General features: G+C 58.0%; 1 protein-coding gene across 1 annotated transcript; it reads left to right on the forward strand.

Annotated features, from left to right (window-relative positions):
- Positions 1–12,451: 12,451 nt before the first annotated feature.
- Positions 12,452–37,746, forward strand: PRR5 (proline rich 5). Its single transcript, XM_082851223.1, has 8 exons — positions 12,452–12,665; positions 22,460–22,540; positions 25,011–25,059; positions 26,523–26,580; positions 31,285–31,376; positions 31,798–31,938; positions 35,431–35,566; positions 37,133–37,746. The coding sequence occupies exons 1-8, from the start codon at positions 12,529–12,531 to the stop codon at positions 37,606–37,608; spliced, it is 1,170 nt and encodes a 389-aa protein (XP_082707349.1). The 5' UTR covers positions 12,452–12,528; the 3' UTR covers positions 37,609–37,746.
- Positions 37,747–69,553: the final 31,807 nt, after the last annotated feature.

Below are 69,553 nucleotides of genomic sequence, written 5' to 3' on the forward strand. Positions count from 1 at the left end.
AGTGGAATCCTCCCAGTCTCCTACTCCCCCCACCCCCAGTCCACCCCTGCCCCCAGCCCCTCCCGAGACAGCGGAGCCTGATTGCTGCTGCTACCCTGCTATGCAGGCTGCCAGGGGCAATGCCCTGTCTGAGGCTCCACTGCTCTGATCTCACCCTCCAGGTGCCGCGGGAACATCACCGCCCCTCCTGCAGCTTCATTAGCCCTGTCTGCAGAAGCGGGAATGGCGATACCCATGTGAGAGGGTATTGGGACTGTATGATTGTATGGTACACCCTTCAGGCCTGTGCTTGGCTATTAGAAAATGCTTACAATGTAATAACTATGGTTGTGTTATTGCTATAATCATTATCAAGATGTTCCTGGATTTTAAAAAACAAAAACAAAACATGCTAGGAGATCTAGTACATGTGTGAGATATGGACTGATTTTTTTTACTCTGAGCTTCCTGGCAACAAAAGCAAAGAGGGAAAGTGGATCACTCACTAGATTCATAATGCCCTTAAGATGAAAACACAGCCTTTCCTGGTAATGAAATCCAAGGGATGATCCTCCTAGGTGCCCTCCTAAATGGCCCCCTGTGTGATGTGGTGAACAACACCCTGGCTTGATCCAAGGACCTAGTATCTGGAGCAGGACCCTCAGGCTTTCCTAACTGCAGGGAAGATGGAGAGGGGCATCCTCAGGTGGTCTGCAAGGGGGACCCAGTGAGGCCCATAACCTTGAGATGACTGAAGCTTCATGTGTTATCTTCAAAATCCGTGAGGATTTCACCTCAGTCTATAATTAAGGCATCTGTATTAACTCTAAAAATAATGTTTTCCCTCCTCTACTCAAAATCTTTGGGTACCACAGACGTTCCCTACAGATGGGCCATGCTCATTCCTTGGCTTTGCCGTAAGGTGGGGTCCCAGCCCTTTTAGGGAAGCCCATGAAAGCCACGCTCCTCTCCCCAACAAAAGGCACACTCACATTCAGGAGTTATGCAGACAATTTCAGGGTTTCACAGATCCTGAAAAACTCCCGGGCCTCCAGGACCCTGGCTTGACAGGCTCTGATCTGGGGTGACAGGGGTAAGTGCATATCTTCTGAACCAAGCTCATGAGAATTTTTTCTCCCAGGTGGGCTTCTGTTAGACATGGAGCAGCAGAAATCTCCAGTTGATCTTGAGGCTGTCTACTCTGTACAGAGCCAGATGTCTTCACTGTGGCCCAAACAGGAGTAGACCTGGTGCCTAACAGCCTCCTGGACATGCCAGGCACTTGAGTCAGTGAGGAGTTTTACACTGACTGCAGAACACCAGGGAAGGACAGGGAAATCAACGCTGAGACTGCGTACGATGCTCCCTTGTCCTGGGTCCCACTCCCTTTTTTTTTTCTTTTTTTCTTTTTTTTTTTTTTTTTGCGGTATGCGGGCCTCTCACTGTCGTGGCCTCTCCCGTTGCGGAGCACAGGCTCCAGACGCGCAGGCTTAGCGGCCATGGCTCACGGGCCCAGCCGCTCCGCGGCACGTGGGATCTTCCCAGACCGGGGCACGAACCTGTGTCCCCTGCATCGGCAGGCGGACTCTCAACCACTGCGCCGCCAGGGAAGCCCCCCATCCCCTTTTACACCTGGGTGGGTGCCCAGTAAGCTGGTACCTGGCTTTTATAACATCTTCTTATATTCATGCTTTCTTTTCTCTTTGATTATGTTAAGCAAATTCATTTTACAGTCTCTTTCCAATAGTTTCGTGGCTGAAGTTTTAGGAATGTCATCCTGACATTTGTAGCGTTTGCTCTCCTTTCCCGCATAGCGGCTGTTTCTCCGTGTGTCGCATAATTTGAGATCATGAGTTTATTTCCAGCCAGGCTTTATCTGTGGAAACCCCAGGAGGCCTGGCTTGTGCGCTTACCCCTCCAGAGCATCTCTGTGGTCGCTCTGCTTGACAGCCTAGGGCTGTCACAGCCCGGGGCCATGTCTATGTTAATCAGTTTAGGCTCTCTCCACCCTAACCCAGCAGCCTGTGAAGGTAGGCTCTTGGCTACAGATTTTCAGGAGCCCTGCATGCTTTTTCCTACCTCGAGTTCAGGTGGTCAGAGACAAGTTTTCTTGTCATCTCTGTCAATGGGGAGATCTTTCTCCCGGCTACCCATTTATTAGGGGTGCAGCCCCTCGAGACCCCTGGCTTTCTATGAAGAGCTCAGTTGCATCTCCCATCGTCCTGCTTGCTGGTGTCTTATCTCCCGACTGCTGGGTTTAACCTCTCTGTCTCGATATCCCTCTCCCTACCCTACAAGGCACCTTCATTTAACGTCTGGGTTTTTAGTTCACAGTATTTTCCTGTGACTTAAATGTTATGCTAATTAGAGTACAGCTAGTAGAGTGTAATAGTTAAGAATACAGACTCTGGAGCTGGACTGCCTGGGCCTGAATCCCAGCTCCACCAGCATGAGATGTGCTCAGTTTCTTCATCTGTGAAATGGGAATAGCAGTAGTTGGAGTTGCTGCAAGCGCTAGAGGGCGTTGACGGAAAACAGTAAAACACCTGTTATTTTACCAGCAAAAATGGGTTTATTCGGGAACGGCAAAGAATTGCAATTCAGGATGCACAACCTATGGTGAACCACAGGCGAGTCCAGGGTACCATTCTTTTATAAGAGAGAAGGGGAGCTGGGAGGGGCTGTTATAAACAAAGAGTCCATTGGAGGAAACTGGGAGTTTGAAGTGTAATGGCTTTTCATTGGCTGAATTGTACCAGTCTCTCATTGGCTGGGCTGTTGCCAGGCGAGGAGAAATTCTTCCTTCCTCCTGCTGGCAAGGAAAGTAGTAACCTTCTTCCTGTTGGAGATGCAAAGGTATGTCTCTTCCTGTTGGGTCTGTGGTTGACCAAGAGTGATGGGGTGTGAGAGCTCCCCCTTCTGGCCTCCCAAATCCATTTTAAATGAGGTTTCTGTTTATTAATTTTCACAAGGGCTTGATACATTAAGACAATTGAGAACATCGCTCCTTATTGAATTATTGCATATTGCAAGCATTATACTGGCCTTCAGTAAAATTAATATTAAATATGATGTAAGTATACTGATAAGATTATCTTAATGATAATCCTAATATTATTCTGGCCCCGGTGATCATCCTCATTTTCTTACTAGCTCAGTTATGCATTGAGATGTGTGTAATTTTTTTATCCAACATTTCTAGGCGCTGTGTAGGAAAGAGCTTTCAGGTTGTGTCGTTCTCTAAATTGACCTTTCAGTGGTTAATGCAAAACAATGATCATACTCTCCAGGTATTACTACTTCTTACCAAGCACTTTCAGAGCCTGTAGATACCTGTCTAATTCTCCTAGTAAGTTGCAGGCCACCTTTGGAGTCCGGTGGAATCCAGCTCAGCCGCATACCTGCCAGCTCTGTGACACATCTGTGACACATCTTGGGGTCTGTGCAAATCTTCCATCCTTTATCCGACTGACACCCCCAGGGCCAGATGTGACTTTGGAATTCCTACTGTTTTTGAATGATAATACAGTCTGTTGCTGCCCTGTAGAAGGGATCAGGGAGGCATCCTGGGGAAAGTTTTGCACAGGATCTCCACTAAGTAGGGTAGACAGAGACTAAATAACCTCACTTCTGGTCAGGTCAGGTTTTGTGGCCGAATGAGCCCTGAAAAATCTGAGTTTTCAGAGCTCTTTGCATTTCTGAATCACAGATGGAGTCTTGCAGTCGGGGCGGGGGATTGGACTTGACTGTCACTCCAACAAGGAGAAGTGGGGATTTATAGCCAAGGAGCAGGGCGGGGGTCAGTGGATGGGAAAGTAGGAAGAGGAAACATCTGGGGAAGGAGGATTCTTGCTGACCCACTTAGCCGAATCCTTGCTCAAGGCCAGCCAGGGTGGTGAGACGGCGGGGGGGTGGGGGGCAGGATGAGGGGGGTCTGACAGTGGCGGGTGGAGGATTTTCACTAAACTGACTTAGGATTCTCACAGTGGATCCTACAAGGACAGAGAGGGAAGCCCAAGGTCAGGCCTCGTCCAGCAGAGGCTCCAAGGAGACTGGTTACAGTTAGGTCAAGAAGAAAGTTTTTGTCCGTGTCCGCTGGGCGTTTGCCTCTCACCTCAGCTTGCAGAAGCCTCGGCCTCCGAGAGCATCTGATGGAGAAGGTAGGCCCGTCCCGAGATCCTAACGCAAGACAGAGGGAGGACGGCCTGGGAGTTGTTGGCTGAGCTGGGTCGAGGGGAGAAAGGTCTGCATCACTGGGGTGGGGACCCAGTGCCCAGGGGAAGCCAGAGGACTGGGAGTGGAGAGCGGGAGGCCAGCTGGTGGTAATGGCTAAGGCTGCTGAGGACCTACTGTGTGCCAGGCCCATCCTAAGCCCTGGACGTCTCTGAATACATTTACAGCCTTGAGATCTCCCAGGGAGGAAGGTGTTATTCTGACTCTCATCTTACAGATGAGGAAACTGAGGCACAATTCAACGGAAGTACTCAGCCCCAGGTGGTCAGCTGTCAACTAGTGAAGGCACGTTCCAGCCCAGGCCATCTGGCTCCAGAGCCCATGCCCCGAATCACAATTCTTTACTGCCTTTTACTACTAATACAATCCCTGAAAAAGAAACTAGTTGGAGGGAAGGGAGGAAGGGCACCCAGGCAGAGGGCAGAGGCTGGGTAAAGGCCCGGAGGTGGGAAGCAGGCAGAAGGGCTGTAGGACAGTGGTTGCTTTGTCTCCTCGGGGGCTGGGGGTGGCAGGACGGGGCCTGGAGGGGCTTCGTGGGAGACGCAGCAGAGATGGGAGGATGAGTGCCGCGCCCGGACTGCAGAGGTCTTGGACACCTTGCCGGAACCGTGGAGCTCATCCTGCAGGTGAGGGGCCTCGGCCGAAGCCGCTGGGCAGACGGACAGGTCACACCTGGGTGGCAGGGTAAGTGTGCCAGCAGCAGGGTGGAGCCCCGTAGGCTGTGAGGCCAGGAGGCCGTGTCTGGGGCAGGGGAGGTGGTGAAGTCTGGAGCCTTCGAGGCCCAGAGGTGGGCAGGCTCCAGGGACAGGGATGGGGCCTACGCTAGCTGGCCCTGCAGGGGCTGGGGGACAGCAAGGGGGTGCTACCTGCCCAGGCTTCGGGCGGGGAAGGCCCCAGTCTCCTCCAGGAGCAGGCCTGGGTTCAGTCCACGGCCCACATGGAAGAAGCCGGGGACTGGAATAGGGACCCCTGCATCTATGCTGGCCCTGCCTCTCTCAGCCTGTGACCTGGTAGGTGACACAGGATCTGTGGCCTCGACGTCCGTCTGCAGTGGAGGAAGAGGCAACCCCGCTGGCAGGGTTACCGTGGGGACCGTGGGCCAGGCTGGCCGGGATGAGCCCTCAGTAAGGGGTACCTCTCACCCCTAGGAGGAGATGCTCCCCCCCGCCCCCAAACCTTACAGCAAATCTCCGCAACCGTTTCTCCTGCATTAAATGCATCCCTTCGTGGACTGTGAACTTCGTCCTTGGAGAAGTGGGAGGATGGCGACTGGAGCGCCGTCCTGGGGGGACGCCCCTCCCCTGGGAGCGAAGCCTGAGCAGAGCCCAGCTGACCCCGCATCACCTCCCCTCTGGGCTCTTTGGGCTTTGTTTACAAGGTCAAGAACACAGCCACCCACCCCCCACCGGAGCTAGTCATCCTGCCTCACGGGGCCGTTTGGAAGAATACGTGAAGCGGCACTTCCAAAGCTCCCACGGCCACCGACCTGGTCCACGAGCTCAGGCTCCTTCTCCTGGGGCTTTTCATCATCAGTGTGAGCTCTGATGTCCTGAGCGGTACTTTTCTTTCCAAGGATTCTTCTAAGAAAAGGCTGCTGGCCAGGAAAGTGCCTAGGGAGGATATAAAGCTGGACATCAAGCCCAGTCCGCCCAGCCCTGCCCTGTGTGCCCTCAGTCCACCTATCTGCACAGTGGGGATGGTGGCAGGGCCGCCTTGCGGGGCAGCTGCATTTATCCAGGGCAGGAAAGGCAGATGCGGACCCGGCTCTGCTATCGTTCAGGGGCCACACCACGATGCCTTCGCCAGAAGTAACCTGTCACCGCCCGTCTCCCGGAGTCTGTGTGCTCCTGTTAAAGAAATCGGGAGTAGGGGGATGAGGGTGCCTCCGGTGTGCTGAGCTTTGGGGCCTGGCCTTTCCACGTTTGGATGTGGGAGTTTTCTGGACGTGGAGGTCCAAGCCGGAGTCTGGGGGCGTGCAGGCCGTGTGTGGGGAAAGGCAGTATACTGGCGTCTTAGGACTGCTTTCACCAGTCGCCACAAACTGCGTGGCTTAAAACAGAAGTTGATTTTCTCACAGTTCTGGAGGCTGGAAGTCTGACATCAAGGTGTCAGCAGGTCAAGGGTCGCTCCTCGTCTCTTCCAGCCTCTGCTGGTAGCTGCCACCACGTCGCTGTCTTCCCTCTGTGCCTGGATCTCTGTGTCTTCAGGTGGCCTTCTCATAAGGACAACAGTCACTGGCTGCAGGGCCCACCCGACTCCGGTATGATCTTATCTCAGCTTGAGCACAGCTGCAAACACCTACACCCAAATGAGTGCACAGGCACCAGGGGTTAGGACTCCAGCGTGTCTTCTGGGGGCAACAACAACGGGTGAGCAGCCTGGGTACCCCAGGACTCAGCGCAGCGGGCAGATTGCTTCTGCTGTCTTCAAGTTGATGGTGCAGAGCTGGACGGGGCAGGTGGGGTCCTTTTCCGAACAGGAGGCACCTGGGTGGTGGTGGCCCCCCTGCGTCAGTGTCGCCTCTTCTCGTGGCATCGCTGAAAGGAAGGAAGTAGTGGCTGCTGCTTTTTCGGGGCCTGCTCTGCGCTGGGTCCCAGGCAGACATGCACATCCTCATTAGTGTAGGAGGCCACTGAGCAAACGTCCAGACGCCGAAGCCAGCTGGTTTGAATCCCTGGCCAGGCCGCGTGACCTTGGACCCATCGCTTTTTCCAGGGGCGCCCCTGGCTCGCCTGTAAACTGGGTTGATGAGAGCAGCTCCCTCCCGGTGGAACTGCTATAGGAATTGCTGGGAGGGACATTCTGCAGAGGAGTCCAAGGCTCAGGGGGCTAAGGAGCTTGCAGGGGAGGTGGCCGAGCAGGGAGCAGACCCGGTTCGGGGGGCCGTGGAGCCTGGCATCTCTGCTGTGCTCTACTCCCCTCACTGCGCCACGGGGCACCTATTTATAGACCAGAATCAGGGTTACACAACACCCGCCCGGGAGGGGCCTTGAGGACTGATTGTTTGAGACCTCGTTTACAGATGGGAAACTGAGGCTTGGAGCGTCTCCTGTGGATGCCCTGTGGGATCTAAGAACAGGGACCTCTGCTGATCCGAGCCCCCTGACCCACCCCAGGAGTGGGATCGAGAGTGAAAGGAAAGGGGAGTGTTCTGAGAGCAGAGGACAGAGACCACTAGTATGGGGAAGGGGATCCACGAGGGGTCCTGGTGGCCGTGGAGTGGGAGTCGGGGCTCAGCTGGTAGAGAGAATACTTGAGGGGACCATGAACATGTCAGGAGGTGTCGGATGACAGAGCTAGGATGGGACGGCGAGCTCACCCCATGACGGCAGAGACCCTGTCTTTCCTGTCCCCTGCTGTATTCCCGACACCAAGAACAGCGCCAGGCAGGTAGTAGGTGCTCAGCGTTTATTAAAGCACTGGGGAGGTGGGCTTCGTCCCCCAGCAGCACAGTGTCCCCACTCCCGCACTTTCTAGCTGACAGCTCGAGCAGGTAGCTTAACCCCACTCAGCTTCACTGTCCCCATCTGTGAAATCGGGGTGATAACGGTTGACACTGGCTCTGAAGCCACTGGAAGGGACTTTTCCTCCGGAGCACCGTGAGGGTAGGACCCACCCACCTTTGGTGTTGGTGCCCCCAACCCAGGCTTGGCACGGGGAGCATCTGTAAGTCCCCCCATTCACGAAATGCCACACATGTTGCTTCTGGTGGGCCGACGCCCATCCAGCCTTGGAGGAGGACCGGCCGTCCAGCCTTGGGACAGAACCGGCGCGTTGCAAAGCGTTCGGAGATGACCAGGCTGGAGTCACCGAGGGTGACGTGGGCTTAGCCCTGACTCGGGAAGCTCTTTCTGCAGTGCGACCGTCACAGTCGGCAGTAAGCAAGCCCTTGGCGTGCACCCCACGACTACGTGAATGGTCTCGTCCCACCTCGGCCCATCGTGGGGCAGGTGTGTCCCCATCCCTGTCCATCCCAGAGAAGGGAGGGATGGGCCGAGCACTCCCCGCATGGCTCCCTGCGCCCGGCATGTTACCAAGCCCCTGCCTGGGTGTCCAGGCCCTGGGGGTCCCCAACCAGCAGGAGGGACTTTCCCAGGCAGCTGTGGGGAGCACCAGCCTTCGCCACCAGGGGGCGCACGTGCCCCTCAGAGTGGGCAGGCCTGGGGCGGGCAGGGAGCGGCCGGCTGAAGTCAGCACCCGAGAGAGAGACAAGAAGGTGACAGAGCTGGCGGCTGTCTCTTCCCCGCTCGTGTCCTCACCCCGGTGGCCTAGAGGTCTGAAGGCCTGGGTTCCAGAGCTGCACGGACTTACGGCAGTCCTGTCCCCAGGCGTCAGGCTGTCCATCCGTGACGTGAGGGGCTGAGCCAGGCTCGGGGGTTTGCAGACCCCAGGGAATCACGCAAGAGTCCCCGAGGTGCTCCTGAGAAATCCCAGGTCCCACTCCCAAAGGTCCTGACGGGTTTTGTACCAGCCCCAGGGGACTTCCTGATGCAAAGTCCCAGTGCCTTGAGCCCATCCTAAAGGTCATTGCCAGTCCTAGCGCAGTGCCCATGAAGACAAAACCTCTGGCCAGCTCCTCAGCACAGTCATACCTCAGGGACCAAAGACACCCAGGTCACCATCTCCTGCCACATCTACGGGGAGCACGTGGCCTCTGAAAGACTTTCTGGGGTCTCATTTCCCCTGTCCCTCAACCCTCAACCCCATGCATCTTACAGATGGGCAGACCGAGGCCTTAGAGGTCATTTGACTTGGTGGCAGGGCCAGTGGACCCCAGTTCTGGCCCCCCAACCGAGGGCTCCCTCTCCCAGCAGAAGGAAGAGCCCTGCGGGGGGCGGTCCCGCTTAGTGACCAGGGTCCTGTACCAGCTCCTGACGCCCCACTGCTCGGGGAGGGGTTGGAATGAAGTTTGGATCCTGAAGGAGAGGACGTGGTTGAGGCCGTCAGGCCTGGCACGGTTCTCGGAGCGGGGTTACTCTGGCAGCTTTGGGGGTGCGTGATGGGTACCCCCGTCTCCCACTCCCTTGAATGGAGGGCATTTCCCATCCCTGAGTGCCAGACACACATGGGCCCAGCGCAGCATCCCCCCTCCCCCCGTACGGTTGCTCAACCCCCAACCCCTCATCTGGCCTGGAAGGCTCTGTAAGTGAGTGGAGGGCCCGTGCCTGCCTGCGGGGCAGCAGCTCAGCCAGAGCGGTCACGTGGGGCCTCAGGCCCCGGAGGCCCGGTCATCTGATGCTTCCCAGGAAGCCAGAAATCAGGGTTTCTATGTCAGCCTCTCCATTGTAAAACCTTGGCTGCATGCAGTTGGGGTTTTTCGTTTTCTTCCCCGCACTGCCGGCTGTGCGGAACACGTTTAAGGGCTGGACTTGGCCATCGGCCACCCAGTTGCCCCCTGCTTTGGGGGGTGGGAGGGTTTCTCTCCTCCTGGCCTCGGCCTCAGATTCTGGCCCTGGGGGCTGGCTGCTCCCCTGGCTGTCCAGCCCCCCTCCCCGCCCCGTGCCCCTCCCTGCCTGTCGCCAGCCCAAACACAGGGCGGCGGCACCTTTGCCTGGGTCTCCGCTACACCCCCAGTACTGGGCTGTTGGGTGTAGACGGATCTTACAGAAGTCTGCGGCTGGCTTCAGGGGGCAGCTAAAGCTAATTCCTTAACCCTGCGTGTGCATGGCTTTTAAATCCCTCAGCCGTCCCCACCTCTGGCATTTCTTGCTGGCCTCTTCTCCCAGCCCCTCCTCTTCTTGTCTTCTCCTGCCCTCCCACCGTGGGCTGCCCTTACCACGCACCTCCATTTTTCCCTCGATTCCCCATCCAGAGCAGTCCAGCCTCCCTCCGCACTCAGCTGGCCGCTCTGGCCAGCAAGGCCCTCCCGGTGGTTGAGTGTTTCGCACCCGAGGGTGCCAAGCAAACGCAGCCAGCCCCTCCCCCGCGAGTCTGCCTCCAGTTCGGGAAACCATCCTTCATCCCGTCCACCCGGGGTCTGAGCCAATCCCGGGGGTTCTCTGCTGCACTTACACCAGCGGCAGTTACAGTGGTTCTATCTCTGTCCAGTGTGGCACCTTTTACAAAGCATTGAATCCCTTCCTGCCTGTGAGACAGATGCTTATCCGTCTGTTTAACCAAGTATTTACTGCGTGTCTACTGCATGCTGGGCTCAGGAATGTAGTGGCGAACCAGTTAGTACAGTCCCAGCCCTCCTGGCTTATGGCATCGCATGGAAAACTCACCAGATGACCAGAGGGCAACCCCTGAGCCTAACCCAGGGTGAAGGCGGTCAGAAGGGGGAGCCAGGAGAGGCAGGGAAGGCCCTCCAAGCTCTGGCTCTGGACTCCCGGCTCTGCACCTGATTCTCGGGGCAGTGGGAACACGCAGGAGCTCTAAGCACAGGGGCGTGTGAGTGGGCCAAAGACCACTCCAGCCACCACCCAGAGGATGGGCTTGTCCGGTGACCTGTGTGGCCCCGGGGAGAGAGGTCAGGGAGTGTCTGTTGTCCTGGCCTGGGAAGGTGACAGTGGAAGTGGAAGGAGTAGACGGGGTCCACAGAAGTTTCTAAAAGGGCGAGAAACCACCAGGGGCTTCACTGAGAGTTCAGTCCTTCCTGGTCTGTCACTCACACCGGGTCACGCAGGTCTCGGCCTTGGGGATTATGGGTTCTGGGGGAGTCAAAGGTCTCTGTTCCCTCGATTTGGAGCTCAGGGTCGGGGGTTTGCCGGGCATGACTCTGCCCCCCTAGGATGAGGGTAATGTCTGGCACGCAGTAGGTGCTCGGAAAATGCTGGTTGATTTCACTGGACGTCTCCTCACCAGGGTCTCATACACCTTATATGAGGTTCTCCTGGTTCCTGGAGCCACAAAAGAGGCTCATTGGCTGCTTGGCCTGGCCTTGGCAACCCACCCTGCCTGGGGCATTCAGCAGAAAGAGCCCCAGCCGGGGGGGCTGAGGCAGGCCCCCTGCACCACCGCCTCCACACCGAGGAGCAGATCCCTGTCTCCGAGTGGGGACGATAACGTCGACCTATGCTGTGTCAGACTGAATTAGCAAGCCCCACAAGGCCCTGGGGGCAGGTGCTTTGATTCTGCCCTTGGGGAGGAGCATCTCATGCACACACCCTGGCATAGAGGACCCCGGGAACCCAGTGGCCTCTGGGCCTCCGTTCCCTCTTCTGTACAGCATGGTTGGGGGGCCTCTGAGCACACGTCCCATGCTGAGGTTCTAGGATCGGCCCCTCCTCTCCCCCTCTGATTCACGCAGGAAGCATTTATAGGAAGACATGAGGCCCGTGCTCTGGTGACACAGGCATTGCTTCAGGAAAGAAATGAAGGAAGTAGGGGAGGGCGGCAACACTGTCTTGCTCGGTCTGATGGAGGGGGCAGGGGGCAGGGAGCCCCACGGGGACCCCGGAAGCTGGAGGGGTGCCCTGCCGTGTGCTCAGGAGGCCTAAGTTAGGCCCAGCCTTGCCATTGGTCGATTGCATGACGTTGGGCACGTTCTTTCACCCCCTGAGCTTCAGTTTCCTCAACTGGAAAATGGGCTGAAGACCTCGACCCAGTCTTCATGATAACCACGGAGGAGTCTGTGTCCACGTGGCGGGGTCCTGAGGGATCTGTGTGGGCACAGCCTTTGTGGGGAGGGATGGCAAGAAGGGGAAAGATAACCACAGCACTAGGGGTCTGGGAGCGGACACGAAGCTGAGCACCGTGTGGGTGTGGCCGCAGGAGCCGGCGCTGGGTGGGTGCTTGGGGTTGGATTGTGCGGTCGTCCGTGTTGATTTCCTGTGGGCACTGGTGGCCCTTGGAAGGACAGAGGGGGCCAGAGTGCGACCCCAGGAGGGCGGACTAGGGTTGCCTGGGGGAGGGGCGGGGCGAGTGGGACGCGGCGGCCGAGGCCGCGGAGGCCCCGGCCCCGCCCCCAGCTCGTGGCCCCGCCCCGCTTGGTCCCGCCTCTGCGCACGCCCTCTTTCTTGAGGCCCCGCCTCGGCTCCGCCCCTCTCCTGCTCCGCCCCCGGGGCCTACCATGCTCCGCCTCCGGCCCTGAACCCCGCCCCCGGGCCCGTTAGCGCCGAGTCCGCGCTACTGGCAGCGCTCTGGGAGCTCCACGTTGCGGCCGCTCCGAGCAATGATTAACCTGGCGGGGCGGCCGGCGCGGGGCCCGGGGCGGAGGCGTGGGGCCGGGGCGGGACCCTGGAGGGCCGCTCGGCTTCCTGCTTTTGCCCAAGTCTCCTCGTAGAGGGCGCCGCAACGGCCGGGGCCCGCGGCGCGGCGTGGCGCAGGGCGAGGTGCCGGGCGCGCGTGGGCGCGGAGTCTGTCGCCGGGGTCACCATGAGGACTCTCCGCAGGTTGAAGTTCATGAGTTCGCCCAGCCTCAGTGACCTGGGCAAGAGAGAGCCGGCCGCCGCCGCCGCGGACGAGCGGGGCACGCAGCAGCGCCGGGCCTGCGCCAACGCCACCTGGAACAGGTAAGGCCGCGCCCTCCCGGCCGGCCCGCGGGCCGCTGGCCCCGGGTGCCAGAGCCAGGGGAGAGGGAGACGTGGAGCAGGTCCGCGGGCGAGGGCCGGCCCCCAGCGAGGAACTGTGCTGGGGGGCAGCGCGGCACTTTACAGTTTGTAGAGAACTTGCTCCGCCGGAGTTGTGCGGACGGGAAGGGAAGTTTAGTGCAACGTGTATCTAGAACGGAGGGACGAGACCGCAGACCCGGGGCTGGTCCCAACGCGCCCAGCTGGTGGGTGGTGGGGTGGGCCTGGATCCCGAGAGCCAGCCTCCCCCGCCCTCCCCCCGGGGTCTTCCCACGTCTTCGCTCCAGTGCTCATGGCAACCTGGGAGGTAAATAGAGCAGGAAGTATTTATCCCATTTCGCAGATAAGCCTCGCGGGCGCAGTCGGTGGGTTGCCGCTGCGCTTCCTGTTCTGCGTTTAGGTCCCTTTGGTCGGCAGTGGGCGGGTGGCTTTCCCTTGAGCGGCCCCCTGCCCTCCCAGCTGTCAGCAGGGGTGCAGCAGCTGCCCGGCATTCTTTAGACGACCTTCCCCCCGCGGGCCCTTCCCAGACAAGCAGGGGCGTGGGAAGTCCCACCACTCCCTCCCACTTGGTTTGAAGAGCAAGGCTGGGATCTCCGGAAAAGAGACGATTTATTTAGTGGGATTCCCCACGGTGTTTGCTCATGAGCCCTTTTCAACAATAGATATTTCCACCAAAAGGAAAATGGGAGAGCAGGAGAAGAGAGTAGGGCAGGCTATCCAGGGGGCTGTGCCCCCGTCACCGCACACACCCGGCAGTGAAACCCTGCCAGATGCTCCACCGTCTGTGGTCTTGGCCATCGGAAAACCAGCTGTCAGTGTGGACACTCATTTATTCTGTCCATCAGTCGTTTCATGAGCGTCACGGTGGGCACAGGGCTTCCAGCCTGAGACCCTCCTCTGTGCACTAGGCAGGACGCCGTCGTCCAGTCGCGTGCTTGTCTTCTGCCCCCTGCCAAGTTGCGAATTGCTTGAGTGCTGGGACGAGCCTGCCTCAGTTTCCCTATCGGTCAGCGGGCGTGCACATTCCTTCTTACAGGACCGGTGTGGGGACAGAGAAGGAAGGACTCTCGCTGGGTAATATCATCAGCTCAGTGACTGCACACTGCCTTCAGAGGCGTTTCCTCCTCTCGCAGAATTGCGGAGAGAAGCAGTCTCCCTCCTCGTTTCTCTGCCGTGGTTTAGTGCAAGGAGCCAAACAGACTTAGTTCAAATCCCAGCTCTGCCTCTTCCCTGCTGCGTGTCCTTGAGCAAGCTGTTTAGCCTCCCTGGTCCTTAATTTCCTTTTCTGTAAAATGGGCCATTGTGGGGATTAAATGTGAAGATCTGTATTGAAGTCCTCAGCACGTGCCTGGCACGTGGTAGGGCCTCCGTAACTTATATTTCAAGCTCAAACTCGTGCTGGGGACAAACTCGTGTCAGGGAGGGCTTGTAGGGACAGGGTTTGGGGGGGCCCCTCAGGCGTCTGCTGGTCCCTGAGCTTTCACCACCAGCAGCTTTCTCCTGCCGAGGGGTTCTCCAGGCAGAGGTGGGGGCACCCTGGGGTAGGCTCGGAGTCTTCTGGAGCTCAGGGAGGTGCCTGTAGGGAGAGGCCGCCTGGGTCCCCCCCACTGCTTCTCACTTAAAGGAACTTTCAAACTTCAGTGCCATCCTGTGCCTTGGCCGGGCAGACTGCAGGGCAGCGGCCCGGCCCACAGCCGGCGTCTCTAAGGCCCCGAGCCGCCCAGCCCTTGGACCCACGAGCCCCGCTTGCCATGCTGCACTCCTGCGTGCCGGGCCCCTTCGTGGCCCTTGGTGCCCTTCGTAGCCCAGGGAGGGAGTTATGACTACCACACCCCATATAGAGGTGCAGAGGGGGACTCAGAGAGGACCAGGAAGCCTGCCCGTGTGGACGCCGCAGAGCGGAGCCACCGCTCTCCCTGGGCAGAGGGGGCCCTGAGCCAGGGAGGGGCAGTGCCTTCCCCGCCAGCGTTCCGCAGGTACCACGGGGAGGTCGGGGCCTCTTCTGGTCGCTGCCTAGCTGCCCAGCCCCGATCGTCGCAGTCCTCCCTGCCGGGGCCCCCCAGGACACAGCCTTGGGGGGCGGGACAGTACAGGTCCTGCCTTGCTAGGTTGCAGACTCCTTATTTTGAGTCCAAGATGAACCCCCTTTTTCCACGTGACCACGTTAGCTTCCCGGGGCAACCGTAACAAATTGTCACAAACTTGTGGCTTAAAACCACAGAGGTTCGTTCTCTCACAGCGCTGGAGGCCAGAAGCCCCACATCAGGGTGTCGCCAGGGCCTCGCTCCCTCTGGAGGTTCCAGGGAAGGCTCCTTCCTGCCTCTTCCAGCTCCCAGTGGCTCCTTGGCCTGTGGCTGCATCACCCCGTTCTCCGATTCTCTCTTCATCTGGCCACCTTCTCTGTGTCCAAACCTCCCTCTCCTTTCTCTTAGAAAGTCATTGGGCCCCCTAATGTAGCGGCCACCCCAAATCCAGGATGACTTGGTCTCAAGATTCTTAACCAATTACATCTGCAAAGACCCTGTTTCCACATAAGCTCTGGGGTAGCAGGTGGACGTGAATTTCTAGGGGACACTATTCAACCCACTACAGTGGACCCTGGGTCCATCCCCTAAATTCCTTTTGCCTCTGTTTCCTCATCTGGACTTGGGGCAAAATACATAGCTTGCTCCTGTGATAGTGGAATCCGTGCACTCACCTAGCCACTCGATCATTCGTTCATTCATTCGCTCTCCGGCACTGGTCCGAGCAGGTGGTGTTGAGCGCTGAGAGGTGGATAAGCCGGGGGAGCGCGGGTGCTGACCGCACACAGAGGGGGCCCGGGCTCCCTTCTGCACGTGCGCAGGGCAGGTCTGAGTGCTGGGCGCCGGGCTGCCGGCCGGCTGGGCCACACTCACAAACCGGAAACTAGAACAGAACCGTCAGAAGCTGTTTCCTAAGCCCCTGCTGCTGCTTTACGGGACGGGTTTGCCCCCTGTGCCCGGCCCAGGGCACTGCAGAGGGGAGGGCACAGGGCTGGCTTAGAAGGCTCACCTGTCACTCCCACCTGGAGCCCCTGATCCCCTCCCTCCCGAAGGGCCCGGGCATGGCATGTTGTGTCCCTGTCTGTCCCTGTGTTGGCCCCAGTTAGCTCCTCGCCGGGTGTGCACCCCACGCGTGTGCAAGGCCTCCAGCTGCACGAAGGTCGTGTTCTTGAGCTGAGGGGCCCGCTGGGGGGCGGGCAGGAGTCCCCTGTGCCCGCGTTTGGGCCAGAGGGTGTACACCATTATGGAGCCCTACTCCTTGCCAGGCCTGGATCTGCCCGAATGCCTGGGGCTTGGCGAGCCTGGCGCCCACCCGCCTTCTGGCTGTGAGAGCAGAGGCCCCGCACAGGTGGAGCGCGCGCCCTCTCGTTCCCACGGGACCACCTCCGAGGCTGGGCTGATGGTCCTTAGCATCCAGGTAGAGAAACTGAGGCCAGAGAAGGAGAGGGACTTGGCCAAGAGCCCCTGCTCACGTTAGGTCTGAACCCTGGCCTGACTTGAAGCCGCTGCCCAGGGACACGTGTGAGTTGGTGTCTGCTGGGGCCGGGCGGGGCGGGGGTTGGTGGTGGGAGCCCGAGGTGCAGCCCTCCCTCCTCGCCTGCTCGCCCCTGGCCCTGGACGGGGCCACTGCTGGCCACAGCCCACAGGGCGCCCTGCACCGGACCTGTGATTGCCCCATCCCCCGGACGGCGGCGCCCACCAACCCCGACCTGTGCCGGGCCCTGTCCCAACCCCAGGCGTGGAGAAGCTGCTTTCATCCCTGCAACGGCCTTCAAGGTGGGACTTGCTACCCCCATCTTGCAGATGGGGGTACTGAGGTCCAGAGGTGTGGGCACTGCCCAGGTCTAAGTCCAGAGCTTCTGCCACCGCCTCATGGGGTCTCAGGGGCCGGAGGAGATTGGCTGAAGCCCTCAGGGTGACCGGTTGGTTGGGAGTTGGGGGGTGGAGGTTAGTGGGGGGCCGGTGCTTGGCTTCCCGGCCAACCCTCACGGACAACTTGCTCTGAGTCGGGCCTGGGTCCTGAGCCCCCTGCCGCTCTGAGGCGGTCTGGGAGTGGTCAGCAGGGTCACGGCCCTCAAAGATGTCTGGGAATCTGTGAATACGTTCCCTTACACGGCAAGAGGGACTTTTCAGATGTAATTAAGTAAGTGATCCTCAGATGGGGAGATGGCCCAGGTGGGCCCAGTGTCACCACAAGGGTGCTAATGGGAGGGAGGCCCAGGGGTCAGAGTTCAGGAAGGAGCCGTGAGGATGGGAACCGAGAGGCTGAGGACACCGCACTGCTGGCTGTAAGGATGGAGGGAGGAGTCCTGACCAAGCTGGAAAAGGCCGGGAAGCAGACTCTCGCCCGGAGGAGCCGTGAAGGAGCCGCACCTTGATTCCAGCCCTGTGGCACTGACACAGCTTCCGGCTGCAGAGCTGTCAAAAGCCAGCCTTTGGCTGCCTTGCAGCCGCTGTGTGTGGGCCTTGGTTACAGCAGCCAGAGGACACTCGTGTGCTGGGCTTCCCTCCCTCCCCGCCCTGCGCCCTGGGCCCTCACTTCTCCCAGCAGTCGGGGCTCAGGGCCATCCGCTCTCCACCTCCCGGCCCCCAGCCCAGCGTCCAGAACCTGCCCTCCAGCTGCACGGGTGGGACTGTACGGCCAGGCAGCCATGGGGGCGGCGTGGGCACCCCGCTGTCCCCCTGCAGCCTGTCGGGACGGGGGGTCAGCACAGTCAGGCGTCTGCCTCCCTGGGCAGGTGGGGCTCTGGAGAAAAGCTGAGTTCCTGCCTGGAGCCCAGGGAGGAGCAGGGCTGGGAATTGGGGGCCGTGTAAGCCAGGGCCAGGGCACTGAAAGCAGGGTGAGCGTGGGAACGGCCCACAGGCCTGAGAGTGGTGCCCTCAGTACCCGCATCTGCCAGAGGGTCACCTTGAGGCCCGGAGGGGGTCGGATTGGGTTCCGAGTCGCCTGCCTCCCCTGTGCCTTCACTGGGCGTGAAGAGGAGGCCCGTGGGTGCTTCCCCCGGGGCGACCGGGGCAGAGCGGAGCAGGGCTTCATCTCTCAGGGCCGGCCGTGGGCCCCTGGGGTAATGATGAGGATGTTGGGGGCCCTGGGCCCGAGTTGCACTTCTGTCTGGGGGGATACGTCACATGAGGGCCTCTCCTCTGCCCACCCCGCCTCCCCTCTCTCCGGCGGCTCACAGCAGGGCTTTGTTATCGACTCAAGGGTTGATCACCCTTGGATGGACAGGGCAGAGGGGGGACTAGAGCCTGGGCCGTCCGGGGTGGGAGCCCAGGCGGGCCCACCGGTGGAGCCCAGCGCCTCCGCCCACCCGCGCCCACCCGCGCCCACAGGCCAGCTCCTGAGAAAGAGCCAGGCCTCGACAGCAGGGGGAGGGGCTCGAGGAAGTGCTAGCCCCTCTCGGGGTCCGGGTCGCCCTTCTGGGGACACTAAGTGAGAGGGTGAGGAGGGCACCTGGCGGAGGCCTGCCCCCCTCTCTGATTTCTGAGGCTCCGGAGGCAGCGCCAGAGCAGGGTAGGGCCTGAGAAAGGGCAGAGCTCCACCTCTAGGCCTCTCCGCCTCTCCGAGGGTTCCCGGAGGTGTGTTGTCTGTCCCCCCAGAGGCCAGGCTTTGGGGTCCCCCACGCACTCTCTGCCGGACCTTCCTGTGTGGGCAGGTGGGCCAGGGACCTGCCCCGCTGGGGTCCCACCTGCTCGCAGCACCACACCGGCCCCAGCCGAGCCGGGGCTGCTACAGGCGGGTGCCCCCAGAGGCCTCACCATCAGCCCTTCCCCCCCAAGCCTGACCACAGGGCCCCCGGCCCCCCTGGTGGCAGCAGGCCTTGGCACCGTCCTGCATGCCGTGGGTCCCCACTAAGGGTCCCGGGCATCTCCCCTCAGCCCGTGCTCAGGTGACAGATGCTGAGACTTGTCACTGCCCTCCTGTCTCCCTACATGGGGCAGAGCGACAGGCCCGGAGAGGGGAGGTGATGGGTCAGCTGCTGCTCGGCCCTCACCCAGAAGTGCCCCGGGGCGCCTGCCGTTTCCAGGGGCTGCTCCCAGTGCCCCCGGCTGGGCCTCGGTGTGGGAGGCCCCGGGCCGGAGTTGCACTTCTGTCTGGGGGGATAAGTCACATGAGGGCCTCTCCTCTCCCCACCCCTCCTCCTCTCTCTCCCACGGCTCACAGCAGGGCTTTGTTATTGACCCAACTTGGACTTTGGAAAGAAGGCCTCAGAGAAACGGGAAGGAGCGGGGCCTTGCCTGTCCACCAACCCCAGGTTGAGCAGCTGTGGGGGGCAGGAGGACGGTGGGCCCCGGGCTCCCTTCTGGCCCTGCCGGGCATCGAGCTGTGTGACTCTGGGCCGTCCGCTGGCTTCTCTGAGCCTCAGTGTTTCCTTCTGCAGCCTGGGCTGTCACAGTCCCCACCTCATGGTGTGGTTAGAAGGAGATGGAGGAACCCCGGGGCGGATGGTTGAGCCGTGGGATGCTTCCGGGGGCACATATCCTGCCCCCCCCCCCGCAGGCACTGCTGATGATGCCATGGCGCACGTAACCCCACAAGGGCTGTGATTGAGTCCCATTGTATGGAGGGGGAAGCTGAGGCACTCACGGTCCAGTCTCCAGAGGCGGGCAGCAGGGAAGCCCAGAGCTGGGATTCAACCCCAGGCCCGCACCTGAACGAGCCTCAGGGCTGGAGGTGGGAAGGGCAGGGGCAGGGTCCACCAGGGTGGAGGCCGGGCTGGGTGGGGGTGTGGATAGGAGAACTCAAGGGTGACCCTAGGGCTGGCCGGGGCGCCGCTCAGATACACGTAGGGTGGTGCGAGACCCGGGCTGGGGGGAGCCGGGCCTAAGTGGTAAACCAAATAGACCTCCGCTCCCCCCAGAGGAGCCGGGATCAAATGCTCTCTGCACACAGGTGTGAGCGGGGAGGGACCTGACGCCACAGTGAGCCTCAGGGAGAGGGAACAGCAAGGATGATGGCCCTGAGGCAGGAGGAGGCCAGCTCTGCTCAGACCCAGGGGCGGGACGGTTCAAGTGACACAGATGGCGATGGACCCCTGAGGGCCTCGGGGAAAGACTTGTCCAAAGAGCCCGTCTTCCCATCCAGAACTGTGGCTTAAGGTGCCTCTGGGCCGGGGACCAGAGTGGGCTGCGCTCCCTCCGGAAGGCTTACTGGAGGAGGAGGGGGGAGGGACTTGGAAAGGCTGGTGAGAAGAGCAGGGCCAGGCCTGGGAGGCTGACGAGGGTCCCCCACGCTGTCCCCTCGGCCTGGTGGAGGCCTGGTCCCCAGGGAGGACTTGGCAAGGCCCCTCTGAGCCTCAGGAGGGGCCGGGCCCCCGGGGCCATGCTCAGGACGCCCCATTTGCCAGCTCCCAGGCTCCTGCAGGTTTGGGAAGGTCTGACCTCTGCCCCCAGCAGCCCCCAGGCTGGGCACGAGTCCGCATCTGTTAGGATTTCAGGGTGGCAGCCGTTAGACTTCCCGTCAGACTGTAAACGGGGAACAGCCTTACTGTGACTGTTCGCCGGGGCCCACCAGGCACTTTTTTTTTTTTTTTTTTTTTTGCGGTACGCGGGCCTCTCACTGCTGTGGCCTCTCCCGTTGCGGAGCACAGGTTCCGGACGCGCAGGCTCAGCGGCCATGGCTCACGGGCCCAGCCGCTCCGCGGCACGTGGGATCCTCCTGGACCGGGGCACGAACCCGTGTTCCCTGCATCGGCAGGCGGACTCTCAACCACTGCACCACCAGGGAAGCCCTCACCAGGCACTTCTGACAGAGCCGAGCACAGTCCCGGCCGTGACCACACACCAAGGCTCGGCGCCGGCCGGGCTTTCGTCCTGACAGCAACCTGGGGGTGGGCACATTCGCGGCCTCCATTTCACAGGCAGGAAACAGAAATTAGAGGGCATGTGTGCCTGGACATGCGAATAAGCAACATTTCAACACCAGGTGCCTGGGTAGTCAGGCATCGTCGGGTCAGGTGACAAGGCCTCTGGCCTGGCCTGGTCGGGACCAGCTGTGGACCCCTGGGGTGCGTCCCTGCACTGCTCAGAGCTGCCTTCACCCACCTAGCTTGCGGGGCCCTGCCCCTGCCCTGCCCCTTCCAGGGTGCGGAACTGGAAGCCCTGCCCACACCTGGCTCCGTGGGGAGAGGGGGCAGCTGTTGGGCGAGCTCTGTGGCCTCCCAGAGCTTGGTCCCTCTGAGCCTCAGTTTCCTCATCTGCAAAGTGGGCGGCCAGTCCACATTGCTGGGAAGGGTGGAGCTGGTGAGAGCAGACAGGGGCAGCAGGAGCTTGGTGGCCCCCACCTACTCCATGATGTGAACGGCAGCACGTGTCCAGCTGTCCCTCTACACCAAGAATCACACAGCTCGTCTGCAGTGGTGAGTTTAGAGCAGCAACCCAGTCCTGAGTGGAGGGCGGTGGAGCCCCCCAGACCTGGTTCTCCCCCTTGGGAGCTTATGGCCGGTGGTGAGGGCTAACATGAAAGTAAATCGGCAGAGTGCCGGGACCTAAGTCTGCACGGGGAAGGGAGGCGGTCAGGAGGGCTTCTGGAGGCAGTGGCCTCTGAGCCAGGGCTCCAGTGTGAATAGCTCCTTGCCTAGTAGATAGCATAAGGCGCCCCCCCCCCCGCCCCAGGTAGGAAGGGCAGTGGGTACAGAGACCCTGAGGTGTGGCTCCCCTGGCGGCTCCAGTGCTCTGTGAGCATTGGGTGCCCAAGAATGCGGGGAGGGACCATTCCAGACGAGCCTTGAATGCCACATTCAGGCCTTGGGCTGTACCTGCAGGGCCCAGGGCAGGGGCCACTGAGTGCAGTGAGGAGGTGCCTGTGCGATCAGAGGTCAGGCGAGCATGGAGGAGAGACAAGGGTGCAGCAGAGATCTAGCGGGTAGAGATTGCTGGGGCTTCAGGGTCTGGAGGACCTGGAGGGCCAGGGAGTCAGGATGAATTTCACCAGGTAACACCAGGCTGCTCCTTTGAGCCAGGTGAGAGCACACAGTCATAGACGGCACAGGGCCCTGTGCGCCGAGGTTTATAGATGGCCGTGGGAACCAGTCAGTCAAACGAGTCCCGGATAAACACGTAGGTGCACACTGACAAGTGCTGTAAACGCTGTGACCTCTTGTGACCTGAAGGAAGGATCCACGTAGACAGGAGTGGGGGGTGAGGGTGGGGACCAAGCAGAAGAAAGGACATGTGCAAAGGCCCTGTGGTGAGGGCAGCTTCCCCAGTGGGGCCAGGTGCAGATAACACAGGTACCCAGTTCAGTGAGGCAGGCGCTGGCTCACAGGCACCTGGAAGCACAGGGTGAGAAAGCCAGTTGGACTTGGTTATGTTTGGGGGTGCGAGAGACCTTCAGAGGGTGTCCCCTAGTTTCCAGCCTGGAGGCAGAGGGTTCAAGAACATGGGAAGGGAGGCAGAGTGTGTGGAAGGTAACCCAGTGACAGCCTGGAGAGGTGACCCGTGGCAGGCCTGGGGCTCCAGGGAGGCTGGGGCTGGGAGCCCAGGATCTGGCGCTCAAGATGGGAATTGAGGCTCTGGGGCGGACGGGGTCCGATGGGGCGGCCAGTCCCTGTGCTCCAGGCCTGCCTTCGAAGCGAAAGGACTGGCGCCCTGCTTCTGACCGGGCCCCTTCTGTTCCTCGAGGAGAGCAGGAGGGGCTCAGTGGGAGAGGGAAGGAGGGGAGGGGTCTTAGGGCCTCTGGACAGCAGCGCTCTTCTTCCGTCCCCCACGCAGCATCCACAACGGGGTGATCGCCGTCTTCCAGCGCAAGGGGCTGCCCGACCAGGAGCTTTTCAGCCTCAACGAGGGCGTCCGGTGAGTGGTCGTTTGTCCCATCCAGGCCTGGGTCTGTAAGTGGTGGGAGGGCTGTGCCAGGTGGGAGGCCTGCCCCCCCCACCCCGTGGGTCCACCAGCCTCAGGTTCTGCCTTTAGAGCCCAGGTGGGCGGTGACCACCACGTGGACCTTGACCCCAGGCCCTGTCCTGTGGCCTTCACCCCCACCCTCCTGAAGACTCCTTTTCAGGGGAAACGGGGAGGGACTGGGACAGTGGCTCAAGATAACGCCCACATGCCCCGCTGGTGTTAAGCATCACAAAGGGTATTTGTTCTGTTAAAAGAGGAAGGACTGGAACTTCCCCGGTGGCGGTGGCGGTGGCGGTGGCGCAGTGGTTAAGAATCCGCCTGCCAACGCAGGGGACACGGGTTCGAGCCCTGGCCCGGGGAAGATCCCACGTGCCGCGGAGCAACTAAGGCCGTGCGCCACAACTACTGAGCCTGTGCTCTAGAGCCCGCGAGCCACAACTACTGAGTCCGCGTGCCGCGACTACTGAAGCCCGCGCACCTAGAGCCCGTGCTTCTCAACGAGAGAAGCCACCGCAATGAGAAGCCCGTGCACCGCATCAAAGAGTAGCTCCCACTCGCCACAACTAGAGAAAGCCCGCGCGCAGCAACGAAGACCCAACGCAGCCAAAAATAAATAAAGTTAAAAAAAAAAAAAAAAGAGGAAGGACCCACCTGCCTAATGATGGGAGTGTTGTTCCCAGAAAAGCAATCACAGCCCCGCCGAGTACCCCTCATTTCCTGTGAATAGCTGAGAATTGAGCGCCTGTGAAGGGGCCCAGGATGGACCAGCTTTGAGGGAATCTGCGAAGCCGAGGCATTAGTCCTGCATTTTAGTGGAGGAGGCTGGAGCTCAGAGAGGTCGAGAGACTTGCCCGGGGTCACAGCTGCCGCAAGGAGGCATTTCCTACTCTGTGCTCTTTCACTCACGCCCTGGCCTGTGCCACCCTGTCCCTACAGCAAAAGAATATGCAAACCTCCTCATCAGCTTGGGGCAGGAGTAAAAGGGTAATTGGGGCAGGGTCCCCCCACTCCAACCCTAAATGGCCCTTACAGACAGATAAACCGAGGCCCAGGGAGGGAAGGGGGCTGCCTGCGGTCACAGCAGGGGCTTGTTGCCTCTCCCAGGCCTGATGTGTGTGACCGTTGCAGGGGGTCCTGCTTTTTTTGGGCTCATGTGGCCACTCAGGGGTGGGGCCCCAGGAACCCCATGTTCCTAATACGCCTCTGCATCCCTCGGCTTTGCCCAGCCATGAGAAGGGCCGGGGATGGTGCAGGGTAACAAAGCTCTGATGTCTGGCCGTCATTCTTGTTTTCTGCCATTTTATATACGTGTGTGTGTGTGAGTGTGTGTGTGTGGTTTCGTGTATTCACAAAGTTGTGCAACTGTTGTTAAATCCAGGGCTTTTTCATCACCCCAGAAGGATACCCCATATTTATAGACCGGTAGTCCCCATTCTCCTCTCCCCCCAGCCCCAGGCCACCACCAAATAGATATAGATTTTTTTTTTTAAGATACAGTTTATCCTTTTATAATGTACAGTTCAGTGGTTTTTAGTACATTCACAAGCTGGTATAACTCTCACTATTTAATTCCAGAACATTTTCCTCACCCGCCCCAAAAAAAGCCTGTACTCCTCAATGGTCTCTCCTGGTTACCCGTCCTCCCCCAGCAGCCTCTGGCCGACACCAGTCAACTTTGTCTCCATGGATTTGCACATCCTGGACATTTCATATAAATGGAGTCGTCCTGCGTACGTGTGGCCTTTTGCATCTAGCTTCTTTCACAGCGTGATGGTCTTCCACACTCGGGGGTCATCCAGGCTGGGGCAGGTGTCAGCGCTTCGTTTCTTTTTATGGCCAGAGAATACCCCATGGTGTGAAAAACACCACTGTGTCTATCCAGTCATCTGTTGATGGACATTCGGGTCGTTTCCACCTTTTGGCGGTTGTGAGCAGCGCCGCTGGGAGCATCTGTGTAGGAGACCTTGTGTGGATCTGCGTTTCCACTGCTCTCGGGTCTGCACCTGGGGCGGAATGACTGGGTCATATATCGGCTCTACCTGTAATCTTTTGAGGAACCGCCCAGCTGTTGTGCACAGAGACTGCACCATTTTACGTTCCCACTAGCCGTGAGTGAGCGTTCAATTTCCCCACATTCTCACCGACACTTGTTACTGCCCGGCTTTTTTCTTTTCCGCCTGGGGTTTTGATTCTAACAGCACTAGTGCAGGTGGAGTACCATCTCGGGGTTTGGGTTCGTGTCCCCCTGGTTACTCACGATGGGGCATCTTCCCACGCGCTTATTGGCCATTTGTGTATCTTCGGAGAAATATCTAGTCACGTCCTCACGTCACTGGGCTAAGGGGGTGGGTGTCCCGCTGCAGGCGGCCCCCAGCCCTCACTGGCACCGTGGGGTCTCTGACTCCTGCCCTCCCGCCCACAGGCAGCTGCTGAAGACGGAGCTGGGGTCCTTCTTCACGGAGTACCTACAGGTGGGTGCTCTGTGCTCTCCTGAGGGGTTGCTTCCTGAGCTGGCCAGAAAGGGCGGGGGTAGGGGCCACTGGCTCCCGGTGGGTACGTGGAGCTCTGGGTTCAAGGTCTCCACCTGGCCATGACTCACTTTCCCCCGTCTAGCCAGTGTGGGTTGTTGGGTAGGTTATACGGTGAGATGCAGGTGAGGACTCACCACTCCGCCTGGCACGTGGCGCGGCTCGAGGTCAGTTTTGTGATTAGTTGTCCACCTCCTCCTGGAGCATCGGGGTGGGTCCCCAGGGCCCTGAGCGATGATGTTAGCGTGGCACCAGTGTCGCTGAGGCTGAGCTGTCCCAGGCGCTGCGGCCACAGGCTTGCAAAGTGGATGAACACGTGGAACCCTGGGGCTCGGGGAGGGGAGAGGACCCCCGAGGTCGCACAGGCAGGAAGGCGGAGATGCTGCAGGCAGGGGCGTCCTCACGCAGCCTCGGAGCATGGTGCCCACCCTCCCGGGGGAGGGCGAAGGGAGGACCAGCCTGCGGCTCCTCCCATCCTGTGGGTTTAGGGTTGGTTTTTTTTTAATTTAACAGCTTTATTGAGGTGTAATTCACCTAACCATACTGCACACCCACTGAAAGTGTGCAATTCAGTGGTATGTAGTGTGTTCACAGAGTTGGGCAACCGTCACTGCTAATGCCAGGGTTTTTTCATCACCCCAAAAGGAAACCGCATGTTTATAGATCGGTAACCCCCCTTGCCCTCTCCCCCAGCCCTAGGTCACCACTAGTCTATTTTCTGTCTCTGGATTTACCTGTGTGGACATTTCACGTCAGTGGGATCTCACAGCGCGTTGCTTTTTGTGTCTGGCTTCTCTCGCTGAGCACAGAGTTTTCGAGGTTCACCCATGTTGTGCCTGTATCAGAACCTCATCCCTTTTTATGGCCAAGTAGTATTCCACAGTGCGGCGAGACCACGTCTTGCTTATCCATCCGTCCGTCTGTGGTCCCCGGGTTGTTTCTACCCTCTGGCTGCTATGACTGCTGCTGAGACCACGGGGTGTCACTCAGCCACGCCCAGGGTGAGAGTGCAGGGGGGCTGCCGTTGGAGCCTCATGGCAGTGGGTGATGGCAGCGCTCAAGCCAGGCCTTTGGTCCCGGGGCCCCTCTTGCCCGAAAGTCCCTCCTTCCTTGTGGGATGCGGGGGCAGCCGCCTGCCCGCCCGCTGAGCCTGAAACAGGAGGCCCAGGCCTGGCCTGTCTCTCGGGGGCGGTGAGGGTGGGGTCCCCGCACCACCTCCCATCTGGGACAGCCTGGTTGGGTCAGTTGCCCACGTGCGCCCGGGGAGCTGAGGTTCCAGCTCTGCAAAGACTGGACCGGGATGTCGGTGAGTCCTTCCCCCTCTGGGCCTCGGCTGCCTCTTGGCGGAGCCTTGGGGCCCTGGGTACCCCTGGGGCGGTGACAGCACCTCCACGTGTGCCTTGCAGAACCAGCTGCTGACAAAAGGCATGGTGATCCTGCGGGACAAGATCCGCTTCTACGAAGGTGAGTCTGGTGGCCGCTGCTGGGACCGGGTGCCAGGCCACGCTGCTCGCGGGGTGGCCGCTGGGAACCGTGGCCTTACATGGGCTGCACCTGGGGCTGTGGGTGGGTGGTGTGGCCCTTCTGGTCGAGAGAGTCCAGAGGGGCAGAAGCAATGCCTCGAGGGCAGCAGGGCTGAGATCTGACCCCGGGAGGGGACCCTGCCGGGAAGAGCATCTGCCCCCCATCTTGCTGGGGCCCAGGAGGGCTGAGGGATGTCTGGGAGAAGGCCCCTGCTTCACCTCACTGCCCACGAGGGCTTCTGGCCCCCGTGAACCCTGTCCCAGCAGCCTGGGAGAACCCCCATCAGGATCTTTGAGGACCGGAGGGGAACTGGCCTAGACCCAGGGGAAGAGGTAGAGCTGGAAGCTGCCGCCTGGAGGACCAGCGGATGTGGGCTCCCTGCCAGGGTTTGGGGCCCAGGCTTGGTGCGGGGCCTTCTGGGCAAATTTTCTCTTTTAATGCTCATACCTACCCTGTGAGGCCTTTGGGTCACCGTACCCATTTCACAGATGGGGAACAACGCAGCAATGGCCCTCAACGTGTCCATAGCCACAGTGCACGTAAGGGGTGGAGGTGGGATTCGAACCCAGGGCATCCCGACTCCAGAGCACACCCCCTTTGCCCTTCTAGGGGAAGGCCCACAAGTCACAGCTGGCCTCGCTGCCCAGCTCGGGCCCCAGCAAGGAGAGGGAGGTCCTGGCCGGCCGCTGTCTCCTTCTGCCAGGCCCAGAGCCCTGGCAGGATGTGCCCGGTCCCAGAACCCTTGGGCTCCCTGTGCCCGTGGGCTGGGGGTGACAAGTACTGTGTGTACACTTCCCGGCAGGAGTGAGTTGGTGTAGAGAGAAATCAAATTATGGGGGGAACACAGCTCAAACCGGCACATCTTGCTACGGGCCCGCTGTGTGTCAGGCCCTGTGCAGGTCACGACCCTCCCTCTGTGTACCAGGCACCAGCCGCCGCACGTCCTCACCCTGTGCTGGGCTTGTCCCAAGAGTTTCCATTGCCTGACTCCTAGATCACCCCACAACCCTGTGAAGAAGCTTCCATTGTTGTAGCCACTGAACACTTGGGGAAACTGAGGCACAGAGGGGCTGAGTAACTCGCCTGAGCCCCACAGCCCTACCTGGCAGCCTGGCTCCTGAGCCTGCACTCCTCTCTGTGCTGCTCCAGGTTCCTCCTCAAGTTCTCAGTGACCCCAGGAAGCACGGGTCTTAGCCCATTTCACAGAGGCAGAGACTGAGGCCTGGGGTGCTCAGCGTACCTCAGAGCCACGTGTCCTGTGTTCCTCCTGCACCGCCTCTGCGTGTGTCGAGGGGAAGCAGCCAAGGCAGGAGCCCGAGAAGGGCTGTGAGGACCACAGACGTGGGGGTAGGAGGCACAGGCCGCTGGGCATCCGGGCGGGCTTCCTGGAGGGGGCAGCACCGAGCCAGCAGGCTCAGCACATTCCGGCAGTGCCTGCCCTCCCACCAGCTCCGGCCCAGGGGAGCTGGGACCTTAGCAGAAGAGGCGCTTTGTGTGGCTTGGTGGAGTCCTGCCCGCAGTGGCCGTGTCCGCCAGGCCACCCAGGAGGGAGCACCGACCCCATCCAACCGCCCTTGGCCTCAGGCACAGGCACGGAGCCCCAGGCTGGGGGCCAGGGGGCCCGGCCTCCAGTTCCCTTCCAGCCACAGACTGTCATTTCCTTCTGTCCCCACCTTAGCACAGGGGTTTAGACAGGCTCCACCCATGTGCTTACTACAGGTCAGGCCCCAGGTAGCCTTTGGGGACCTGGAGATGGACCTAGGCCCTGCCTGGCAGGGGCTCACAGCCCAGCTGGGGACACAGACATGGACCAGACAGTGAGAGTCCACTGTGATGAATGTCAAAGTGAAGGGAAGCCCTGGGGAAGGAAGGGCTAGTTCCACCTTGGCGGTCAGGGAGGGCTGCGTGGAAGCGGCAGCCTTTGAGTCAGGCCTCGGAACATCGAGAGGACATCTGCCCCCCTTCAGCCAATGCAGTGGGGACAGTGGCTGACATCACACCCCGAGGGGCTGCCTTGGGAGCCTCCCCGTTCTGCCTACTACCGGGTCCCAGGGAGAGCTCTTCCTTAAGACTACTCCCTGCGGCCAGCCATGTCCTCAGCCCGTGCCTCTGCTGGAGGTGGTGGGTAGCCCCACGAGGGGCAGCCCAGGACATGGCCACCTGCCCCCCTCCAGCCTCCAGCAAGGCCTTGAACGCGAGCACAGTGATTCCTGGAAGTGGGAGGCCTGGAGGGGTCTTGAGGTGGAGGCCTCCCTCCCTGGGGCCACATTCAAGGTGGTGGTTCGGTGGGCTCAGCTGCAGCGGGGGTAGCTTCTCAGCAGCCGGACGCTCTGGGACTCCGAGGGGGAGCCCAGGGTTTCTGCAGGCTCCGGGCCCTGGGCTCTGCCTGCCCTGCAGGAATCCCAGCCTGTTAAGGTCAGGCCACCAAACTGCACTGCGACAGCCCTCACACGCTCTCCTCCGAGCCTGGCCACCCTCTTCCAAGCCCCTGCTGTGGCCTTTCCGACTGCCCTGTGGTCACCACTAAGATCTGAGCTAAGATCAGCCTGGTGCATTCCCGTCTCCAGGGCCTGCACATTCGGACTGAAGAAAGGAAGACAGACAGGCTGACCCACGCCCCATCCTGGGAGATTCAGCTCAAGGGCACGGCCGCTGGGTGGCGTGCGTCCTCCTGAGCGTCGGCGCGGCCTCAGACCACGCGGGCCCGCTAGTCAGCGCCAGGCTAACAGCTGAGCACTTGCTACAGGGTAGCTTTTGGCCTTTGAGTGTGGACACGTTGATCACGCCCATTTTACAGAGGACCACACTGAGGCTCGGGCTGAGGGACTCCCTGGGGCCCCAGGGCGGGACTTCGACGCCGTGTGCTTGACTCACCCCTGCCGACCCTGGTGTCCCCAGACTGCAGTTCCCGGGCAGCAGAGAGCCCAGCCAGGGCACGGAGCCGAGCTTCCTGGCCCCTTGGTCGGCGTGTGGCTCTGGCGGGGCCTGGACTGTACGACATCCCCTTTCCGCCCCGCGGGCTGGAGAGCAGCCTGCGCTCCGCAGACGCCGCCTGGCCCGCGCCCAGAGCCGCCCCACGGCCGCCTGGGGAACTGAGCCGCCTTTCTTCTCGCCGGTGACGGCGGGGACCTCAAGGGACCTTTGTATGCAGGCAGAGGTCCTCGGGTGGTGGGCACCCACCGTCCTGGGTTCCATAGAGCCCGCTGTGGGCCCCCGGTCGGACCAGGAGCTGGCCGCCAGCCAGGGTGCTCCAGTGCCGGCAGACGGGCTGCATGGAAAGGTGGACCCGCCCTCACCACAGTCACCCCCACCAGGCTCCCCTCCCAGATCCCGGCACCCACACAGACCCGCGGGCTTTATGGGGGGGAGGGGTTGGGGGGCTCAGAGCCCAGGAAAAGGGAGCACAAGAGGCAAAGGCCCTTGACCGACCTCCTGGTTCCCACGGAAACGTTGAGGAGTCAGGCATGGGCGGTGCGCTCTGGGAGGCTGGCCAGCCCGTGGCCCTGGCCCCTCCACTCCTGGCGATGCCCACCACCACGGCCGTGTTTCTCCAGCCAACCGCTAGTCTGGCTTCCAGGTGGGGTCCCGCCAAGCAGCAGAGGCCTCGGCGACATGTCCCGGAGGCCTGCTTATCCTGACCCAGCAGCCTTTCATCCCAGCTCTCCGCTCCTTCCAGGCAGAGGGGCTGAGGGTTCAGCACTTGGCGTTTCCTGGGGGAGCGCAGAGCCGGCTGGGGGGCACCTCAGCTGTCCCCACCCCCAGGGTCTGTCCACCTTGTGACTGGCGCTGCTGCTTCCCCAGAGCCGGCAGAAAGGCCCACAGAGCTTGTCCAAATGCCTGCTTTCCACACGTGTACTTCCATGGTTCATGTGCCAAGGGTTTCAGTCCACCAGGCAAAATGGTCCTCCTGAATTAGCTTGGATATCACCTCCTCCAGGAAGCTCTCCCTGCGTGACCCCCTCGTACCTGGGACCATTGCTGCTGTTGGATGCGGTTTCCCTGGCTCCCCAGATCCCAGCCCAGCAGCCTGGGTGGTGGGGACGCAGGCCCTGGAGGCAGAGACCCACACCTCTGAGGCCCAGGCACTTGATCTGCCCGCTAGGGGTCACTCCTCCCTCGCCAGGGTGGCTGTTCACTGTCCTGCTGCCGTGTCACGTGGTGGGACTGGAGTAGTTTTGGGCTCAGCTGGGTCCCCAGTGCCAGGCCTGGCACAGCATAGCTGCTGTGTGAATGTCTGTCAGGTGGACAGAGGGACGGACCGATGGGTGTGCGGAAGGAGGGGGAGGGTGGATGAGACAAGGGTGTGAGTGGAGCGCCTGTCGGGCTGTGCCTGTAGGGCTTGTGTGCAGAGGAAACGGACCCACCGGCACCTCTCTGCCCCAGGCCCTGCTTCATCTCCTTTCTTCCTGTCGGCTCTGAGGGGTTCGCCCTGCTACAGCCCCGTTTTATTAGTGGGGCAGCTGGGGCTCGGGGGTGAAGCTGGGCATCCGGGCCCATCACCCTGGCAGGTGGGGGGGCCTTCCAGGGCCCGGCCCTCAGCTCCCGCGTCCTCCTGCTGCCAGGAGAGGTGACTCGCGACCTGGGAAGGCGGGAAGCATCTGCCGGCGCCCCTTGGGGTAATGGTGACGGTCCCTGTGCCCACAGGACAGAAGCTGCTGGACTCGCTGGCAGAGACCTGGGATTTCTTCTTCAGCGACGTGCTGCCCACGCTGCAGGCCGTCTTCTACCCGGTGCAGGTGAGCGGCTCCTGGGCCACAGGGACAGCCGATCCCGGCCTGGGGGTGGGCACACCTCTGCCCTTGTTGCCACGTGTGGGCCATCTGCGCCTGCGCTCGCCCCCGGGCCTCCCAGAACCTGCTCCCCACCCCCAAGACGGGCATAAGGACAGCTCCACGCTCAGAACCTTGGGAAGCCCTTAGCAGCACACAGTAGGCCGTGCCCTGCCCGCAGTAGGGGCTCTGTGCGTGACAGCCACCCTTCCCTTGCCTGAGGGAGCCGCGTGGGGCCCTCTCTCCGCAGAACGAGGGTCATCTGGGGAGGAGGACGGGGTGGAAGGGGATCTGGGGGTCAGTGGTCCGTCCCTGTATCTGGCCCCAGAACTGGTGGGGGCAGGGGAGCAAGGGTCTCACGTGATAGCGGCGGCCCCCACGTCTGCAGGGCAAGGAGCCGTCGGTGCGCCAGCTGGCTCTGCTGCACTTCCGGAACATCATCACCCTCAGTGTGAAGCTGGAGGACGCGCTGGCCCGGGCCCGCGCCCGCGTGCCCCCCGCCGTCGTGCAGATGCTGTTGGTGCTGCAGGTGCGCGGGGCCCGTGGGGGCTGCGCTCAGCCCGGTGACGGGCACAGGCGGCATGTCCCAGGCTCCCCGGAGACAGAGCCTGAGATGTGGGTGTGGGGCCACGTGACTTCTCAACGGTGGGGGAGGGCGGGGGTGGGGAGGGACTCCCAGGAGAAACCTGGGAGGGAGCAGGAAGCAGCGGGGGCTGAGAAGGAGCTGGACGAAGGTGTGGGTTCGTTCACAAGAAGGCCGGCCCGGGAGCCCACAGGGAGCCCAGGAGTGTGGACAGAGTGTCCCTCAAGGGCAGCGGGGCCAGGCCTTTACTCCCCCATCGGTCAGTCACTGAGGTTGGGGGCCACCGCCTCCCGCTCCCCACAGCAGTTCCAGACATTTCCGAAGGACCTTTTCTGGAAACTGCTGCGCCCCAAGCCCTGTGGCGGGCACGGCACCCTACAGTTTGCCAGCCTGTCTCACTGTCACAGCCCCAGGATGAGCACCGTCAACCGCCCCATTTTACAGGTGGGGAAGTAGAGTCCTCACTCGCCCGGAGCTGTGATGGCTGGGAGCCTGGCCTTCCCTGAGGCTGACAGGCTCCCAGCCCTGTTCATTGTCCTCAACCCACCCATGCACGTGGAAGTCCTTCTAAATTTATGTCTGTGAGGTTGGTCCTGGGGCCCAGGGCAGCTGGTTGAAGATTCCAGAGCAAAGAAGGGGCTGATGAATGTGGACGTTAGAAGGGTCGAGGGGCTACACTCGGTGGGAGCCGGTGGTCGTCCTGGCGGCCACGCAGGGCAGCGACTGGCGGACATTGCATCCCTCGGCCTATTTCCTCGAAGGATAACGAGGAGAAATCGACACAAAGTCCTCCATGGTGCACTTCCTCTTGGGGGCGGGAAGTGATGAGGCTGGGATTTCAAGCCAAGGAATGAGGTCTCATCTTGATCCCATGAACAGCACCCGGGTGGCGGCCAGGCCGGGGTGGTGCTGCCCCCTGGTGGTCGCTGTGCCTCATGCAGCTTCTGGGCTTGGCCCCATTTTCCCCCAGAGTGTCCTTCTACCCCTCCTGGGGGCGACCCCTACCCCCAAACACAACCCTTTGCTCTCGCCTTGGCCTCCACTTTGAATGGCCTTGTCCCAGCCCTGCGGTGAACTTGTCCCCACTGTTTTCAAGTCCCAGATGGATCTGAGGTCACAGCTACTGGTCCATATCTTTTGAGGGCCTACTATGTGCCCCATGCTTCACGTGCAGAATCAAAGCTCCTTCTCACCGGGGTCCCAGAAGCTGAGTACCAGCCCTGCATCTGAGCGTGGTACACAAATAATGCAGCCCCGGGGCCCGCATTTCCTCACCGGGCAATGGGGAGCAGAGACCAGACACCAGAAACAAATGCTGGGAATGAAGGGACACAAAGTCTGTGAAACGCCCAGCACAGCTCAGCAGTAACGGCATCCTCATCCACGGCACTGTTGCTGGGGGCGGGGGCGGCTCCTCCAGGTTCATCTGGATGACTTCCGGGGGCACCCCCTCCTTGTCCAAACACAGCTGGATCCGCGGAGTCTGTAGTGATGTCCCCGCTTTCGTTTCTCACGTTAGTCGTTTGGGTCTCTCTCTCTCTCTCTTGTCCGCAGCTGGTCTGGCTAGAGGCTTGTGGGTTTTATTGATCTTTTCAAAGCTTTTGGTCTTGTTGATTTTCTCCATCCATTTTTCTGTGTTCAATTCCGTTGATTTCTGCTGATTCTTATTTTTTTTCTTCTGCTTACTTTGGACTTATTTGCTCTTCTTTGTCTAGTTTCCTAAGGTGGACGTTTACGAGACTGCTTGTAGACTTTTTATATTCTAATGTGTCCATTCAGTGCTATAAATTTCCCTCTAAGCACTGCTTCGACGCATCCTGATAATGTGGACGTTGGCGTTTTCATTTTCATTTAATTCAAAATATTTAAAAATTCTTCTTTGACCCCTGTGTCATTTAGAAGGGAGTTGTTTAATCTCCGTGTGTTTGGGGGTTTTCAGTTATCATTGTGTTACGGATTCCTGGTTTAATTTCTTGGTGGTCTGAGGGCAGACGTTGTACGATTTCTGTTCTTTTAAATGTGTCGAGGTGTGTTTTATGGCCCAGAATGTGGTCTGTCTTGGAGGATGTCCCACGTGAGCTTGAGAAGAATATAGATTCTGCCATTGGACAAGTTGTCTATAGATGTCAGTTATATCCAGTTGATTGATGGTGGTGTTGGGTTCATCTGTGTCCTTCCTGATTTTCTGCCTGCTGGATCTGTTTCTGAGAGGGGTGTTGAAGCCTCCAGCTAGGAGGATGGATTTCTCTGTCCTCGCAGCCCTGTCACTTTTTGCCTCCGTAGTTTCCTGCTCTGTGTTAGGTCCGTACACATTAGGGATTGTTATGTCACCTCGGAGAAGTGATGTCTTTACCATTAGGTAATGACCTTCCTTATCCCTGATAGATTGCTTTGGTCTGAAGTCTGTCCTGTCTGAAATTGACATGGCTCCTCGTGCTGTGATCTGTGTTATCGTGATCTGTGATCCGTGTTCTCACATACAGTCCTGCACTCCCTTACTTCTCGTCTGTGTGTGTCTTTAATAGTTTAAGTGGGTTTCTCGTAGGCAGCACAGAGTTGGGTTCTCGCTGTCTTGAATCGTCGTTCAACGTTAACCTGGGTGTATCTTGCTTCTTAACTGCTGGCAGCCCCTTGGGGATGATTCATTCGTTTAGAGACATCATTCGTTCAGCAAGCACTCGCTAAAAACCTGCTGTGTGCCCGACCCTCTTCCGGGGGCGCTGGGGACCCAGAGCTTGCCTCCTGGTCAGCTCACAGCTGAGTGGGCAAGGCCACCGCTGTCCCGTGGGCAGCCTCAATTTCCAGGCTTTGACTCCAGTGAAATGGGAGGGGTGGAAAACCCTTCAAAGCTATGAACGAGGGGAGGTGTTGGGAGGCGCTGGACGGTGCCTGGCCGGGGAAGCAGTGTGGGAGGGGGAGGGGCGGCTCTATCAGATGGACGGGCCTTGACCACTCAGCTTGGATACAGACCTGGACCTGGGCCTGGCCCAGGGGGCAGCCTGTCCTGCCTACAGTGCTCCTTGGGGCGAGGGAGTGAGGGTGCGGGTCCAGGTGAATGAGCTTGGCCCCCCAGGACTGCCCAGAGCCTCTGGGAAGCCAGCTCACGGAAGGGGACACACAACTGTCCCGAGGGGGAGGTGCAGGGTGCCCAGCCTAATTTGGCCACAGACCCCTTTCCCGCAGGCATCATGGTCTCCCAGCCACGCGGGCTCCTGTGTGCAGCGGGCAGCCACGAGGGCGTTAAAGCAGGAGGGTGGCTCAGAGGCCCCAACCCAAGAGACGGCTGGGAAGGGAGGGTGCGGGGCCACCGCCATGGGGGCCAGGACCCCGGGGGAGGGGGAGGGCGCCGTTCGTGGTGGCCTTTGAGCTGAGCACGGCTGGGCTAGGGAGGCAGGGAACAGGCCGACCAGCGGACCCCCGCACCCCTCCCTCTTGCAGGGGGTGCACGAGTCCCGGGGAGTGACCAAGGACTACCTGCGCCTGGAGACGCTGATCCAGAAGGTGGTGTCGCCCTATCTGGGCACCTACGGCCTCTACTCCAGCGAGGGTGCCTTCACACACTCCTGCATCCTGGGTAGGTGTCGCCTGGGCGTGGGTGGGAGCAGGGTGACCCCTGGCCCCATCCACCTCTGCCCGGTCGGGGGCCCAGGCCTCCCAGGGGAGTCATGCAGAACCAGATGTGCGGCCACGGCAAACCTGACCTGAGCATCCACCGGCCGTGCTGTGTGCAGGGCACTGGGCAGAGGGTGGGTCACGTAGGGTCCCTCCTTCAAGGGCTGACGTCACAAGTGGTGCTGCAGTGACTCCCCTGAGAGCCCAGCAGAGACCCCCGCACCTGCCACGGAGGTCACATCCGAGCTCAGTCCTGAAAGTCAGGAGTTGACGAGGGAGAGGACCCAGCATGTGCAAAGGCCCGGAGCCCAAGAAGTCCTGGCCTATTTGGGGACTCACAGGGGGTGTGGAGGGATTGTGAAGTGGGCATGGCTGGGTGTCCTGGGGCTGCCTGGCCCCGTCGGTTCGTTCAGCACTGTAAACTTAACACCAACTGTGCGCCAGCCCCTGTTCTTGGTCCTGACGGTTCAGCAGAGACCAAGCCCCACCCTCATTTGCTCTTGTCCACCAGGGGAGGCAGACCAATGAGTAAACCATCCCCAGATGAGCGCCCAAGGGGACCAGTGCCCAGGTGACATGAGGGCCATGGGCGGGGAGCTCAGGGAAGGCCAGACTGGGAGCTGAAGGGCAGGGAGGATCCAGGCCTGGGAAGAAATGCATGAAGAGAACCAAGGGGACAGCGGTACGAGAGCTCATCAGGAGTGTCCCCTCGTCCAGAGGGCCCACCCACCTGCAGTTATAAAACCTGCCCAGTTAGCATGTCCCAGCTCCGGCGGGGCTCCAGCAGCTGGAGGAACTTTGAGGTCTGTGTGGCCCTGGACACCGAGACCCCTGCCAGGCACAGAGGGAGCCTGTGTCCTGTGGTCCAGGACAGCCTCTGGTTCATCCCGCTCAGCCCTGCCACCTGGTGGTCAACTCGGGAACTGCAGGGTCCTGAGTGGGAGCCTGAGACCTGCCCCTATATCCGTCCTCTCCCACCCCCGGGGTCACCCCACACACTCAGAATAAACCCCAGCCCTGACCTCATGTGCTGCCCCATCCGGGCACTTGCCACTGCCCGACCTGTGGCCCACCCAGAGGAGTTTCTAGTCCCACACACACACACAGTAGGACTCCAGCTCTGAGGACAGGGGCTGTGTCTGCCTAAGAAAGTGCTGGCCCTTAGCAAGTGCTTGGGTTTGTTGACTTTCCGCAGGTGAGGAAACTGAGGCACGTGCACAGGTCACTGGCAAGGTGCATGTTTGAACCCAGGCGGTTGACTTGAGGCCCCCCGCCCCCGTTCCAGGCTGAGAGGCCAGACCGAGGAGAGGAGGTCACGTAGGGATGGACCTAGTATGAGCTGGGGTGGAAACCCCAACTCCCCTCCAGGCTGCCCCAGCAGGATCTACACCGGCCGGGCTTTTCCCTGTAGCGGTCCCTTCCTGCAGAGCTGGGCGCAAAGTAGGTGCTTGCAGTGGGTGTTCCCTAGCATCTGGCCAGCCCCACCCTGGCCCCCTGCCTGATGCCCTGTCTGTCTGTCTGTATGCAGAGAAGCACTTCCTGCGCCGCTCCCGATCGGGGGACATCCTGGCCAAGAACCCGGTGGTGCGGTCCAAGAGCTACAACACGCCACTGCTGAACCCCGTGGCGGAGCATGAGGCCGAGGGTGCGGTGGCCGGCGGCACGGGCATCCGCAGGCACTCGGTCTCCGAGATGACGTCCTGCCCCGAGCCCCAGGGCTTTGCTGACACATCCGGCCAGGACCCTGCTGGGACCTTCAGACCCTCCCCAGCGCCCCCGTCGGGGCCTTGCCCCAGCAGACTGTATCCCCCAGCGCAGCCCCCTGAGCCTGGCCCAGGCCCGGCCCGCAGCTCACCGGCCTCCTCCAGCCCCGAGAACCTGGTGGACCAGATCCTGGAGTCGGTCGACTCGGATTCGGAAGGGATCTTCATTGACTTTGGGCGGGGCGGTGGCTGTGGCACGTCTGAGTCTGAGGGGGCAGGGGGCCGGCAGAGTGTCGTGTGACCCAGGCCTTGTGTTTTTACTGACCCCGCGTGTACGCCTGTGCGGTGCGTGAGTGCGAGAGTTTTCTACTCTGTCCCATCCAGTCCCCCGTCAGCCTCAGCCACTTTGGCATTCCTGAGTCTTTGTCGAAAAGACCGTCGCCGCGTCAGGGGCTCAGCAGGTGCAGGGCAGCCTCCTGTGCGTGGAGCAGACCTGGCCGTTCCCTGCACCCCAGCCTGCTCAGCCCTCCAGCGTCCACACCATGCAGACTGTGAACCCCTCAGCTCGGCCAGGCCCCCAGAGAGACCCCCCAGGGTCAGTGGCAGAACTGCCTCCCCGCCCCCCACTCGCCTCGGGCCACAGCGTGACCTCCTGTGTGCACCTCTGTCCCAGACCCTCCACGCAGCCCGTCCTCGCTCGGCCTGGCATGGCTGTGGGTGGGAAGCGGGTGGAATAAAACTTGTCTGCCCGGCTCTCGAGCTGTGTCTGCGATGCCAGGCCCTGAGGACGTTCTTCCAGGGTCCTCACCCTCGGGCTGCACCCGGCCTCACTGGGGTCTCCCCTTCCCGCTCCCAGAGGGCTCAGGTTCCCAGGGCCGGCTCTGGGCCTCTGGAGGGGGCCTTCCGGGCTAGGCGGGGAGACCCCCGACCCCGTTCCCAGGGCTCCCCTCTCGTGGAGTTAACCTTTGGTTGGAGGTGGGGTGTGGGTGCCCTACGAGCAGATAACAGGACAGACCCAGGGCGCGTGAGCCGGTGATTGGCGGTTGCTGGGAGTCGGGTGGTCGGGGAAGGGAGGTGGGCGCCTGGTGAGAAGTGTCAGCCCACGGGGGTCTAAGGGGGGAGCCACCTGGGGGGACAAGTTCCTCCTGTCGAGTGGGAAAAGCGAGCCAGGAGCCCCTGCTCCAGCCCAGGGAGGGGTGCGCAGGGGATGGCAGGGTAGGAGCGAAGCTCCGTGGTCTGATCTGGGGACGTACTGACTGCACGGGGCCTCGAGGCTCCTCAGCAGTGGGAAGGTGCCCAGGGGCGTGGCCGGGAGAGCGGAAGTGAGCCGGCCTCGGAGGAGCCAGGGGTGGGGGATGGGGCCGGAAGCCCGTCCCCGGTCTGAGGACCAACGAGCATGTGGCCACTCAGCTCCGCTGATGGGGCTGAGATCCCTGAGCCGCCCTGCTTGGCTCCCAGCTCCCTTACGGAACCCAGGATAGGCCTGGGACCGGCTGAGCCTGGGGTGGGGTGGGGAGTATTATGGGCAGGGTCCCCTCGAGACGGAAGGACCAGGCAAAGGGCAGAGGCTGTAGCAGGGGGCTGTCTGCCTGGGCTCTATCCGCCCCCCCGCACCGCCCCGGCGCTGGGCCCTGTCCTGCCCTCACCTCCCGAGTGTCGGGGGCTCTATCGAGCACTGCCACCTCGTGGGCTGCTGGGCCTGCTCTGATACCTGGGGACTCTGCTGGCACACGGCCCCACGCCCAGGCATGACCTTTGTCTGTGGGGGACCCTGAGCTCTTTTTTTTTTTTTTTTTTTTTTTTTACCCTGAGCTCTTTGACCAATCCCTCCACCCCGGGCGGAAGGGGAGCCCCAGACACCGGCCAGCCGTGCCTTCCCAGCAGTGGGGAGACAGAACCCGGGGAGGGGGTGGCTGCTGAGCCTGGGTCCCGCAGCAGCTCCAGACACCCAGGCGGGGCCTCCAGCTGGGGCTGCCCCCGCTCCCCCCATAAAGGGGTATCCCATCAAGGTGGGCTTTGAGCGTGTCCATGTGTTGAACCCACTCTTGTTCGAAAAATGTTTGAGGTACTCTACATCAAAACATCTTGCTATAAATTGGTAAATTATAAATGAAAAATCAGGACCAGGGAACACATAAATTTGGATAGAAAACCAGCTATTGCTGGTCTCCCCAAATCTACAGAACCTTCACGTACAGACGTATGGGCCTTGGTTTAAGATGAAACCCAGGTGTCCCATCCAAGAACCAAACCTTACAATGAAGGTCACATCACCGACCGTGTCTCACTTTGGCCACCAGGGAGCTCAGGCCAAGCCCCAAGCTAGCTGTGGCCAAGGCCGGCCTATGGCCCTGTGTCCGCACCACCGGCCTACCCGCCTCCCACCCCCGAGTCCTCTCCCCACCTCCTGTTTCCCCACCCATTCACGGCACTTGTCACTCTGTAATTAAGGGTGGAAACAGGGACTGTGCGGTCGGAAGCTTATGTGGTGCGGTTTTCTTTCAGAGCAGAGTGGAAAGAGACGGTGGATAAACTACATCTGCCTTGGAGGGACCAGAGCCCGAGAGAGGCTCGGAGGTTTTAGCTCATGGGAGACCCCTCTGGAAGAAATGAATTTGTTATTAGCTTTTCTCCCCACTAGAAGGCAGCCCCATGTGGCCAGGAGGCCCCCTGCCCTGTTCCCACTGAGCCCTCAGCCCCAGGTCGGTGCCCAGCACACGCTGGTTGCTCAGTTAATTGAAGGTTGATCCGGCCTCAGCGTGAGCAGGGGAGCCTTCTTCAGAGGATGGTCCGTCTGCATCTCCAGGGCTGGGGTGCAAGAGACCAGCTCACTGTTTTTGTCTTTTTCTGGTTTATTTGTTGTAAGTCTTCCAGGGGACCCTGATGACCACGCTCGCCTTTGCCTCTCAGATGCAGAGTCTCAGGCCAGCCCACGCCTGCTGATGCTGGATCTGCATTTCAGCCAGATGCTGGGGGTGTGCGTGCTGTGAGCTGTGCTGGCTGTGCTCGGGGTCTGAGGCGGGTGTTCCGAAGGCATCTGGAATGGAAGGTCCCGCTAAATAATGAAAGTCAACAGCACTTGAGGCGAAACAGCCAAAAAGCAGATGGCAGAACATCCCTTGTAGTCAGAGTAGGACGTCTGTGCCGTCCGTCCAGCAACCTGCAGCAGGGGTGCTCGCTGTGGAGAGGATGTGCTCACGGTGAAGGGGGTACGAGGGGCCCCGGAGAGCTGCACGTCCGGGAGATCTGGGGGAAGTGAAAAAGATGTTATTTAAAAAACACACTTGGGGACTCCCCATCAGCACTGAGCGGGGGCCATTCTCCACCTCGGGGGGGTCTTGACCTGCCCTGTGTATCTCGTTCGGGCGTCCCGGGAAGCCCAGGGACACAGTCTTAGAATAGTGTTTTCACGATAAAATGCATAGGATGACGAGGAAACCAACTATGCTGACGTACAACCTTGAAGGTCTCTTTAAAATGTGTGACTGGTGGTGCCTTATTAACTCATCAGTAGACAGATCTCCTGCAGGTCACCTGCTGACCGGGGTCGGGGGGGCGATGAGTGGAACCAGCAACCGCGGGGTGTGACGTCAGCACAGTCCCCACCTTTGCTGGTGGCGAGCCGATTTGTCGCAGGGAGGCTGACCGCCACTCCGAGGTCAGTTAGCCAGCACAAAGCCATCGCTTTTGCCAAGTTCCTTCCCCAGGCAGCGGGGAGTCTGAGAGCTGCACTCCAGACCCTGCCGCCCACCTCCACACTCCCCTCCGCTGGGACCTTGTAAGCCCTCCAGTGTCTGCTGGCCTCCTCTCCCCACCAGAGGAGCTGGACTCAGCCCTTCAGGGAGTAAAGGGCACACAGGATACAGGCTCCCTGCCCACCACCCTAGAGGCCCACAGTCTCAAGGGATAGCTGGTTCCAGGAACATTGCTGGTAGAGTCGGGAACTCCTGCCGGGTTGGGGGGGAGGGAGGAAGGGAAATTGGCTGTTGGGGTGTGTGTGTGTGTGTGTGTGTCCCCAGGACCTATGTTCTTGGCAACACAGTCCTTGATGTGATGGGACAGCAATGAAAACTATGTGTAGATGCAGGAGGGGAGAGTGTCCATCAGTGGCTGGTGGATAAGCAAAATGTGGTCCATCCATTCAACGAAATATGACTCAGCCTTAAAAAGGAAGGAAATTCTGACATGTGCTACACCGGGGATGAACCTTTCTAAGTGAAACAAGCTAGTCACAAGGACAAATATTGTAGGATTCCACTTACATGAGGCACCTAGAGGAGTCAAGTTCATCAAGACAGAAAGTAGATGGTGGGGGCCAGGGGCAGGGGGAGGGGATGTGGAGTCAGTGTTTATGGGGACAGAGTTTCAGTTTTCTTTTTTTAAAACATTTTTTGGCGGGGGGTGCGGGGGGCACACCACACGGCATGTGGGACCCTAGTTCCCTGACCAGGGATCGGACCCGCATCCCCTGCATTGGCAGCGCGGAGCCTCAGCCACTGGTCTGCCAGGGAAGTCCCGAGTTTCAGTTTTGCAACGTCCGTGCGCTTAACAACACTCACTGTAGACTTAGATGTGGTCACGACAGTAAATGTTACGTTACGTGTATTTTACCACATTAAAACATGCACGCGTGCACACACACAAGAACGAAAGGAGGAAGGGGGGAGGGGGGATGAAGAATTCCCTTTCTCCTTGCAGTTCCGCAGCGCTCGCCTTGGGGAGTGTGGGCGGCCCGTGTGGGCCCCTCTGCAAGGGCCCGAGTGGAGGGGAGCAGCCTTCCGGCAGGGAGTCGTGTTCCCAAAGCTCAGGCGTGTCCAGCAGTGAAGTGGGCAGCGCTCTTGGGGAGGCTGGGAGAAGTGGGGAGGCTGCTGGACAGAGGAGCGTGTGCCAGGGATGCAACGGGCACAGACTCAAGGTAAGTCCCTAAAATCACAATGGTCTCCTGCTCCCTGCTTCCCGAGTACACAGAAGGGCCACACTTCCTGGTCCCCTTGGGGCTGGGTGGGGTGCTGTGACCAGCTCTGGCCAGCGACTTCTGGGCAGAGGGCCCCTTTGGCGCTGGGTCTTTTCATTGCCAGGCAGAGACCCTCCAGGGCTCTCCTTTTCTCTGTGTGGTGATGGGCACTCTCCAGATGGGGCTGCTCCGGCAGGCCGGGCCCCAGGGGGCTGTGGACGGGCAGCGTGCATGAGAAGTAGACCTAATCTGGTGTAAGCCCGGGAGACTGGGGATATTTATTGCTGCAGCATAACCTGGCATGACTAACTGATACACTCCTCTTTCCCAAACACTCTAGAGGAAGGTCATCTGCGGATGGGGAGAAGGCTGATGCTGGCATATGGCATTTTATTTATTTATGTGTGCTGCATACCCCTCGTGGGCAGAGCCAGGACCCGGGGTTCTGATCCTGAATTGGTCACTACCTTGCTGTGTAATATTGGGCCAGTCACACATTCTCAAATTCCTCATCCATAGTGAGGATCTTTCCAGATGTAATATTCTGTGACCGATGATATTTCTCTGCTAGTCTGTACACTATGGACACAGGCAGAGCAGGGGCTGTAAGATCACAAACCCCGAGATACCAAGCATCCTTGATTAAGAAACTCTGTGCAGGGCTTCCCTGGTGGCGCAGTGGTTGAGAGTCTGCCTGCCGATGCAGGGGACGCGGGTTCGTGCCCCGGTCCAGGAAGATCCCACATGCCGCAGAGCAGCTGGGCCCGTGAGCCATGGCCGCTGAGCCTGCGCGTCCGGAGCCTGGGCTCCGCAACGGGAGAGGCCACAACAGTGAGAGGCCTGCGTACCGCAAAAAAAAAAAAGAAAGAAAGAAACTCTGTGCAGATGACAATGTATGGGGCCCGACAAGAACTTACTGGATTTTGACCTGAAGGTGATAATGACTTAATAAACTGATGGTTTCACCCAAGAACCCTTCTCCTCATTGCCAGACATGTTTGCAGAAAACTCAGAACTGCTTTAACAGACTGCAAAAAGCTATAAAAATGTAACGCATCATCGACGTCATCACGAGAAGAATTTCTCACGTTGGCATTTCTCTTCACTACGGGGATTTATGTCAGCCTGTGTTTGGCAGGGGAGGAGGGACAGGTAGCAGGAAATAGGAGGATGCGGAGGATAAGGCAGGGCTCTTATCTGCAAGCAATGGCGGCAGATTCTGCTGATTACCCAGAGAAGGAGCTTATTGAAGGATGTTGGGAGTTCCTAGAGCTGTCAGGAGGTGGGAGAGCCAAGCTCGAGGCTTACCTTCCAAATGCCTCAAACTGTCACATAGGACATGCCTGGTGGGAAAACTGCCACTACCGCGCCACTGCACAGGGATACTCACACCCCACAGAGATACTCCCATTGCCCGGAGAGGCTGCTATGGCACAGAGATGCTCCCACCACTCAGAGATGCTCCTACCACACAGGGATGCGCTTACCACATAGAGATGCTCCCACCGCACAAGGATGCTCCAGTTGTACTGGACCAAACCCACAACTGTCACCAGCACCAATAGCAATCACGTCCCAGGTATTTAAACTTGTACCCACTGCAGTGTCAACCCCACCCCCCACCCCCAGCTGAACATCCGAGGCTGCCCTTTCCCATAATAAATTGCAGGGCCACCTCCTCTCTTATGGTGTAGGTCGCAATGGTGGAGCCTAGTCAATGTCTGGGTCCTGACTGCAAAGGACTCTGGATAAACCCGTGGTCTGGCCACCTCGGGTGGAGAGACTGGTAGGACAGGGAATCCCAATACAGCAAGGGCATTTGAAAGGTGCACGGCGTCAGGGGACACAACCAGCGTTCCAGCCTGATGTCAAAAAGGCATCAAGAATGTCACCTGCTCAGTTTCATATCAAAAGAGTTTCAACAATTAGGTCGAAGCAATCACAGAAGACATCGTGGAGCGTGCATGTGGGTTGTACTCAGTTTGCAGAGAAGTGGTTTGCAGTTTGCAGTCGACGCTAACAACCAAATGCATTTGCTCTAAAACTTGGACCAGGGCACATGATAGGAGGCCAGGGAGTCGGGAAACCTGGCTGGGGTTCCTGGCTTGGCTACGCAGCAGCAGAGAAAACCCCTTACCTCACTGGTCTGCACCCTTAAGGGGGAGGGTTGGAACGCGATCTCCCAGATGTCTTCTGGCTCAACCTATTTTGGTTTCATGGTTTTAATAAGGTTCAAAGCAGACCACGTCTTGGCTCAAGCAGCTGGCAGGGAGAGTTCATTTGGGAAAAAACAAATGAGAAGCCCAAGACCAGGGACCAGGGGTCTTTCTTTCCTCCTTCCTTCAAGTTCCCATCCCCCACTGCTTATTGATGTGGAATTTGCTGCTTGGGGGAAAAGCAGCTCTCTGACTTCATAAACATTTGTACCGAGAGCAAATTTAATAAAGCTGAGAATAATACCATTCAGATGTAATTCCTTCATTTTGCATTATTATTCTTTCTTTTCTATCGCAAAGCATTTGAAATGCAAGGAGTTATTGTTATAGCTACAAAAGGAAATGACTAACTGGTGGGTTATTGATTAGACGTGCTTGGGGAAAAACAGAAGAACCAAAAAGGGAGCTGGCCTGGGTCTCACAGTTTCTTTCTACTTCTTTTTCCTTTTATTATGAAAGGCAGGATACACCTGCATTCTTTTCCTGACAATCATTCTGTATGATTGCTTTATTGTATATATTTAAATATCACTAAGCTATGGTAGTGGAATTTGTATGAGATTTTCACAAAACACAAATGCGAGGAGGGTGGCATTCCCCCTGACATGTCTTGCTACCACGGAATTACTCTGCCAGCCGTAGACCATCTGGGGCGTGTTTTCTCTTACTTCTGTCCAAAGTCGCTTTTTGAACCAGAAAACCTGCAAATTGTCCGGCTTTCATGAGACCCATCTGACACTGATAATAAAAGGTGTTTACATTCCACAAAAGGAAAAGAGAAACCAGCGCGAAGCACTAGACGAAATCCATCAAGTGTGAGTCCCTGGCATTAGGCATCCTCTCGATTTCCTTCTCAAGTTTTGAGAGGGAAGAAGAGTTTCGACCCAGAAATAGGCCCCCTTCCTGATCCATCAAGGGGGGCTCAGGTATGCGTGAGACTTAGAGGTCAGGCAGTACCATAGATGCTTCCGCTTTCTCACCACCGAAGTCCACTGGGAGCAAAGAAGGTACAAATAACATGCAAGTGTGCTGTGTGAGGTGAACAGGCCCATGTGCTAGGATGGTTACAAATTCTTTGCACAGAAACAGGCAGCTGCTTGAGTGACGGTAGAGAGAAACAGTGGTCATTCATTCATTCATACTGATTGGGGATAGTGGCTACCATGTGCCGGACCCAGGGCTAGACACTGGAGATACTGCAGCGAGCAAACAGCCTCATGGTTCATGGCTACCGTTAGCACGACTGGCTTGAAGCTGACTGTCTTGACCTTGGGGAGGATAAAGTTTTGGTCTGTCCAACTCCCTTCCTATCCCTGGAATGGTCATGTGTCTTGGACTCAGCCATCCAGGGCTTCCCTGGGCTTTTTTTTTTTTTCCTGCTAATGCTGTCAGGAGAGAAACTCTTTGTAATTTGGCTGAAAGGTATAAAGATATTTTATCAGAGGGCATTTTGGTTGTAAGAAATAGAAAATTCAAACTAGTTCAAACAATAAGAGAATTTATTGGTGCATTTAATGAGAAAGTCTGGAGGAAGTGTGGGCCCCCCGGGTGGGTTTGATCCAGGGGCTCTGCAAGGTCACCAAGGACCCAGTTCCTTGCCATCTCTGTTTTATCCCAAGCCTTGATCCCATTGTGGTCACAGGATGGCTTCTTGCTATTCCCAGTGCACTAAGCTTCTCATTTAAGTTGGGGGAGAGAAAAGGACAGAGCAGGATTTGTTCTTCCCCAATCTTCCAGGCAAAGTCCAGCTCCTCCCACCAACTGGAGTGTCCTGAACTGCTCACTGTGGCCCAGCGAAGGCCTGCGTCATTGGCTTGGGCCCAGTGACTTCCGGAACCGGAACCAGTCACTGTAGCAGCGTGTGATATTATGCCAGCTGGCCTCTGCAATCAGATCCCCCCTCTAGAAATGGGGAGGGGTCAACACACCTGATTGTCTTGGCTGCTGTACACAGGCCACTGGGGACCACAGAGCCCACCACACGTGATCCCAGAGCTGCCAGCAGCCGTGCCACCTTCCACGCAAGGCAGCCTGGGATTGTGCAGCTGCTAGCGCCAGCCCCCTCCCCCAAGAGCAGGAAGGGGGAGGGACACGAGCAGGGGCAGGGCAGGATCGCATGGAAGGATGCCCCTGGCTGCTGTGCTAACACAGATGGAAAGGGGCAAGGGCAGAAGCCAGGAGATGTATTAGGAGGCTCTGCTGCACTGAGCCACGTAGAGATGCTGGTGGCCTGGACCACTTGGGCCAGCGTGGGTGGACAGAAGTGGTGGCACTGTGACATGTTTTGAAGGAAAAGCTATCGGGGCTCATCCAGGGACCACGCATGGGGTGTGAGGGAATGAGGGGAGCTAAGGATGCCCCGACGGGTTTGGAAGGGGCTGGTGGAGAACCGGATGGGAAGCCCAGGAGAGAAGGCCACGTGGACGTGTGGGGATGTCAGGTGGGCAGTCAGAGGCAGGAGGCTGGAGTCGAGAGACAACGGTTGGGGATCATCTGGTACAGGCTGTATTGAAAGCAGGAGGCTGGGGAGTAAATGAAAAGAGGTGCAGCCCCAGTCCCGGGCGCCGACCTTCAGAAACCAGGGAGACGGGGAGGAGGCAGCGGAGACAGAGCTGCAGCCAGAAGGGGGCGCCAGACACCGGGCCTGATAGAAATCCACCCTTAGAAGTCACCTCCTGAGCGGCTCTCCGGGTGGGAATGCGATCCTATCGGAGGACCAGTCACCCTCTTGCCTGGGGCCCCGGAACGTCAGTGGCACCTCTAGGGGTATCTGGGCCCCAGCCTGGTCTTTCCTGAGTACATGACCCCCGCCTCAGGGCTGGAACGGTGACTTTGCCCATGCGCAGAAATGCAGGCATAGCCCGCAATGACTCTGGGCCACTCAGGTCCTGTGCTCCAGGGAAACAGCGCTGGCTGGGGAGCGCGCGGGGCGGGGGGGGGCGAGGGGCGGGGCGAGGGGCGGGGCCTGCACGGAAGCCACGTCCGGGGCGGGGCCAGGTGAGTCGCGGGCTGAGCCGAGCCCAGGTGAGGCACCGGCGGAGCTGTAGTCAGGTAAGGACCATTGTCTGCGGGAAGGAACCCGCCTGGGCCCAGGTGGGGACGCAGCGCGGGTGCTGGGGCTGGACCCATTGCTCAGGCGGGCAAGCCGAGGCGGGGAGGGGGGCGGGGTCACATGACGTGGCGCGGAGACGGGCGGGGACCCCGGAGCCCGCGCTCGCCGCCGCGAGTTCCCGGCCCCTCCCACACCCCAGCCCCTACCTTACCCCACCCCCGTTTTGCACGAGCGCGCGCTCCTCTCCCACTCCTCCAGTCCTGTTCCCCCGCACCCTCCCTGTACCCCCGTCCCCTCCTTTCCTGCTCCCTCGCTTCTCCCGCGGCTGGGCCGTCTCAGCCCAAACTTTCACCGTTCCCCCATTTTCCTCCCCAAATTCAGGGTCTCCGATCCTGCCGGGTCCACATCATTTCCCTCAGCTCCAACTTGGGAGGCAGGAAGCATCGCTCCGCTTCACAGATGAGAAAACTGAGGCTGCGCAGTTGTTACGCTGATTCAGACTCAGAGGCTCCGGCTGGGGGTGCGGGCCCGCTCATCACAGGGGATGGACCCCCAAGACTTAATATGCCCAAAACTTAAATCAGCCTCCAAAATCGCCAGTTAGGGGAGAGGCCCTGGACGCTTTCACTTTTCCCAAACCTTGGCCCGGCGCCACTGTCAACAGCACTGGCTTGGGGGTTCCCCAGGGCCTGGCAGGTGTGTGAAGAGTGGAGGCTAAGGCTCCCGGAGAAGGAGGCAGGGTGGGAGGGGAGGAGCTCCTCAGTCCTTGTCGGCGGGGTGGGGACCTGGCCTTGGCTGTCTGGAGGCCACAGACTTTGAGGTTTTGTGAGGGAGGCTGTGTGGATTCCAGAGCACGGGGTGCTTATTGACGGTGAAATGTCGTGTTGACATTTGTCCTGGTGAGAGCTCAAAATCTAAGACTCAACAGTAAATATCCTTTGGTCTCTCTCTGTTGGTGGATTTAGGGTCTTGTTTGCGGGTTTCTCCTTTCATGCAGTGATGTTAAACCATTTCTCAAACCAACAGCACGGCAGGGGCCGAGGGGTGAAGACGGACACAGTGCACTGGCCTGAGCCGGGCTAGTCCTTGTGGACAGCCACCTCCCCAGTCCCCTGTCCACGGAGGACTCAAAGTCTAGCCTCTGTGTGACAGAGGGAAGCCAGGGGCTTGTGGGAAGTCAGGGAGGGCTTCCTGGAGGAAGTGACCGTTGAGTTGGAAGATGGGTGAGAGATAGGCAGGGAAGGGTGTGGCACACTGAGGTTACACAGAGGCTGGGGGACTGTAGTTGGCTGGGGATAAGTCACATGTGAGGTGGGGGTAGAAATACATGCGGAGAACCTGACAGGTGGTCAGGTAAAGCCGGTAGGAATTTACTTGGTTGATGTCATTGAGTTGCTGAAGTGCAACCTCAGTGAGATGTTTTGTTTGTTTGTTGTATTCATTTGTTTAATATTTAGATTGCGCACATAAGTGAAAAAGTATTTGTCTTTCTCTGACTTACTTCACAAAGCATGATACCTTCCAGGTCCATCTGTATTTTTGCAAATGGCAATATTTGATGCTTTTCTTTTTATGGCTGAGTAATATTCCATTGTGTATATATGCTACGTCTTTATCCACTCATCTGTTGATGGGCGCTGCAGCGAGATGTTTTAAGGTCTGGAAACTTGACTAAACATCCCATGGATCTTGGCATCTCCCTAACAAGCCAGTTCCAGCTGAGTCGGTTGTGGGCACGCCATGGATGGTGGCTTCCAGCAAGAGCTCAGCCACCTCGGAAGTGCCTGGCATGCATACCCATTCCCTGATTTTATCCTCTTTTACTGACGGGGAAACCAAGGCACAGAGGCAGCAGGAGGGGGAGAATGAACCACAGAGGGAGTCAGAGACCTAGTTTTGGAGCAGGTCACTTTCCCTCCTGGGGACTCAGCCTCCTGACCTGTAAAGTGGCCGCCCGTGGCCATCCTTCCCCAAAAGCATCACGGGCACCTTTGCTAATGGCTCTCAGGCCCTAACTGTCCCCTTGATTGGATCATTCCTCACTCACACCAGCCTCATGAGGCAGGGGCTGTTACTGTCCCCTTTTACAGATGAGGAAACTGAGGCAGGGATGTTTAGATGACTTTCTGAGCTCACATGGCCAGTGAATGGAGAGCCAGGCCCGCTGTGCTGTGGCTGCAGCATTCTCGCCCTCCCCACCGGGCCAGCCGCCTCCCAGGGCCCTGAGGTCTGTCTCCTGGGTGGAGACATTCCAAGCCTGCCAGTGACTGCCCTTCAAGTCTAAGTGAGAATAGCTTTGGGATATGAAAATGATGCTTTCAGTTTCTTTTCAGATAAATTACTTCACTTTTCCCTCAATCCTTTGATTAAAATTGATGCTCAGGGAAGATGCGCCACATGTATCCAGAGGCTTCCCGGGCCGCCCAGGGTACATCTGAGGGTCCCCTTCTGGGCCCAGCACTGAGGGAGGGGGATGACCTCAGAGATGTCCATGTGGGGCTCCGCTGCAGGGTCCCGTCCCAGCCATCTGCCTGGAGGCTCCCAGAGCTGCTGGCAGCTGGATCTGGCCACTGTCCCGGTTTCTGGGTCCCTGAAAGGCAGGAGAGACCAGACTGAGTTGGGTCCTCGTTTTCTCACCTCTCAAATGGGCATCAAGCAGCAGGGTGTCCTGAAGCTCAGAGGGAATAACTCCTCGGAGGAGAGGACCCAGGGGCCCCCCACCCGACAGGTCTGAGTATGGATGATGGAGATTATGGCAGAGGCCCCAGCTGTGTCCTCTTCCGGGACAGAGCAGCCTGGGATGGCAGACAGTGGAGCGAGCAAGGTGGGCAGTGGGAGTGACCTGGGGCGGGGAGGTGTTGGTGAGCTGGGCCAGGAAGGCTTTGAACGCTGGGCTCTGCTGTGTACACTTTACCTGCTCTCTTGTTCAACAGACACCCCAAGTTCCTTTCAGGTCCTGGGTTGGATGAGTGCTGGGGCTCAAGCGTGAGTCAGAAATGGCCCCGGCTGTGAGGGAACACACGGTGATGGGTCAAGAAGGACACATGGACACCTGGTGAAGGCTGATGAGGGCTGCCGGAGTTTGGAGGAAGCCCCTCTCCCAGCCTGTGGCAGGTGTGGGGTCTGGGAGCATCCTAACGCTTTTGACTGTAACAGACAGAAAACCCAGCTCTGAACCAGCCCAAAAGGCCAAGCGGCCATATTGGCCCATGTAGCTGAAATGGTCTGGGAATGCTGTGGAGATCAAGTACGGCTTGATCAAGGCTGAGCAATTTCCTGCCCTTTTTCGTGGGCTGCTGGATCTTCGGGGTGGCAGCAGATTTGCTCCAGCCATTCCAGGCCTCATCTTTATACACAGCTGTGTGGAGAGAAACTGCTCCAGTGGCCCTCTCAGGACAGCAAGGGATCTTCTTTCCCAGAAGCACCTGGAAAGCTTTTCCTGATACCTCACGGGCCTGAATGAACCTATATCTGTGGCCAGGAAAGTTGCTGTGTGCTGACTGGCTCAACTTGGCTTCCTCAACAAACCTTTGAGAGGGGAGATGGGCTTCCTCTTAGGTAATCAGGCAGGCTGGGAGGTGGGGTGGGTCAGCTCCTTGAAGCTGGAGGGCTCTGCAGGTGAGGGGTGCACACCTGAGCGAGCACCTGGGTTCCGTGGGCAGGGACACAGGGATGCTGGGGAGGGGAACGGCCCCAAGTCTCGAGGCTGGTGTCTACAAGAACCACAGGTCTCTCTGCAGACCCCCCCTTGTCTTTTCAGAGTGCCCACTGTCCCTGGGGCTTGTGGGCAGGCCTCTGACAACGTCCTGTAGCAGGTCACAGCTCATTTGCACCTTGCTGCTGCCACCTTTGGGTGTCACGCCCAGGTTCCAGTGGCTTCTGGTCCCACTACCTGCACAAATGATCTATATCTGCCTTCTCACCAGTGTCGGGGACCTGGTGGTGTTTGTGATAAAGAGTGGGTAGTGGGGTCTGTATAAATAAATTTGTGACATAGCTGAGACAAAAGGGTGAAAATGACTCTTCATGGGGTGCAACCTGGAGACTCTGGAATCCCAACTCAGGCGGCCCCCTTCTCAGCCCCTGCCCCTCATGGCTTGACTTTGCCCCCCCCTACCCAGGTGGGACCCTGTGCCAGCCCCCTTCTCTCTGGGTCTCCGTGACCTCCCTGTAAATACAGGGTTAGGCCTGGATGGCCCTGAGCCCGCCTCTCCCGCAGAGCCCTGTATCAGACGCCCCATCCTGAGCCTAAAGCCGAGAGCCAGGTCCTACAGATACGGCCGAGGGCTCTTGCTCTGTGCGCCCCGCACATCGTCCGCGCCACTCAAATTAAATTTGGTGCTAATTTGCCCAAGGTAAGTAGGTGATAATTTGTAGCTACAGCATTAAGATAATTGCTGTGAGGGTCTATTTGTGTAATGTGCAAATATATTTTCATAGCAACAAACCATTTTGCTATGAATTATACATAGAACTGTCGGGTGATTTGAAGCCTCTTTTGCGTGCCGCCCGTGTTGCGCCTGCCCCGGTCCGTGGCTTTAGCCGGCGCGGCCTCGCGATGCTGGTGGCTCCTCGGTGCCCACGTCCCCCATCCGTGGGCCACGGAGCCTGGCTCAGAGGGAAAGGGCTTAGCAGCAGGAGGTTCAGGAAGGAGTTGAGGCGTGTGTGGACTCAGGTGGAGAGCAAGGCAGGTCGGGGGTGATGGAACTGCTGCTCTGAAGCCCACTGCCAAGGAAGAAGGGTCCATTTGTAATGTCTGGTTGATTCTCATTTGATTTCGGCATTTACGGAGGCCCGTTTATGCCGGGCCTGGTGCTCCGGGATCCCGTTTGATCGAGTCCAAGCCCCACCTTGTGGGGGTGGTGAGGGAGCCCCCCAGTCATGTTAACTAAAGGATCACAGAACCATGTATCCACTCGTACCTGGTGGAGAGGTGCAAATGACGGGTACCAGAGGTGCGAATGATGGGTACCAGAGGTGCAGATGATGGGTACCAGAGGTGCGAATGATGGGTACCAGAGGGGTGAATGATGGGTACCAGAGCTGTGAATGATGGGTACCAGAGGGGTGAATGATGGGTACCAGAGCTGTGAATGATGGGTACCAGAGGGGTGAATGATGGGTACCAGAGATGCGAATGATGGGTACCAGAGGTGTGAATGATGGGTACCAGAGGGGTGAATGATGGGTACCAGAGGTGCAAATGATGGATACCAGAGGTGCAAATGATGGGTACCAGAGGTGCAAATGATGGGTACCAGAGAGGTCGGGACTGAGTGCAGGGCAGGGCTGATGTCCATTGGTGCCGTCATAGCTCTGTTCTAAGCCAGATCTCCCCCAAAGAGTTTTCAGAAATGAAGTTCATTTTCTTGTGCCACAACCAAAAAGAAAAACAGTGTGGGCTTGATTGTTTCATTCTCTTGAAGTAGAGAATACCGAGGAAGATTTCATTGTGTTTCAATACCACTGATCTTTCAAAGAAAAAAAATCAGTACTCGTTTTGTTACAAGTGACAGGTCATCTATAACCCAAACTGGCTTAAGCAGAAAAGAGGGTTTATTGGATCAAGTACAGCTGGATCCAGGTGCACAGTGTTTTAGAGACATTTTCTCCATCCCTTGCATTGTCTTCTGCCATGGGCTTCATTTTCCTCCAGTTCCATGTGGTGACCTTGGGTAACTCCAGGCTCACATCCTCTCAAGTTTGGGTCCAGTAGAAGAAAATTTAAAAGTATCTCTTCTGGGCTTCCCTGGCGGCGCAGTGGTTAAGAACCCACCTGCCAATGCAGGGGACATGCGGTCGAGCCCTGGTCCAGGAAGATCCCACATGCTGCGGAGCAACTAAGCCCGTGCACCACAACTACTGAGCCTGCGCTCTAGATCCCGCGAGCCACAACTACTGAGCCCACACGCCTAGAGCCCGTGCTCCGCAACAAGAGAAGCCACCGCAATGAGAAGCCCACACACCGCAACGAAGAGTAGCCCCCGCTCGCCGCAACTAGACAAAGCCTGCGCGCAGCAACGAAGATCCAACGCAGCCAAAAATAAATAAATTAATTAAAAAGATAGTGTTGATTTAAATATTTTAGGGAATTTCCTGGCGGTCCAGTGGTTAGGACTGTGTGCTCTCGCTGCCGAGGGCCTGGGTTCAACCCCTGGTCAGGGAACTAAAATCCTGCAAGCCATGCGGCACAGCCAAAAAATAAAATAAAAAATATTTTAAAGAGTGGTGGTCACCTTCTGAAGCTCCAGTCTGGGTCTGGGGCTGTGAGCTGAGAGGCACATTAGATGTTGGAAAGCAGGGTGGGCAGAGGGAAAGTTCCGCCCCAGGATCAGAGGCGGTGGGAGGTATAATCTTAGAGGCGAGTGGAAAGAAGAGAGAACAGAGGGACGTGCCGGCCTTGGTCCTGCTGGGTGACGGACAAGTCACCACCTTCACAGCCAGAGCTTCCCTCACAGCCATGCAGACCCCAGCTGGGATTTCCTGCAGGACACAGACAAAACGAGTCTTCAAATCCCCTTTCACTCATGCAAAAAACAGTTAGCAACCTTAAAATAAAAACCTAAACAAACTCCCAAATTAGTCCCAGTGAGATCGCTGATGCCTTTATTGCGCAATTTTTTTTTTTTTTTTTTTTTTTTTTTTTTTTTTTGCGGTACGTGGGCCTCTCACTGTTGTGGCCTCTCCCGTTGCTGAGCACAGGCTCCGGACGCGCAGGCTCAGCGGCCATGGCTCACGGGCCCAGCCGCTCCGCGGCATGTGGGATCTTCCCGGACCGGGGCACGAACCTGTGTCCCCTGCATCAGCAGGCGGCCTCTCCACCACTGCGCCACCAGGGAAGCCCCTTTATTACGTGTTTTAATCGTCCTTCACTCTCTGGAGCCGATGATGGATGGTGGTGGCCGTGTCACGGGTCTCAGCTCAGGGAATCATTCCTTTATGCATAAACAGGGCTTCTCCTGTCTCGGAGACAGTGAACAATGTCGTGTTGTAAACAGCGAGGGGAGAAGAAGGGGTCGTGAGTTAAACCGATGCCTTGTAGAATCTGCATTTTATTGATAGTTTTCATTTCCTCCCACGTATCATCATCGTGAAGCCCGTTTCGATACACTGGCCTGTGTTGCCAGCGAGCGGCAAGGGTATCTACTCATCCTGACTGATGTTAATGCAGATGCCCGGCGGCTGTTCAGTGAGCGGAAGGGCTGGGGGTCCTGGGGCTCCTCACGGCTGCGGAGGAGCCCTCAACGCAGGGGCTGCGGGAGCGCGAAGGCCTCCCCACCCGGAACATGGGGTCCCAGGGGCAGAGGGGGCCGTGGAGGCCGGGCTGGGGGTGCTGCCCTTGAAGCCAGCTGGTGGCTCACTTGGCTTCTCTGGGCCTCGATTTCCTCACCCGCAAATGAAACGGCACACCTGGAAGCACCCACCCTCCTGCCGGACACGTGGTGACGGGTCACATTTATTGAGCATCTGCTCTGTGCCATCTCTGCATGGCTTAATTCAAGCTGTGGATTTAGTCCTTCCTGCTCCCCGCGAAGTCAGTTCTCTTATCCCCACGTTGTAGATGAGCAGAGATGCTGGCCCAGGGCCGCCCGGCTGGTGCACGGCGCAGGGGTTCTGTCCCGACGGGCAGAGCGCCCAGCCTTGACTCTTCCTCTCTCCCTCCCTCCTTTTTCATTTTTTTTAATGGAAATTTTCAAATGCATCAGAGGTAGAGAGAACAGCATAAGGAACCCAATGTACCCACCGTGGCACTTGTTCTAAGCTGCATAAAAGTTTGTCGAATCTGAATAATGCTGTGATATTAGTTTGGCAGGACATTTAGAAATCTGTTGATGTGGAAGGAAAGTGCTGTGAGTTGCCCTTTCAGTTTTGGGGGAAGTAAAATGCCTTCAAGAGTAGCTGACCTTCATAGCTCAGCCTCGTGCAAGTGGATAGACCTTGCAAGCAGTACGTGTTCAGTAAGTGTTTATCGAATGAAATCAGTGCTTTTTGTCAACAGGATGCTCATAGGGGAAAGGAACCAGGCCCGACGTAGGCGCTGGCCTTGCATCCTATACGTCCCTGCCTCAGTGCCTTTGCACATGCTGTGCTCTGCCCAGGGACCCTCCCTACTTTCGTTTGCAGATGGCAGGAGGGGCTCACAGCCTGGCCAGAGCCCCTCCTACCCCATTGCTGGCTGAACTGAGTCCAGACTCCTCGGGGGTGCGGGGGGGGGCGGAATTCATCATTCTGACCCTTACCTGCCTGTTTTGCCCTTGTTTCCAAACCCCATCCATTGTCTGGGCAGGAGCACGTCCCCTCGCCTGGCCAGCACAGGGCCCCCTAATCAGCAGTAGGTCTGAGGTGCCTCTCCCTCCGCCACTGGACAACTGAGAAACTGTGGGTGGGAGGGAAGTGGGGCCCGAGTGTATGGGGAGGGCACTGACCTCTGCTGGACACCTACTATGTCCTGGCGTTACCCAGAGGGATCTCATTCTTGGACACCGGGTTCCCCGGGTTTTCTGAGAGCCTGACGTGCGACTTCTTGTTGGGAATTTCCTGCTGCTCACCCTTGGCCCGGGGGTGGCCATGCTGCCCCTCACTGGCAGGGGCATCATGTCCCCATGCCCGTCCCCCCATCTCTTTGAAGCTGTCCACGCCTCCCTGGGTTCTCCGTGTCCCTGGGGCGCTGGGCTGCTCTGTTCCCAACGTCTCTCACTGCCATGGGGTGTGGGCGTTCAGCTGCCCGCCTCTTCTCAGGTGCCCGCCTGAGGGCAGGGGCACTCGACCGCGGTCAGCAGGACACTGAGAGGACGGAGGGTGGGGGTTTTGGTCAGTGAACCTCACTCTTCCCTGCGACCCACCGCACTGGGCAGCGGCTCCCCAGGCCCACCGGCCTCCTGGCCGCTCGTCCACCGCCAGGCCGCCATCACTTCCCTGAGGGGTCCTCGGTGGAGCCCCAGCCCGTGTCCACAGCCCCACCAGGGCCCCCTCCCGCCTCCTCCTGTGTTCCCTCCCCAGTGAGCGGCCCGGCCACCCACAGTCTCCGCACGGGCCTTCTGGCTCCCCACCCCCCATCGCTGGCCTGCAGGTCTCTGTCTGCCTCCCCCCACTTCCTTCCACCGGGCAGTCTCCACTCGGGACACCCTGCCGTTGGCCGTCCTCCAGCTGGCACCGGGGCGGGCCTTCCAGTGACCCCCGATCGTGTCCCTACCCTCCTTGCGGGCTCCCCAGGGTCACTCGCCCTCCGCGTCACAGTAGGTCTGGTTCCCTTCTTCCCACCACTGTCTCTCGCTTGGGCCCCGAAGCGGGGAGTGGTGTGTCGTGTCGGTGGTGTGCCCCGTCCGAGGCCCTGGTTCCTGCTGCTTCTCTCGCTGCGTCTCCAGCCTGGTGTGTGGAGGCCCCTCTGGCACAGCGGACAGTGGGCTGGGGGGCCGGGTCATGGGACACTGCAGTAGAGAATGTGTCTGGCCTTTGTCCCGGTTCCCAGGAGGTAGCCTCTCGATCCTCGGAATTTCCCGAGTGATGGGAGTATCTCAGTGATTCGTGATAGTTTATGTCAGGGGGTGACTCGTGCAGGACCCCTAGATAGTTATGCTCATGAGACGACTCCGGGTGGGGATTCTGTGCGGGAGAGACCCCCCCATGTGACTAGAGGGTTTGGGCTTTGTGGCCTCGGGGGCACTGGAGACCAAGCTCAGTAAACCAGCTCGATGATTTAATCAGCAGTATCCGTGGATAGAATGGACGGATGGACGGACGGATGGATGGACAGATGGACGGACGGATGGTTGGATGGATGGATGGACGGATGGATGGATGGATGGATGGATGTGTGGACGGATGGACGGATGGATGGATGGATGGATGGATGGACGGATGGACGGATGGATGGACAGACGGACGGACGGATGGATGGATGGATGGATGGACGGACGGATGGACGGATGGATGGATGGATGGATGGACGGATGGATGGATGGATGAATGGATGGATGGATGGATGGATGGACGGATGGATGGACGGATGGATGGATGGATGGATGGACGTGTGGATGCATGGGTGGATGCATGGGTTGCTGCATATTGATTGGACCGTGGTTCGGCCAGTCATGCCTATGTAATGAAACCCCAACAGCTGTGCTGGACACGGCGGCTCAGTGGAGCTGTTTGGTGGTGATGGTGTGTGGTCGATGTCCCAACTGCATGGGGAGAGGGCACACAGGTTCCATGGCCAGGACCCCCGACCCCCCACCCGACTCCCTGTGCATCTCCCTTCTTGCCGGGTCCTGATTTGTATTCTTTATAAGAAAACTAATTGTAAGTATAACGCTTTCCCGAGTTCTGTGAGCCAATGATTTATCGGTTGTGAGAAGCTCCGAGTCTGTAGGCAGCTGGTCAGAAGCAGGGTGGCCTGGGGACCCCGACATGTAGCTGGTGTCTGAAGTGAGGGCCGGCCTGGTGCGGACGGCAGCCCCCACCTGTGAAGTCCCTGCAGATGTGGATGTGGCTGATAGAGCCCTGGCTGGTTCTCAGAGAGGGGCTCGCAGAGCTGGGCAGACACTCCCCCATGCCATCCCTGTCCTCTCCCCTGGACCGTGGGGCCAGGCAGGGGCCATACCTGGTCTTTTCGCTCCAGAGCTGGGCTTCCGTTCACCAAACCACTTAGCACGTCCCTGAGACTCTCCATTTGGTCTGATTCCAGTGCTAAAAATGCTCCTCATTATTTTGTTTTTGACATTTCGACGTGGATGCTGACTTCCCTTTCAGCCCCAGGGTCATTCAATTCCATGTTCCTTCAGTAGCTGCACAAACAATTCATATCTTCAGAAGCAAAGTCGTCCTTTTCCCTTCCCTCTCGCAGATGAGCACAGGCTCAGGTGAGCCGGGGAACCCTGGCCTCCGAGTTGGTAGAAACACTGTTTGGAAAACACTTTGTACTTCCCAGGCATAGCCGTCAAAGGTTTTTGTGCCCGAAAATGCCCATCTGGCAAGGGAAGCAGATAAATGTGTGGGTTCCGGGGCAGCACTTTCAATGGGAGCTTCCTAAACAAACAGAAACCATGACCAGAATTCTCAAGGAACCTGTGAAAAGGCCGCCGTCTTTGGAAACCGAAACGACTGGCAAATTCTGAACGTTCCAGTGGCTTGCAGGCTCCCGGGAGAAGCCGACGTGTCATAAATAACAAACAGCTGTCCTGGCCGGGCAGCAGGCGGGACTCCGAGGGCACGTGATGTGTGTGTGTCTGCACGTGTGAGTGTGTGCGCGTGTGTGTGACCTTGACTCGCCCTTCAGAGCCGGCCGGTGATGAGGATGCTCTGCTGTCACTCTCCTCATTTTAAGTAAATGTCTGAGAACAGTTGTAAATACTTGTTCCCTGTGAGTTAAAGGGAGTTCGGAATCGCGTACATTTCTGGAGGGGCACCCTTCTATTTTCTGCAGCTTCTGACACTCTTCCTATAACCAGTCCGCCCGTCAATCAGTAAATGATTGCTGGACGCCGTCCGAGCCACAGGCACGGGCAGCAGGCGGGTCCTCTGGGGATGCCCGTGGTGGTGAAGGTGACCTTGGCTAAGGTACCCAGAGCGGCAGGTAGTCGGTGCCCGTCCGGCAGGTGCTGCCACCACCTCAGCACAGCCTCCCGTGCCTCTTGGCTCAGGTGGGCTGGTCCAGAGGCTGCTGTTTTTGGGGATCGCCCCCAGCTGTGGCAAGAGACAGCAGCCTTGGGTGTCAGTGCCAGGACCAGGGCTCACGGCTGTCGGCCCTGCAGGGGAGGGCCGCCTCGGAAGCCGAGTCATCGTGCTCTGCTGCTGCCGGACGCGCCCCCCCTTCAACCACAGGCGGCTGCTGGGCTAAGTCTGCCCTGTGCCCCCTCCACGCCCCCCCTTGCACACACCCCTCCGTAGGCCGCCCTCCCCACCCGACTCCCGTGTGTGTCCCCTTCCCGGTGCAGGTGCCTCTCCGTCACTCTCAGCGCAGGGCGGATGGGCCAGGTCACAGGCTAACGGACAGACTGACAAGTCCTCAGGTGGATGTCACGTGAGTGCCAGGTCACCAATCCCACCCGCAGGACTGATGTCTTCCCCCCGCCTCGGGTGGCTTTAGGTCCACAGACTTGAACTCTGGACTCGGGGCCCTTTTATTTTTAAATTAATTAATTTATTTGGTCTCGCCGTGCGGCTTGCGGGATCTCAGTTCCCCAACCAGGGATTGAATCCCTGGCCACGGCAGTGAAAGCCTGGCACCTTAACGACTAGGCCGCCAGGGAGCTCCCTCAGGGCCCTTTGAGGCCTCCCCACTCCCTCCCTCCCGGCCTCCCTCTTAAAGCCACGCAGGCCGCCCTGTGCACTCGCCTCATTTCCTGCCGCTCAGAAGGCAGCGCCCCCCACTCACCTGCCGTGGCCTCAGCTGCCCTCACCCCTCCCCCATCCTGCCCCTCTCGCTGGGGCTGCGCGCTCTGTGCGGCCACGCTGCTCCCGGGGCCTCCTCCCTGGCCGGGTCCCTCGGGTGTCCTGGGAGCTGCCAAAGTCCCGACTGCAGCCCAGAGTCAGCCGGGTGAGCAGGCGGCCTCAGGTCTGGTGACAAGCTTGGCCCGGGAGGAGGGCAGCTCCTGGTCCAGCGCCACCGAGGCTGCTTGAGACCAAGCAAAGAGCCCTCCTGCCCTGCAGCTCTTGCTGGGGGTCGAGTCCTCTCAGGCTACCTGCAGAGGCCAGGCACCCGCGTGACTCGCGTCCCACGTTTGGGACATTCTTGCGCCCGTGGGGCTCGTGTGGGTGCTCCTGGCCTCGGACTGTGGTCCCTGACAACGTGCCGATCGCATTTCACTCAAGCAGCCTAACCCCGGCCCGTGTCTGGGCATCCCTGGAAATGTTTGCGTCCCCTTGTGAGGGACAGAGAGGCGGAAAGGCTGGCCGGGGGCAGACTCGTCCGCTGCTGGGCCAGCTCGGGGGCCACAGCGCCGGGGGCTCTGCCAGGGCTGCTTCCAGACCCGCTCCCCTCTTGACCGTGGAAGCCCCACTTGCCCACCCACAGCGTGGTGCCCAGCGGCCGTGGCCTGGGGCCCGCGGCTCAAAGTGAACAAAGGCACCGTTGGATCATAGGAGCATCTGGAAGCCTTTGGGCTGCTTGTTTCATGAGAATACCCCTGACCCAGGCATCCAACCTAGTTCGTTAAAGAATCTTCCAAGAGATGCTGGAGATAGAATGGCGACAGCAAGAGCCTTGCCGGTAGCGGATGCCCAGAGGGTCTTAGCCACTACTGCTGCCGCGTGATGGGCTTGGCCGCGGAATTCGCGAGGCGAGCCGGAATCCCAGGCAGCCTGTTACCCCGGCCGGTGAGCTGCCCTCCCCGGAGGCGCTCCCCACCCCGTCCTCCTGAGCAGCTGACGCTGCTCTCAGCCCGCTGTGTGTTTACGGAGCACACAGGACAGAGGATGCCCGACCCCGGAGAATGCGTCTCCTGCGGTCCTGAGATTGGGCACGTTCCGTTGCCAGATTATTCCTTTTGCGACATCAAATAATCCATGACCTGTGGGTCAGCTCTCACCGAGGGTACCACTGCTGGGCCAGGGAATGAGTTGAGGATTTGTTTTCTTGTAAAGACAGAAGTAGCCCCGACAGACAGAAAGCAGGTGGGGTCACTGGCAGTGGCGGGGCAGGGAAGGAATGACTGCCTAATGGGTGTGGGCTCTCTTTGGAGCAATGAGAAGGTTTTGGAGCCGGATGGAGGTCGTGACTGCACACTGTTGAGAATGTACTAAATGTCACTGAATTGCTCGCTTCAAGAAGGTGAATGTTAAGAATTTCACCTCAATCCAAACAAACGTACCTCTGACAACAACGGATACATTGTGCTCTTTCCAGGCACCTGCCTCGGAAACCTTCACCACCAGATGGAAGTGGTGAGCATGGCCGCCGTGAACAGTTGTGTAGGTTGTTCACTGCCCAAGGGCATTGACATGAAGGGCTACTGTCAAGCGGGTCTCTTCTCACCTAGCGCTGGAAGGCGTCTGCCTGGAGGAAGGAGCTCCCGTTTCTACTTGACTCAGAGGTGCTCTATGGGCTTCTCGGCCATGATAGGATGAGCCCTAATGCTTAGTCTTTTTCATGGCTTTTCAGGGAAAAAGTGACACCATGGACATCATCCTCCCTCGCCCCATCCAAGTGGGTGGCTTTCCTGTGGCCAGATGTGCGCTCCTACTTCTGAGATGGGTAAAGAAATCAGTCCTTGTCCTTGAAGCTCAACCGTGATTTAGTTCATGACTTCCTACGCTGAGCGCGCACGCAGACATGTTGAGATCCCAAGAACTCGGCACGTTGTGGGCAGAACCCGGGGGCAGGGGAGAGGCGCCTGCTTTTACCACAAGTGTCCAGTGTGGATAAGGGAGCCGGGCAACGACATCTTCCTATTTCTCCTTTCTTGAAAAAGTTGAGAAATGCAAGAGCGACCATCCTTTCAGGAATGAGGAGGCGTTCTCAACGGCTCAAGGACTCTCTGTGTGAAGTCACAGACCTCCATCTGGGTTCCGTCCAGGGAAGGATGGGCTCAGTGAATTGTCCCTGAGGGCTTGGTCCAGAGGACCTGTGCCCAGGTGGGTCTGGGCATTGAAGTTGCTTCCACATTGCTGAACCCAAACCACGTACTGCGTGAGGTCAGCTTCGCATCATTTTCACATCAAAGCCGATGATGGCTGGGGGTACGTGGCTTTCTGGGGGCAGGACAGTGTGGGTCAGAGGGTGAACTCCGGAGCCAGGCTGCTCCCTTTGGATCCTGGCTCTGCCCCTTACTGGTTCTCCTCTGCCAGCCTCAACTGACTCCTCTGTAAAATGGGTATGTTAGTACCTGCCTCATGGGGTTGTTGTGAGGATTAAATAAATGGGTAAATACGTGTAAGGGCCTGCAGGTCACATAGTCAGTGCTTTGGGTGGAGGGTACTCTGAGGTTGTTTAGAAATCAAACCAGCTAAGGAGACGCTGACATCCTTTTGAGCAAATGAAAAGATCCCACTGTGTCATCCCGGCCGTGCAGGCGGCCGAATGCTGGCAGGCGGCGGGGGCTGCTGGGGTCTTCTCCTCGAGCAGTTCTGGGGGTGCTCGTCCACCCGAGCACCTAGATGGGCTGCGAAGAGGCCCTTCTCTGGGTGTGAGAGGCAGGAAGGCAGCCCTGCCTGCATCTGCAGAACCTGGTGTCCAACAGATGCCTGGCTGGCTTGGGGTCAGAGGGGGAACAGGCAGAAACGCAGAGAGAAAGCTGAAGGGGGCTCCTGTGTGGGCAGGAGTTTGCACGAGGGGCTTCCCTGCATCTCTAAAGCCGACACCTCTGTCCCCACAGCCAGCTCATGCCAGGCACCCTCTGTCAGGGCTGGTGGCTAGGGGCCTGGGTACCCGGTCTGACTCCCCCCTCATGCACTAGGGGGAGCTGGTGCCCGTGGTTCGGCCTCCTGTGGGCTCTGGGCTGCAGCGGGTCTGAGATAAGACAGCTGTTTTGGTTATGCAAGGTGAGGAGGTTCTAGAGAACCTGCAGGACAGAGGAGAGCCTGGGCTGACGATGCGTCACACACTTGAGGTGTCCTGGAGAGGGTGCATCTCGTGTCGTGTTCTTACACACACACACATGCACATACAGCATCACACATGAAGGGGCACAAGGAAACCTTTAGAGGCTATGGTTGCGCCTGTTACGTGGTTGTGGTGATGGTATCACAGTGTACGCACATGTCCAAACTCATCGAATGGTGCACATGACATACATCCAGCTGCGTGCGTGTCAGTGACACGTCAGTGAAGCTGTAAACGGCGGAGCAGTCGGGGGGCGGCCGTTCACGAGGCGCAGGCTGGGCCTGGCGTCGAACTTCTCACCCAGCTGAGCCTCCTGTTCTTCTCCCCACTTTTCAGCTGGGTAAACTGAGGCTCCTTACTAGTCATCGTCCCGGGTCGTGATGTCTACCAGGTGTCAGGCAGTGGACAAGTATACGTAAATAGTCTCACTACTTGCGTAGGAGAACCCCTGCTTTCAAGGGGATGTGAGTGGATTCGGCCAGGACTTGCCTGCATGCGCTCCTCTGTGGGCCCCAGGGTTACCGTCCTGGGGAGAAATCAGAGGGTGTCTTGCTTGGTCCCCACAGTCATGAAGATGTGACTTGCAGAGAGATGTTCAAAAGTGAAGCCACTGCCCACCCCAGAAACCGGGCCCCGCGAGCCCCTCTGCGCAGCCCTCCGGGAGCCGTGGGCACAGGGCTTCCTGGCTCTGCGCTCTCCTACATCTGTACAAATTCACGGCCATTCAGACTGGAAGCAGATATTTATTTTTATGCAGATGAGATTCTCAAGAGTGTGTGATGCATCCGAGCTCTTATGAAAGCGGAACATCTGCAGACGTGCGCTGCTTCCATTATGTTCTGGGTTTAGGTTGTGTCAGCATTTATGTTGCCTTAATATGAGAAATGCCAGCACTGTTCTTCCAGGGCTCCTGCTGCCAGCCCCCTCCCCCCGGGCCCCCTCATCTAATCATTTTTTTTATTCTCTTGCTTCTGTTGTTTTTAGTCACAAGTTTGGGAAAAAAGTCACCTATTTCAACGATCTGAGTGAGCTCCATGAACGCCTCAAATACGACCAGCTGACCATCCCCCCGGAGGTTCTGCAGTGAGTGAGACCCTGTCCTGGGAGGCGTGGGCTACGCCCTCGAGCTTCCTTGGGCCTCCGTCCCATCCCGTGAACGCTGAAGGCTTAATTTTCAGACGTGTGCCCGGCCAGATCCGGTTCCGAAATCTGCGGCCTCAACAAAGATTCACAGTGAAAGATGCTAACTGCTGACTCAGAGCAATGAGGCTGAGGATGGCTGTGTACACGGATGAGATGCGTTCCTCACCCACCACTGCAAAACTGATTAACAAAAAAAAATCAGCCACGGCGGTAACTGCTGTTCGCTGCCTCGGCGTTTGCCATTCTTGCTTTGGAGCAGAGAACGGGGGCAATTTCTCGGGTGTGTGGCTGACACCGTGGACAGCATGAAACGTTCCCAGGCCCATTGCAGGTGTTCTGGAGGACAGCCCACCTGGTGCTTCCGGCTAGAGGCCTAGTCAACGTGTCTGCTGCTTTGTTTTATACAGCAGTGGTCCCCCACTTGGACAGGGCGTCAGGTGGGCGGAGGGAGCCCAGGAAGGTGTGTGGTCGGTCCCAGACCCACCGTTAGCTCCGGGTGGAGCTCAGTCTCTGAGCCCTGCCTGAGCACCCTCTGCCCTTTGCATCACCCTCTCTGGGGGCTCAATGGAGCCCCCAGAGAGTGTGCAGGGTCCTCACCAAGCTGCACGCAGGTGAGGCCGGCAGCCCCGCAGGGGGAGTGGAGATGTCGCGCTCCCTCTGGGCGCCAAGTCACAGGCGCTGGGGATATTAGAGCCATGTAGGGAGTGTGTCTGCCCACAGGACACTCGCAGGGAGTGGGGCCACGAGTCGGTGACAGTAGGAGCCGAAAGAGGGGCTGAACCCAGCTAGGGAGGGGACCGGTGAAGAGGGGATATCAGGGAAGGCTTCCATGAGGAGGTGACTTCTGAAGTGAGTTTCAGAGGGACTGTTGGCTAGATCGAGAGTCCAGGGAAAGGTGTTTCCTGCAGAGGGAAGCTCTTGTGTAGACATGTGGGTGAAGTATTTGCCAGGGGTTGGTAAGAGAGCCTGGACACTTGACAGAGGTCGGATGACCCTTGCTGGCTTGTGTGTGTTCCCGTGTGTGCATGTGCAAGACAGCCATAAGGCACGTGGGCCCAGAAGGACGGGACACTCAGGTATCCTGCAGACCTTTGTGGGGCATCTGCCCCCAGCAGCACCTGGAGCCGGCCCCTTGTGGCCCGAGGCTTCTCGCCTGCAGGGTCACAGCTGTGTTTCCTCTGTGTCCACAGATGCGACGAGGAGCTTCGGAACCTGCACGCGGGCAGGCTGCCCCCTCCCACAAAGACGGCCCTGCCGCGGCCCCTCTGCCCACCCAGCGGTTTGGCGTCAGTCTACGATAGTGAGCCTCCCTTGGTCTGCCCTTGTTTCCTGGGAGGGTGGGATGCTTCCGTGTGCCAGGGAGTTCTCTCCAGACCTTGGCCTCTGCATCCGAGCTTAACCCTGCAGGAAACCTGAAGTGTGAGCTTGGCACTGAGGCCAGAGTGCCCGCCGCTGTGTGTGTCTGTGTGCAGAGGACCCAGCCGTGGGCAGGGAGGGGACGACCCCCAGGCCACGCTAGGATGCCTCCCACCACCTTCCACGTGAAGCGTGGCCACGTGCTTTGCTCTGGCCAAGGAGACAGGAGTGGCCGCGGGGCGGGTCACCTCCTGGAGGGAGCTTCCGGGGCCAGTTCATAGTTCGCCTCTCGTGGGGACGGAAGCCGGGTGGAGATGACGCCTCGCTGGCCTGCGTCCCTGAGTGACCACAGAGTGCCTCCCACTGACACCCACGCTGCGGGAGGGCACGAGTGAGGGGTGGACTTCTGTGGGGTTCAGCTGCCGGGATTTAGGTACTCTTGTTACCACGGTGTGTCCTACCCTTCCTGCCTGATCTTACCCTTATTAGGCCACATGACCTTGAACTCACTCCCCCTCTCAGCTTGTTTCCTTATTTCTAAAATTAGCAAGTTGGATGATGTGATCTTTAATCTTCACTCCTTGGAAACGATTCTGGGCCAACTGTCCATGCCGACTTTGTCCCTTTTAAGACTCATCTCACCTCCTCCAGGAAGCCTTCCCTGATGCTCTAGACTGCATACAGGGCCCCCCTCTATCACAACCCAGATCTGAGCAGGCTGCTGTGGGGAGTCCCGCCAGCTGCTTTCCCTGCTCAGCGACGAGCCCCTTGTCCTCCTCCTATTTTCTGCTTCTGGCACCAGGCCAGGTGCTGAGGCACCTGAAATGATGGAAGATGCAGGGGTTGTTTTAACCGTACAACCACCGTTGGGCACTTGGGTCTGAGCTACACGATGTACAGGGCCTGGAGGGTGGAGGATCCCGGAGAGGCGTATGCTTAATTTCATTTGTTAGTAGCTTCTTGTTAGAAACTTGCATGTGATCTGTTGCTACATAAAAATCTGATGATCTTTAAGGCCCATGTTGGATTTTTTTTTTTTTTGGTTGCACTGGGTCTTTGATGCTATGCGGGGGCTTTCTCTAGTTGCAGCGAGCGGGGGCTGTTCTTCATTGCGGTGCACGGGCTTCTCTTGTTGTGGAGCACGGGCTCTAGGCACATGGGCTTCAGTAGTTGCAGCACATGGGCTCTAGAGCACAGGCTCAGTAGTTGTGGCGCATGGGCTTAGTTGCTCCACAGCATGTGAGATCTTCCCGGACCAGGACTCGAACCCGTGTCCCCTGCATTGGCAGGCGGATTCTTAACCACTGTGCCACCAGGGAAGTCCCCGCGATTGCCTCTTTAAATTAATATTTTATGCTGTTTCATTGCAAATGACTATCATAAAATTGCAATAAACATATTAAATAAAGCACCAAATATGTAATTTGTTTGGACTATGAATGAATGAAAGTCATTAAAATTCATAAGCAAATCCTACTCACAAGCGTTAATTCGCTGAAGTTCAAATGCACACAACAGAAAGCCATCACCTTAGAACAAGCTAATTAAGGCAAAATATTAAGGGGAAGTCAGAGATTCAAGAAGTCTTTGCCTGCCTGCCATCCCTGAAGTGGGACAATGGAAACGGACATGTGCATTTTGTGCAGCCCCATCTGGGCAGCTGCGGGAAAGTGGAAAGAAGGAGGGGCCTCCTTAGGGCAGAGGAGCGGAGGCAGCTCACATCCCAGCTCTAGCTCTTTCCAGCTCTGGGAAGGCAGTCTTGTGGCTTAACTTCTCACCCTAGTCTCTTCCTGTGTAACCGTAGGTATAACCCCGCCCTCCGCACCCTCCAGGGCCACAGGATCTTAATAGGGTGTGCAGACAACGTGAGCCAGTTCCTGCTGCCCAGTGCTTTTCCTACTCTGTTCCTCCTTCTGATCCCCTCCTCCAGGAAGCCTTCCCTGATGGCTCCGCACAGACGGGAATCATCTGTTGAAAAGACTATTCTTTGCCCCATTGAATTGCCCTGGGACCCTTGTAAAGAACTAACTGACCATACACCTAAGGGTTTATTTCTGGACTCTCAATTCTATTCCGCTGATTTGTATGTTGGTGTCACACGATCTTTATTGCTACAGTTTTACGGTGAGTTTTGCAATTGGGAAGTGTGATTCTTCCAACCTTGTTCTTCTTTATCAAGATTGTTTCAGCTCTTCTGGGTCCCTTGAATTTCCGTATTTTAGAATCAGCTTGTCCATGTCTGCAAAAAAAAAAAAAAAAGCAGCTGGGATTTCAATAGGGATTGTGCTGTCTCTGTAGGCCAATTTGGGAAGTATTGCCATTTTAACAATATTGCCTTCCAATTCAAGAGCATGGATAGCTTGCCAATTTTTTGAATGTTTTAAATTTCTTTCAATAATGTTTTATAGTTTTCAGTGTACCAGTTTTGCACTTTTTTGTTAAATTTATCAAGTATTTTATTCTTTGTGATGTATTGTAAATCAAATTGTTTTCTTAAATTTATTTTTTGATTGTTCATCGTTAGTGTATAGAAATACAATTGATTTTTGTATACTGATCTTATATCCTGCAACCTAGCTGAATTCATTTATTAGTACTAATAGGTTTCTGTGAATTTTTTTTTTTTAGTATTTTCTATATCTAAGAGCATGCCATCTGCAAATAGAGATAGTTATTCTTTTCCAACCTGGATGCCTTTTATTTCCTTTTCTTGCCTGGTTGCACTGGCTGTACTGTCTGGTACAATGTCGAATAGAAGTGATGAGAGTGGACATCCTTGTTTTCTACCTGATCTTAGGGGGAAGGCTTCAGTCTTCTAACATTAAGTATGATGCTAGCTGTGGGTTTTTCATAGACACCCTTGATCAGGTTGAGGAAAATCCCTTCTGTTCCTACTTTGTGGAGTGTGGGTTTTTTCTTTCATGAAAGGGTGTTAGATTTTGTCAAATGCTTTTTTTGCTCTATTGATCTGATCACATGACTTTTGTCCCTTATTCTATTAATATGGTGTTACACGGATTGATTTGCATATGTTGAACCAACCTTGTATTCTTGGGATAAATCACACATGTTCATGGTATGTAGTCACACATGTTCATGGTATGTAATCACACATGTTCATGTATGTAATCTTTTTCTATGCTGCTGGATTTGCTTTGCTAATATTTCGTTGAGAATTTTGTGTCTATTCATAAGAAATACTGATCTGTAGTCATCTTGTCTTCTGGTGTCCTTGTCTGGTTTTGGTAATACCAGCCTCATAGAGTGAATTGGAAAATGTTCCCTCTTAGAAGGGTTTGTGCAGGATTACAGTAATCCTTCTTTTCACATTTGGTAAAAGTCACCAGTGAAGCCATCTGATCATGAGCTTTTCTTTGCAGGAAGTTTTTTGGACTACTAACTCAATCTGTTTACTTGTCAATCTATTCAGATCTTATATTTCTTCTTGAGTCAGTTTTGGTAGTTTGTGTTTTTCTAGGAGTTTGTCCATTTCATCTAGGTTATCTAATTGGTTGGTGTGCAGTTGTTCTTAGTACTCCTTTGTAATCCTTCATTTCTGTCACATCACTGGTAATGTGCCCCCTTTCATTCCTGATTGTCGTAATTTGAATCTCCTCCCTTTTTTTCTTACTCTCGCTGAAGCCTTATCCATTTCAGTGATCTTTTCAAGGAATCAACTTTTGGTTTGATTGATTTTTCTCTATCGTTTTTCTATTCCCTATTAATTTCCACTCTCATCTTTAATATTTCCTTCCTTCTGCTTGTTTTGGGTTTAATTTGATCTTCTGTTTCTAGTTTCTTAAGGTGGAAGTTTTGGTTATTGATTTGAGATCGTTTTTCTTTTCAATGTAAGTGATGCATCCCATCAGTGCTAGTATGTTGTCTTTCTATTTTTTTTTCCAACATCTTTATTGGGGTATAATTGCTTTAAAATGGTGTGTTAGTTTTGTCTTTCTATTTTAATTAATCTTAATTTGTTTTCTGATT

This window comes from Leucopleurus acutus, assembly GCF_964270905.1.
Source record: "Leucopleurus acutus genome assembly, chromosome: 11".
Taxonomy (NCBI): domain Eukaryota; kingdom Metazoa; phylum Chordata; class Mammalia; order Artiodactyla; family Delphinidae; genus Leucopleurus; species Leucopleurus acutus.

What these genes read in the sequence shown, in the direction of transcription:
- PRR5 (XM_082851223.1), top strand. Translation starts at nt 12,529, where the DNA reads ATGAGGACTCTCCGCAGGTTGAAGTTCATGAGTTCGCCCAGCCTCAGT. An exon ending in GCCAACGCCACCTGGAACAG is followed by an intron (nt 12,666 to 22,459) that starts GTAAGGCCGCGC and finishes TCCCCCACGCAG; the next exon opens with CATCCACAACGGGGTGATCG. An exon ending in CACACACTCCTGCATCCTGG is followed by an intron (nt 35,567 to 37,132) that starts GTAGGTGTCGCC and finishes GTCTGTATGCAG; the next exon opens with AGAAGCACTTCCTGCGCCGC.